Source organism: Lissotriton vulgaris, chromosome 1_1 (genome assembly GCF_964263255.1).
Source record: "Lissotriton vulgaris chromosome 1_1, aLisVul1.2, whole genome shotgun sequence".
Lineage (NCBI taxonomy): Eukaryota > Metazoa > Chordata > Amphibia > Caudata > Salamandridae > Lissotriton > Lissotriton vulgaris.
Genome location: NC_141685.1, coordinates 1,208,123,280 through 1,208,195,368, shown reverse-complemented (window position 1 = coordinate 1,208,195,368; position 72,089 = coordinate 1,208,123,280).

Sequence of the window (72,089 nt, the reverse complement as noted above, 5' to 3'; positions counted from 1 at the left end):
TGGTTTTCCACCCAAACTATCTCTACCTAATTCTTCATAGCATTTTTCTATGATTCTGGCAAGTTCAATTGGTTGATCTGTTATATCTGTTTCTTTCAATTTCTGGCGGATCGCCACAGATGCTGCTTCTCCTTTTATGTTGGCTAATAATATAGCCGAGACCTGCTTGAAGCCTTTCAGTAATGTCATACCAAGAGTTAAAGCAGGTTCTGGACCGTATTCATTCTGAATTAGTTTTAGCACATCTGGTATTACCGCCATAGACGGAACACTGTGTGTTTTTGTATAAATGGAAGCAAAGACTGTACCCCAAGTGTCACAGTCCTCCACATGTGGTGCGACCCCCATTGGAAGGCAGATAGTCAGAATTCTGTGTTTCTCAATAGGGGTAGTATTCGGGAATACTGCCTCTATTTGAGTTATTTTCTGTGCTTACCAGAAAGGAATTTGTTCCCGTTTTGCGGGTGTTTTTCCAAGACATGATTGTATGTTCTGTGGTGTGATTTTATTTGTGTTCCCCTGATAAGGGGTTAGCTGTGGAATATTAACAGCTGTTTGGACTGTTGCAGTCCGCATTACATATTGGACAAACTGTCTGTGAATTTTAATTAGTAATTTTAGCTGTGCTAAAAGTTCTTCGCGAGACATTTTATCAATGTCTGGATGTGGTATGTAGCTGGCTAGAACCTGCCACGTGTTGCTCCTGGTCTAACTAGTGGACCTAGCCTGGTGATGTGATCATTATGTTTTAGTGCGCCTTTATACGAGAGCAGGTGCTCTTGGTATTTTAATGGGATTTCAATCTCCTCGAAAGGAGTATATTCTCCCGGGGGTTCCTCTACCTTGTAATAGTGGAACTCATGTGTTGTAGCGTTTGCCACTGGAAAGTTTATCCATGAATAGAATACCTCTGTCTGACGATATTCGTGTGCCTCTATCACGAAAATTACTACCGCCTCGTGCTGTCAGTCCATTTTCTATAAGTTTTAAAGTTATAGTTTTTCTTATATTGACCGGAATGAGGATAGCATCCCGGTCATTCTGTAGGACACTTCTGTCATCCTCTAGGAGTTGATTTGCTAATATAGCAGCATCCCTTTCCTCATCACTGTCTGGTATTTTACTGTCAGAAAGGTTTTTGTTGCAGATCAGGTTTCAAGAAAGCAAAAGATTAGGTGCACAATATATTGGAACACTGTATCCTTCAACGTTGACTAAACCAGAAACTCTACATAGGAATCTCTTCCTACTAAGTTCCGGCGGATTTTAACCTTTCACCCACTCCAGACGTCTATTGGAGTATTTATGGGAGAAAGGGTCTTTGTGAAAAAGCACGACTGAGTTACTCTAACGTCTTGCATTAGTTTTATCGCCTTACCAAACGTTGGGCGCCATGTAGTGTAGTTCCTATTTTCCCTATAGGCCCTGCGCATTGGAATACCATAAACAGCAGTGTAGACGTAGGACTGAGGTCTTCTAGGTCTCTACTGACTATGTTAGACTTAATTTAGGTTTGCGCCAGCTAGCTCAGAGGTCACTGGAACCTTTCTTGACTGAATAGGAAGTGATCAGCTTCCCTTGGTCAGACCAGAAGGGATTCAGCTTCCGACAACCGCATAAACATGACAACTTTGCTCCCCAGAATAAGAGTCAATCTCTAGAGTCGTGTGAAAACAATAGACAAATATTTCACTCAGTCAGACGTGCGTTCTTAGTTTCACCAGAGTGCAGAGAAGAGAGAGACGGGCGTTTTCAATAAAAGGTATGATTTATTGAACAGTCTTCCTTCTCATGCAAGAGAAATGGATTGCCACAATTGCAATACTTAATATAAAGTAAATTACGTACAGTAAAAGGAGTGTTATAAAATAATAAAAGGAAAAGCATTGATATGGTTTCTTAGCCATAAGACACTTTAAAATGGATAAAAGATATATACATATATACATAGGCTAACTTGCTCAACTGGTGCTTCTAACTACGCCTACCCCGGTGTACCTGACCTAAGCCTAATACGTGGGAGGGAGTAAGTAAGTAGCTGTTTAAGTTAAGTAGGTTTTGCCAAGAGTCTGATTCAAAAATTCTCTCTAAGGGTTTAATCAGCACCGTACCTCTGGAATAGAATGTAGCAGGTCTGCTATCTCCCTCTCAGGACCCGATATCCCAGTCACCCGCAAGGGTAGGCTGGAAACGCCGGAGCTGGATTTTCTCAGCAGGAGAAAAACCAGCATCTTTCTCAGCGCGTCAAAAGAGGAGGGGCAGCGTCCGTGGGCTTCTCGCATCTGCTGGGCTCTCTGTAAGGGGACAGCTGTTCTGCTCCAGAATTCACCACCACCGTGTGTTTGCTTAAGGCAACGTGGATATATTTATACCTGAAAGGTGCAGAGTTTGACGTACGTTTTGGACATAAGACGTCAATAAAGATGTCACTAAGTACTGGTCATTCTTACAGTGCTCGCAGGATTTCTATGACAAATCAAAACAAAGCAAGCGGGGCTTTCCCAGGTTGCTGGGGGTTTGGTGTGTCGAAAGAACTCAGTGTGCTCTCTAGGAATCTAAGGAAGTAGCTTCTGCTGTGTCATGAACTGCAGAGGCGAGTTACTGAAATATGGCTCTGATTATTATGCCATCATAGGGGTATTCATTGATTATAGCCGTATAAGGGCATAAGGTCACAATACTGATCGGGTTCCTAGATAAAACACATCACTTTATCCATGAATTCCTTTGCCGAAACATTTTGCAGATGTACACCTGTTTTCAATATATGGTTCACTGCATAAGAAAGTCCAGACAAATCACTCTTAAACAAAAGATGAAACAAATACGGAATACATTGTCGAAATCTTGGATCTTCTGCATACAATCTTGATGTCCGGTATTCAGATGCAGCAACTGCACAGGTCGGTCATCATATTGTCATCCTCCTTTTTCTGTTGGAAACAACTGAGGGAAACAATGAGCTTCCAAGCTTTTTTCCAAAACACTAATGGGACTTCCCTTTTGCTTCTTTCATTTGGAATACCTCTATAGTATTCCCCATCACTTCTTTAGAATGAAGTGGATTAACACTGTAATGTTTGTATATTTCTTCAGTTCTGGACACATCCACTTTTTCAATTTGTCCAGATGGCAAGTCAATATCTTCTTCTACAGTTATTTCATCTTCTCCCACATACACATTTTTATAGTATTGATTATTTTTTTACCAGATACAACGTTGCCTTTTTCACTTTCCTAACATCCACTAATTCTTGCCAGATTTTCTTACTCTTAGTAGGAATGCCATTAACAAGAATAACTAAAGGTTCATCTTCTACATTTTCTACACTAATTGTTTCAATATTTTTCTTTAAATCTAGAGGCAAATATACAACTTTTCCCTTTAATCCTCTCTGTAAATCTGAAGGAGGCAATGTTCCTGTTTTAGGCTCCATACGAACAACAGCCTGAAATGGATGCAAACATTGAATAAGAATAGACTCATAGGTATTTAAATCCATCAGTTCAGAAGGAATATTTACCAAGTGAAGATTATTATGCACAGCTCTAGCAGGCATTTTGTTATCATCTAACTTGTTATGACAATATCTATAAATATGCTGATCAGAACTCAAATCAAAACAATTCTCTACCAACAAATAAGTTGCAAATGCCATCCACTCATTATTATTTTCCTTTTCACTTTTTAAATACAGAACAACAGTCCTGGTCTGATTTTTATAATTAGTTCGTCGACAACAAATACAAGAATAATTTGGAATTTCACCTGAAATCACCTTAAACTTTGTAATTTCTTGCTCAAAAATGTCTGTACTACAATGTTGTATATTCTCTTCCACATTTCCTTCTATTAATGTATCAATATCTGCACTGCCTTCCTCAGGACCAAAGTATCTAACCTGAATTTCATCACAAACGTTCATTACATCTGATACAGATCCACGCAAAAGAGCACTGTTCAACTTTTTTAACATTAGTGCTAGACTTTTTGCATAATACAATCTTCTGACTAATTTCCTCATTTGAATATGATGTACTGCTAACATCCTGAAATGGTGAAAAACACTTCGACATACCTTTTCAGAAAGACAAGACAGAAAATGACCTTGCAAACCAGTATTTTTTCTCACTCTGCAAGGGTCTAGTCCTTGCAACATCTTAATCTTTTGTTTAACACTTTTCTTAGTATAGTTACGAAAGAAATTGCATAAAAAATCAATGGATTCCTGCCGTACCCTACAAATACTACTGCAATTCCAAGTGTACACTGGAGCTTTAGGACGTCTCCCTAAAACTTCATCAGCTAACACCTCTTCTGCATTTCTAGGAACAATTTTCTCTTTCTCAATAGGACAACCATTTCTAACCTCATAAGCACGGCCACAAGTGTCAACTGCATGCAGCAATTCATTACTCTAAAAATAACTCTCTTCATTAAAAAAAGGCTCAGAACTTGAACTATGTTTCCATTCACCCAAAAAAGCTCAGAAAAATTATTTCTGTTAATTACTCTTCACTTACTTTTGGCCTTCATTAAATGGATTGGCTTATCTAGTGATCGATTTCTATTGATTACTAAAATAAACAAAAACATTTTTCAATTCGAAAGCTTTCTCAATTATATTTTCTATGCGTTTCTTCTTCTTATAAAATGCTGATTTATTTTACATTTCTTCACTTCCTTGATCAAATTCGACAAAACTCTATTATAAAACATTCTTTTTCTAATTTCCTGAAATTGATTCTTCCTCCTTTTACTATACACTGTTTTTTTACAAGATGAATTCCCATGGTTGTTCTCTTTTCTCTTGCTTTTCTTTTTAGTTGCAGATACACAATTTATATTGTTGACATTGTGCACACTACTCCTAGTGTTTGATAAGTTCTTCAAAAAAATCTTCGTTCTCTTACCAGGATTTTTTTTCTTTTTGTTCACACATTATTGTTGAGGTCAATCTTGTGGATGACTTCTCTTTAAATAATAAGCTTTATTATGTTGTTTCCTTTTTTCACTTTTTGAAGGCATGATGAATTTCTTTTAGTGTTGATAAATAGACCCTGTTATAAATAAATATATATAACATTATTATAAAAAATTAAGCAGTTCATCTGCTAAGGCCTACTTCACTGCATCAATACTTGAGTACTGACTAAAAGATTACACTTCTGTAAGGAGAGTCCCAGACTGAATTTATAAGTGCTTCAGCGTATGAGGACAGACAAGCAGTATGAGGAAACAGGAAAGAATATGAAAAGAGAGGAGTGCGAATGAAGAAATAGAGAGAAGATTTAAAACACACAGATGTGTATATGTAAACAGGGATGTGTTTAAAGAAGATGGAGGAATATCAATAAATAGGGGAGAATGATGCGAGGATGGAGTTTAAGGAAAGGGGACAAATGAGGAGAGAGGGTGGAGTAACAGGAAAGAGGGGGAGTATGAGGAGAGAAGAAAGAGTATGAGGAGAGAAAGAAGGAGTGTGAAGAGAGAGGGGAACTATAATGAGAAAGCGGTGCTATGAGGAGAGAGGGGGGAGTATGACAAGAAAGGGGGGAGAATATGGAAAAAGGGGCAAATATAATTCCTTAATGTACACAGACGCACAGTGTGATATTAGACAAAAAAATATGACACCATGCATTTTACCAAAACATATTTAATACTGCAAAATGGTTAAATGACTACACACATTAATTGTATATAACTACTACATTATAGTGTACAACCCTGACTCATTTTGCAAATACATTTCCAATTTGCTGCATTATTTTTACCAACATTACATCCAAGGATCTGAGGGACGCGAGTGAGAGTGAGAGGACGCGCTGGGAGGCAGTTTGAGCTTGCCACAGATTTGACCGTCTTCGGCTCCTCCCCCTCTCCCCTGGGGCGAGCGGCTTTCTAGCTGGTGATTTGCCCATTCCCTGCCCCCCCGTGCAGTGCGGCGCGTGGGTCGCCAGAAGTTGCGCAGATCTTGCAGTCACCCCAGCAGCGGCGGCAGATAAAAGTGGGAGAGGCCCGGTAGCGGCGGGAGCCGCTGCGAGGCTCTCTTCAGCGGTAGGCAGCAGGCAGGAGCCGCGTGAGCACTCAGACAGCTCGGGAGCAGCCCGGAGGCGGTGGGAACAGCAGCGAGGTTCCCTACAGCAGCAGGAGCATTCAAGGAGCTGCGGGAACACTCAGCAGCCCAGGAACATCCCGGTAATGGCCGAAACTACAGCAGGAGCAATCTGGCGAGAGCCTTCGGGCGACCACGCAGAGGCAACAGTAGCACCCAGGGCCACCCCAGAGGCGTCAGGAGCCGTTGGGACCAGTGTGGAGCCTGGAGCCTGGATATTACTGAACAGCAGAGGGATCAACAGAGGGACCATCTGACAGAGCAATTACCAGTGATCTGGGGGCAACAGAAGGTAGCAGTCAGTAAACCCAAGCCCCTTGACCCTAGCGGAGTAGGGACAAGATCCCATTGAAAATCCACCCGAGGTCCCATGGAGACACATAACTGAAGGAGGAAGAGTTTTGTTACGAGCTGCGAGAGGAGAGGAGCGGAGTGACGGTCGTGGTCGAGGGAGGCGGCGCGGTGCTGTGTAGTGTGTGAGGAGCCTGCAAGCAGCCACATCCCAGCCCATATTTCACCTGTTTTTCTTCCAACTAAACGGAGCACAAGCTAAGGCACACCAAAACTGCGCTCTAAGAATAGAGCCGGAAAATCGGAGCCAGTGCCACTGCCGCGGGCGAGGTAGAGTCTTTGGTGGGGGTCTGAAATTCTGGAGCCGGAGTCTGTGCCTGAACCCGCGCAGAAAACCGTGCCCGAGGTTGGGGACCCCGCCGGGCTTGAACCGGAGCCTGAGCCGGTACCCGTGTTGAAAACCGTGCCTGAGGTTGGGCCGTAGAGGTCAGAGGGCAGAGGCAGAAGGGAAGGTAATCACAAGGCAGCAGGGTGGCGGCGGTGGAGGTAACAGACTGTTGTAGACTGTTGTGAAGTTGCTGTGAAGCTGTTGTGAAGCTTCAGTTAAAGGCAAGGAAAGGCACCTGAGCGAGCGAATTGAAGTGAGGAGCCGCATTTGTTATAGGTCCATCCGCACCCCCAGGTGCAAGCGGGGAAAGCGGGGCGGGGGCCCAGTGGTGAAAGCGTGTGGTGTAACTGGGGTAATCCGGATGGAGCAGTTTACTCATTGTCACATTGCCATATTGACTTACTGACTTGACCAGGCTTGCTGTAGCGACACTGAAGTAATCTTTTCTTTTGCACAAAAATAAGGTAAAAGTAAGCCTAGTCCGTTTCGGTGACAAATGAAAAAATACGACTGAATCAGTTGGGAGTACCTGACGAGAAGGAGCTGCTGAAAATAGTATCCAGAGCTTCGTCTCAAAATACCCGCGAGCATTGTAGGAGGTATGATTTTTAAGGTGGGGAAGGATCAGGAGAGAAGTAGGAATAGCCAACCGACCCCACGTCAATCTAAGGCCCTATTGTTCGAGTATATTTTAGCTGCCTAATATAGGAGCAAGCTGATGATGAGATCTGGCCGTCAAAGTGGAGCAGTGCAGAAATTAAAAAAATGCCAGAGGTCTGACGTAAAGTCAAATGAAAAAATGAGGGGGCCACCTTATCAAGAGATCGCTTAACTGAGTCAGCTGAGTTGGGGCCGCCTCCTTTACATCCTTTGCCCCCTATAACCCCCGGGAAGACGCTGAAGATTTTTAATATGGACGCTCAACCGTCGATAAAGAGCTTCTTCTTTATTCTTTAGTCATACTCAACGCCAAAATAGTACTTTAACTAAACAGGGCAATTCTAGTGTGGGCTGTAGAACATCATAATTTTCTTCTCCAACGACATCTTCGTGTTTGAATAGTGCTCATCCTTGTGAAAATGCAGAGTTTAAATTGGACTCGGCAGCAGCAACCTCCTGTGATGGGACAGATTCCTTAGATAAGATTATAACAATTGGTCACTCTCCTGCACTGAAAGATCCCAAATCTATCCCGGATCAATTGGAGGTGTATGATGTGATCAGCACAAAGAAAAAGGAAAAAGTGAAGTCTTTAAAGTTGGTTAAAAACACTCAGGAGTCAGCTTTTAACCCGTCTGAAAAATTATTGGTGCATCCTGGAAGTCTGCAGATGATACAAATCCACAGGCAAAATAGGATGGAACAGCCGATTGGGCTATTTTTGGAGGATGACTTACAAAGCTCTGTAATTGAAGAGTCGGATAAAAAATCATTGGATAGAGTAAATGCCGTAGGTTCAGTAATTGATATTTCTTCAGGTTCAAATCATAACGTGAGTGATGTAGCTATAATGTCCGAATGTAATACGGTTAAATCCATCAATAATGATGGTGAGGATGAATTAGTTATAAGTCCAGTGGACCATCCCTCTCCAATCGAGGACGAACGTCCTAGTAATATGGATCAATCTAGTATATTCTTGGAGAATAGTTTCTGTATTAATAAGTCAATCCTAATCCTAGGTATAGCTAGTAGGTGTAATAACCTTAAGGCTAATATTGATGAGCATTGTAAATCTTTTAACTCTGCAGATTTATCATTGTTAACAAAATTTGACGGAAACCTCCAGGCAAAAACAGACACCTTGGAAAATAATGTGAGCAACCGTGAGCGCAAAGTTTGGGACTGTTTGCTTAATACTATGGATTCTATAACAAATGCCCTTAACTTCCACTCAGACAAATTAGATATTCAGGTGAACATTGTAAATACTTTAGCAACACATGTTGTAGCTATCGACATAAAGCTCTTTCAGCTAACTAAGCTGATCTCCAAAGTCCAAGTGGATAAAGAGAATCAGTTAATATCTTGCACCTGTGCAGAACTGATTGATAACATTTCTGATCTGCCATCAATAGTCAGTTCTATGGTCCACAAAGTAAAACTATTATCAAGTAGGAAAATTGGGGATAGCGATAATTTAACAATCACTGGAACCGTAGTAAAAAAAAAACCAGACATAACATTTTCTCCACCAAGGATTGCCAGTAATAAAAATATGGTGTCCATAACAGTAGTAGGTAACACTGGTTTACCTTTAGAGTCTTCCAATGCCCCCAACCATAACAAAAACAAAGAAGTTAAATAAGAGTAGTTCAACAGTAAGTGCGGTTTCAGGAGTTACGACAGTTGCTGAAGTTTTATCAAAAAGGGCTAGGAAAAGGTTAAGAAAGGCTCATAATAAGTTAGCCCAAGATAAAAAATACCTACTGGGGTAGTAAGTAAGGGCAGCTCATTAACCACGAACGCCGATCCTGTGACCTTTTTTCCAATTTTCAGACCCTTGATTATCCCACAAGGAACTAAAAAGGTTAAACAACCTATTAAAATTGGAAGCGAAGGGTCAAAAGTAGAGGCTAAATTAAACGTGGGGACCAATATCCATACAATATCAATCTGTGAGAATCTAGGAGGACAACCTAAGTTTGTTCAAGATGGATACCCCGTTCAGGGTATTGAAAATTCTATTAATCTGAATGAGATTACTTTAACCCAAGAAGTAGCTGGGCCTAAAGTTAACATACAAAGCAATCCGAAGGAAAAGGGGTCAGTTTGGGCTAGAGACGATGGCGTAGTCTTAAAAGGAATTCAATATACGCCAATTTATATAATTGCAAACTCCTCCGAAGCACATAATAATCAAACTAGCCAGGAAGTACTGTCCTCTGTACTAGATCAGATTCCGCCAAATGGAAATTTAGTAAGTCCCATTTTATTACAACCTAAAAAGAATAAACAGGTTGAGTGTCCCTGCACTCGGGCTCAATTAAAGCCAGAACAGATTAAACAACAAAATCTGACAGACATTTCCCTGTTAGTGAACGCTAAGAATAGGGCCTCCTTCGAGTCAGGGCCAAAGAGTAATATGGTATCTATCAATAAGCCGGTTGAAAACCGTAAAGTGGTCTTTTGCCCCCAATAGTGTACTCGTGGTCCACATGATATTTTGAATAGGGGGAATATTTTGAAACTTCTAAAAGCAACGCAGAATCTTAAGGATATAGTAACTGACGACCTGGATTCTGTAGAGTTCAAAATAGATGGTGAGAATAGGGAGATTACCATTACGATGTGGCTAAAAGATGACATTGTAATGAAAGTATTAGAGAATTCTAAGAATTTTGAAAGTTGGGGGAATAAAGTATGGGTATTACAAGGTCAGCTATATCTGACCCCCTAAATACCTATAGTGAAGGAGGAGGGTCCAAAACTGATGGAGGTTAATCAATTCAGAGTATTGAAGGGTGCCTCAGGTCCATCATCAGCCTTAGGCAGGTTAGGTGGCATTAAAATTAAAAGTTGTCAGCCGGGATTACGGGTATGTGAAGAATTAAAAGGGGTTCCCAAGGAGGCTGATGATTGGAGCTGGCTTCCATCTAGTTTATCAAGAACATTTTTAGTAAAGTCTGATTGATGTTGGGGTTCATTACATAACCCATTAGCAATGCTTAAATTCTGCTCCTGGAATACAAATGGCCTTTATACACTTATAGAAGATGCAAATGTTGTAGGTTTATTAAAATTGTTCGACATATTAATTTTGCAAGAAACATGGAATTTGGCTAGTACGCCACTGATCAGTTATTACAAATATTTGAATGCGGCAAGTAAGGATGCAGCATTTGGCCGATCAAGTGGTGTACTTTCAATATATGTTTCTTTAAGTCTTAAGGTTGAACATTACGAGATAGATCTTCAAGTAAAATGGATCCAGTGCATTAAATTAGTAGCTGGTCTATCATTGATTATTTTAAATGTTTATTTAAGTTCGAAAATAAAGGTTCGAGCAACTCAATTTATCCAGTTATGGGAAATGGTGAAAGTGCTATATTATGATCATAGGGATGCACAGATGATAATTTCTGATGATTTTAACACTCATCTTTTATCATATAAAAAGTGGGAACCTTATTCAGATTTGTTAGCTCAATGGTCCAATTGTGAATTTATCAAATACAACTTAACAATTTTGTATGATAGAGAGCACTTACCAACATTTTTATAAAACAGACTGTCCATCTATAATTGACGACACAATATGGTCAGATAAGCTCTCAGAATCAGTCCAAAGTTATGAGATTGTTCAAAGGATTGAGAGTGACCATAATCCACAAGCTATGATGATTAGTCTACCCTTCGAGTATCTAGTAGAAACTAGAATATTAAGAACAGCCCCGGCTGCATTTAACCTAAAGAGGGTAATATGGAGTGAGAAAACAGTGAAGGATAATATTGATTTTCTCTTGCTTCTAATTCTTGATGCAAGGGCACCCTACTCTGAAGGAACAGCAATGGTTGCTCTTTGGCCCACCCTATGTGACTCTTTATTGAATAAATTCCCAAATAGGAAACCATCTGGGGGGGAAATTTTGAATCCTAAGAACCCAGGTTGGTATTCCCACCGCTTACTATACTTGAAGCGCTCCCTTAATAAAACTATAGGAGCTTGGTATAGAAAAGCAAAAGGGTCATCCTGCTTTTTAATGTCAACTAAAATCAGAGACTTAAAGCGGGGTTGTAAAAATGAAATTTGGAGGGCTAAACAATTCTATTATGAAGAGACCTGGGCCAAACTTCATTATGCATGTAAATCTAAGGATCTGCGTCTGTTTGGGGACATTATTAACAACTTAGAAAATGGAAATTTTAGAAACACAAGTGCCAATATAGATGAATTAGGTTGGATAATTTTTTTTTATATGAAAATAACTCCCTTAAGCAATCCGACCGAGGAGGTTGAAGGTTTTAACCACAAAAGTAATAGGGACCCAGTAGAGGGGTATGTCCCATTTAGTAACGGCTGTTTATCAGACTCTATTGATACTAAATTATGGTCGGTGGAGAAAGTTAAAAAAGTTTTATTTAAAATTAGATCAAATGGAGCACCTGGCCCTGACGGGACTCCTAATGCCATTTTTAAAGCTAAAATCAAGCATTGGCCAGAGTTATTGACGTCCCTTTTTAATGACATACTGAAGTCAGGTTGTATCCCGGAGTCATGGAAGGGTAGTATTATTCAGCCGAATTACAAAAATGGGCATCAAGATAACCCTGCAAATTACAGACTAATAGCCCTCACAGACATAGATGCGAAAATATTTGCAAGTTGTCTGTTAGAGGAGTTGGAGATATGGGCGGAAAGAGAAGAACTGATCCAAATTTTCCAAACAGGTTTTAGGAAGGGAGAATCGACTCTTACTAATTTGATTTTATTGTCATTACTAGGAGAAAGAGCACAATGTAGGAAACAAAAGTTGTACTTACAAGCCTCATTTGATTCCGTACCCAGAAATATGCTTTGGATAAGTTATTAAATTGGGGTATATCGGAAACTCTTTTAAAAATGATTAAATTATTGCACTCCAATACCTGGGTACAGATCAAAATTGGAGACGGAAGACACACTACCCGCCCCCTTGAAACAAATGCTGGCTTAAAACAAGGCTGTGTTCTCGCTCCCTGTCTTTTTAACTTATTTATGTCTGATCTCCCTTCCCACTTTAAGGATGTAAATTCACATTCCCCTGCCGTAATGGGTAAAGAAATAAAATACCTACAGTATGCTGACGATACTACTTTACTTAGCCAAACCCTGATAGGATTAAAAAGACTAATACATTCATTTAATTTATATGTGACTCAAAATGGCTTAACAATTAATACAAAAAAAACAAAAATAATGTTAATAGGGAAAGGCAAACTAGGGGTAAAGTATTTGAATATCAATGGGTTGTCTATTGACTGTGTAAAAGCCTATAAATATTTGGGAATTACATTTGATAAGAAACTTTCATTTAGACAGCATTTTGATAACCTAGAGGCTAAAGGTACCTCACTTGCTTTCGCTTTTCGAAAAATGAGAGACAAGTTACTATGTCCCAATTATGACCACCTGCTTAAAGTCATGAAAGCAAAACTTATTCCCTCCCTGGACTATGGGTCCATTATTTTTAAGGGTAGAGATGTGAAAGTGTTGGAGGACATAGTTGCAAGGACATATAAATCAGTTTTTAGGATTCCTAGACACATCACACATGCCAATATAATATTGGAATTGGGCGTAAGGAATCAGATACTTGTTCGCCGAGCAAAATTTTAAAAAACATTATTGGCATTTTCCCGAGCCGATGAGGGCTCGTTGGCCAACATGTGCTGGTGCGAGATTTCGAAAGGCGATTATTCCAGAAGTTGGCAGGAATATTTAGTAGGGTGTCGCCTAACTTTTGAATGCCCAAAATTGGAAGATGAAACAATGAGTAAAATGACTTATGAAAAATTTATTAATTCAACTGTGGCTTTGTTATCAGAAGTTTGGGATAAGGATGAGATGAGGAGGAAAACTCACTTCTAGACTATTGCCAATACTTTTGATAAATTAATGGCCCAACCATACTTACTTTTTCATCAAAAACCCTTAATTAAAAAGAAATTTATGTTTTTAAGGCTTGAAATATAACCAACCAAAGAAGGAACCCCAAAATGGGAGTCCAAATGGGCAACAAATAATTGTAGGCTATGCGGCCTGCATGATAAAACCATTTTGCATATTGTAACATTATGCCCAAAAATGTTGCAGTAGCGGAATTTTTTTTAAAACCTATTTTAAAAGAAATGGGAGTTAGAACCTGTAGATCGGCACTAATACTTTGTTTACGTGGTGTCAACGTTCACGTTATACATTAATTTGTACAATTCATTTTTAGAGTGGAAAAGAAATTATGTAAGGTCGAGACGGAAAGCAAATGTTAATATTGATCCGGCTGGGAAAGGATGATGTCGCTGTATTTAGGGAGTTGACCGATTATTCTAAGGGCACTTTTTAAACCTTTATATATGTTGCTTGTAGAGTATTTTCTTAATAATGTCCCGCTTACTTTCCTTATTATTTTTGACGAAGGGTGTAGATGCTCTTTATCCCAGAAAGATTGGCACCCACTATAGATGGTTTTAAAAAATTGAATAAGCAGCTAGCACATTGCACTTTAGTTTCTGTTTTGACAATTGAGAAACAGTACACTTTTATGTCGCTTACTTCAAATACATAATTACATTCTTTGTTGTTGGCATGAGCAATCGTAGCATTTTTTTGTTTTTTTAACACGATAGTTACAGACAGTATGTAAATAGTTTTACTGTGGCTTTATTGCCATCGTGATATGTAATTGATCATTTGCTGCTAGCACCTTGCACTTTGGTTATTGCTTTGTATTTAGCATGAACCATCATAAGACCTTTTAACATAATAGTTAAAGACATTGCTCTTTAGTTTTTACTTTGTAAACATATTGCATTTTTAGTGATATTGTTCTTTAACTAGGCTGTTTATTGCCATTGAATATCTGTTGCTAGCTCAATTGCACTTAAAGCACTGGTCACTTTGATGATGATGGCACAGGTCACTTTAGCACTGATTATGCAATACGTTTGTTATAGAATTTTTTTTAATAAGGTTCTTCTGTGTATATATATATATATATATATATATATATATATATATATATATATATATATATATATTCAATGAAAAAACCATTGGTTATAGAACATATATAGTTAGGAATTTGCATTTACAAAACCTTATTTTACTCGCATAAAACCATTGAAATTCCATATATAGTTAGATGCGCTAACTATATATCGCGCACCCGCAATCCACTGCTGATGATGTCACATATTACATCATTCATGACATGGTTAGTGACATCACTGATGACATCACTGATGACATCTCAAATGACATCACTGATGACATCACTGATGACAACATCCAGTGACTGTATGTTTCTGTAAAGTTAAAATATGTCTTACATATTGAAGAATGAGTGGATGTATAAGTGTCTGGATGAAGGATTTAGTAGGTGCATGACTGACTGTATGAGTGAGTGGTTAAATGTGTCTCACTGAGTGCATGGGTTAGTGACTAAACTGATTTAATTTGTGCATCATTATATCTGTTGTTCTACAAAGTGCTGCATATGTTGATCAGTAGCTATATGAGTAACTGTATGGGTTATTCATTGGTTGTCCAAGTATTTGTATGGGAAACTGAGTGTGTGTGTATGGGTGGCTGGGAGGTGTGTGACTCTGTACATAGATGTGTGAGTAGTTGATTCACTATATGTATGGGTTCAAAAGTGCATGTGGAAACAGCTGTATGGGCGGTTGACTGTGCATGAGTGTATTAGTGAGTGAATGGATATCTCAGTGCTACATGTCAAAGTAAGCACATATGTAAAACACAGTACATGTGAGAGTTGACATCTATAAATAACTGTGCATAAGAGCCAGTGAATGTGTGAGTGGCTGTATGGATCATTGTGAACATGTATCAGGGATTGTATAAGAGAGTAAAGTAAATATGTGTTAGTATATGTTTGAATAAGTAAGGTGTGTATAACTGTATAGTTGAGAAAATGGAGAAGTGATTGATTTTTGGCATAACTGACTAGGTGTGTGAGTAACTCCATGGATGAGTGACAGTCTGTGACTGTCTGTTTACACTGATTGTATCTAAGGTTATATTAGAGTCTGAAGAGGTTCATGGTATTATCACATGAATGATATCATCAGTGATGTGATCAGTCATGTCAAATGAGATGTTATCAGTGATTTTATCAAGTGACATCATCAGTGATGTCATTTGAGATGTCATCAGTGATGTCATCAGTGATGTCACTAACCATGTCATGAATGATGTAATATGTGACATCATCAGCAGTGGATTGCGGGTGCGCGATATATAGTTAGCGCATCTAACTATATATGGAATTTCAATGGTTTTATGCGAGTAAAATAAGGTTTTGTAAATGCAAATTCCTAACTATATATGTTCTATAACCAATGGTTTTTTCATTGAATTTTCAAGGTTTTGTAAATGCAAATTCCTAACTATATATGGACTATAACCTATGGTTTTTTCTGTGAATTTCATTGGTTTTTTAAAAGCTAACATCTGTAGCTGTAAAATGTATTCTTCTTTAAAACCCAAAATATATTTTAGATGTTTATTGATAATTTTTTTTAAAATATTTTTTTTCTTCGCTTCCGGTAAGCGAACCGGGAAGCTTTCCGTTAGCTCATCTTGATGCCGCGATGTAGTACGCGAACCGGTAAACGTTTTGTTAGCGGAACTGTGACGCGTCGTGGAAGCGCGACGTATCACGTTGTCGCGTAATGCGTCTTATGACGCGCCGCGTTAGCGCTCCCGAAAGTGCTCCGGACCGCGAACCGGAAGCGATGCGGGACGCGGCGCGCACCGCGTAACGTAAGCGGAACAGGTCATGTGACTTGTTTATCAAACTTTTCATTGGTTCATTTCACTTTTGGTTTCCAAATGATGTATGACTAGGTCATGTGACCTAAAAATAACACTTTTCATTGGTTCAGAACTTTTGCTTTTCCCAAATCATGTAAACCCCTCCTTCTTTCCTCACTCTGACTTTCATCTTGGTGAGAGAAAGACCATTTTCCAATTTGATTGCAATGGCTTCTATCCTTGCTTCAGCTGGTGGACCCCCACCACCACCTCAACCTCCTCATGACAAGAGAGGACCACCATCACAATTCATTTCCAACAGAGAGGAGGAAGGGGAGGACTTAGAAGAAGAGGACACTGATGAACCTGAATTTATTCAGGAGTTGCCCCGTGTTTCCCGAAGGAAAACACGTTTTATATGGCAGTTTTTCTCAATTCCTCGAGGGGAGAAGAAGGTTAATGCCAAATATGCCACCTGCCTAATTCGCAAAAAAAGATTATCTCGAGGCACAGACAAAAAGTATAGTATGGGCAACTATACTATGCATCGCCATATGGTCAGGTGGCATCCATTAAATTACAGCCGGGCAGAGTTAAGGGACCTTCAAGATAATCCCCCGACAACTCCTGTGGCCAGATCAACATCAAATATATCTTTGACTGCAAGAGAGGCACAGGAAACTGTGCCAAACATACAGCCAAACTTCAAGCACATGAAGTTTACGTGCATACATTGTGGTGCTATGCTCTCATGTGGCAACATGAGCGTGAACTTAATCAACTTGGTGTTTGAAAACCATAACTGCCCTAACCCACCCAAGCAGTAATTTTTTTTTTGCTCCTGTTGAGCCCTTTTCAATGCCTGTTTTTTTGTTGTTTCCCCTCCATGAAAAACACAAAAAAAAACATAAAACTGTTCTAAAAATACAAAAAAAACAAAAAATGTTCAGAAAAAAAAATAAATAAATAAAACAACAAAAACATTTAAAAAAAGTTCTTTTCAGAACTACCTCCCCTTTCAAAAAAAATTGCTAGAATGTTTAGCACTCTGGCAAGCTCTATTTCTTTTGGTTCGCTTTACAGTTCGCTGCCCGGTTCGCGAACTTGAAGCGAACCAAAAAAATATTTAAAAAAAAAAAAAGAAGAGTTAGTATAAGGGAAGTAAACAGAGAGTAATGTAAAAAGAAAGACAGCTATAGGGAGTAAACCAGAGATACTGTTTAATAGATCTATTTATTAATTCAGGATGACGATAAGGTGTGATGTCTCCTGAGGTTTGTTTAAGGTGAGACCTACTCAGGGTTAAAGATCAATTTTACACTTGTTGAAGAATACAGAGCAGATAAAGCATGTGAAGGCCTACCAATGAAGTAAATCATGTCCTCTTATTACATCATTCATGACATGGTCAGTGACATCATCAGCAGTGCATTGCGGGTAAAAAGAGTAGAAAACATTTACCTTATAATTCTTGTTACCTTTTTTAAATATTTTTTCATACTTTCAATCTGTAAAAGAGAGAACAAACATTTCCAAAAATATTACAACATGTATTTAAAAATTAGAAAAGAAAAGGGAAAAGGTTCAAGAAGAAACAGTTTTTCAACAACTTTGACATTTACAGAAGCCTCTGCTTCTCTACGTCCCCTACACAATCCTAAAGATATATATTTTAAACAAACAGTATCTTCATGCTGATGAACTGAGACCTATTTTGGAACATGGTACTTCTTTTGCACTGCTGATGTCTCACAATAGTGATGCAATAGCAGCGCAAAAAAGATGTAAAGCCATCATAAAATTGTGTCTAATATTTTAAATGATTGTTTCAGGATGCAAATAAGATGTGTGCTTTCAAGAGCTTTCTTTGAGGTGAGGCCTATTCCTTTTTTTAAAAAAAACAGTAACCAGAAGTACAGCACTGTAAGCATAAAAATTGACACTTACAGAAGACTCAGTTTCTCCATATCTACCTCACATTTCTAAATGTATATCATAAGTACAAAAAGCAGAACATTAATTATACATGTTAAATGGTTTATTTTTGCTGTTCTCAGAATGTATCAAATTTCACTTAAATCAGTGACTTGAAGGTATTCATCATGTAACAGCGGGGAAAAAAAAACACAATCAAAATGATTGTGTTTAAAAAACCCATACAACCTAAGAAATCTGAATTCAAAACTCCTTAAAATTAACTTACTTTCAATAACGTCGAAGGATCTCCTATGAACAGCGTCCACTCTGTTGTGCTATAAATATTTTCAGCCCGCCACTTTCTGAAAGAAAACCTCCATCGATTCGAAAAATATGTTACATACAAGAAAAGACTTCTCTCATTCTATCACATGTTTCCACTAGGCCAAATCATGTTGCCGCGATTCGCAAGTCTTGTAATTCTTCCAATCAAATCCCGACATTTTCTATTTTCGCAACTTTCAAAAAGAATACATTTAAGATTATTTTCACAATCCTGGACTACTAATATCTTACCCTTCTTTGTCACTCATGTTCTCCTTTTCCTATGACACTGATACTGCTTACTATGAAGCAGACTTACTTGCATCAGGTTTATATAGTTGGATTTTTAAATTGACATTATAATTAAAAGTTTTGGACCAATAATCTAGACAGCATTGCAGACTTACATTCCCTCTACTTGATGAACCTTTTGCAATTCCTCACAGGAAATCCCGAGATTCTTTCTTTAAAATGTTGGTTTTAAAAACACCAGGTAAGAATTTTTAAGGTCAAACGGCAATTTTTTTTTGAAAGTTACAACGGAATCATTGCAGAATGACCAGCCGTTTCGAGACTTTAAATAAGCTGTATAATGTCCTGATGTTGTTGAAGGACCATCGTGATAGATAATTGCTACAGTTACAAAAGTCCTTCCTGATATTGACAGCTGAGAAGCCACAAATTTTTTTATTAAATTTGACAATTTTGATCCATCAGGCCTACATCGTTGGATCATTAAAATGACATACTGGCCATATCTACGTATAAATAATGTTGACATCATATCAGATTTACATTGGCTACACTCCATGTTGTGATCCGCTGCATTTACTAGCTTATTAAAGGACACTGATTTACTATCTGGCAAAGTTAAATATATAAATCTTTCTGAGTCTACACTAGTAGTACTTGATACCCTACAATTCTCGCAGTCATGCTGCCATTGATAAGAAAGCCCAAACAGATATTAAAATCATTTCCTGGAACGTTAATGGTTTGCGTTCTAAACCAAGAGCTAATAAAATCTGGCAATATCTGCGTGACTCTGAGGCTCAGATAATAATACTCCAGGAAACCCACTTGACAATTGCTGAATCTACGGCAGAGATTAATAAAAAGAGGTGGATTGACTTTGCAGTCTCCACTTCGCAAAATCTTAATATCAGAGGAGTATTGATTATCTTTAAAAAACAACTTAAAGCGAGGATGATAAAGCAGATTGTCGACCCGTGTGGCAGATGGGCAATTGTTACGGTCTGTATTGCCGATGCCCAGTACACTCTAGTCGGCTATTATGGCCCTAATATAGATGATCCCTCCTTTTTGGAGACTATTGTGTTCCATCTTTTGTCATGTCCAAATCCTATCATATGGGCAGGAGATTTTAACGTTGTCTTGGATCCTTGTTTGGACAAATCTCCTAGCAGCCGCCCCTTGGTTCCTTCCAAATCCAGGTTATTTCTTCTTGCATCTATGAGGCAATATGCCTATGCAGATATCTGGAGATTAAGATCAGGAAAGCAGCAGGGTGTTTCTTTTAGGAACTATAAGTACCACCACAAGTCTAGGATCGACTTTGTACTGATAAGCCAAAGTTTGACCGATGCTGTAAAATCTATTATTTACCTTCCCCTACACCTGTCAGATCACTCAGCGATTTTTTTGGTGTATAAAGGGTCGTCTAGAATAGTTCCAAGATGTTGGTCCTTTGATCGCTCTCTCCTTACGAACTCTGAGGATGTCTCCTAGATCAAAGCTGAGGTCCAAAGCTTTATTAGCATTAATGTTGGCTCAGCTGCCTTGGATGTTGTTTGGGACTCCCTAAAAGCATGTTTGAGAGGTCTGATCACAGGGAAAGTGTCTTTCCGTGCTAAACAATACAGGGAGGAGGTCGCTACCATCGAGGCAGAGATAGTTAGGATCCAAGCTGATATCGATTTACTGTCAACCCCGTCTGAGGCTGTATACAAGCCGCTTAGAGAGAAATTGTTGAGTTTAAAATCCTCTCTGGGGACAGTTCTTGGTAGGAGAATTCAGCAGAGATGGGAGGCCAGTAGGCTGGCGCATTTTGAGTATGGGGAGGGCGCGGGTAAGCTATTGGCATGGAAGGCCAAAACAGAGCAGGCTCGGAACAACATTGCCAAAATAGCTTCTGGAGGTTCTATAATCTCCTCAGACGAAGGTATTAGATCTGCCTTTAGAGATTTTTTTAACTGGATATATCATGAAGATAAATCCATTAACCCTGCTTTAGCCAAACAGTGGCTTAGTAAAATCTCTCTTCCTGCCTTATCTGCCGAGAAAAGTATGCTTCTAGATAGAAACATTTCAGAGGAGGAGGTCAGGACTGCCATTCGGAGCAGTAAAAAAGGCAGAGCTTCAGGACCGGATGGTCTCCCGGCTGAAATGTTTAAACTTCTGGAGCAAGAGATAACACCTCTGTTGGTTGCTCTATTTAACTACATCTTGATAGAGGGTCATTCTCCCCCTGAGTCATGGAATGGTGCCTCCATTACGCTAATTTTAAAATCGGGCAAGCCCGCCACATCATGCGGGTCCTATAGGCCAATTTCTATACTTAATGTAGACTATAAGATATTTACTACAATATTGGCCAGGCGGTTGGCAGGGGTTGCTCCTGAGTTGTTACATCAGGACCAGAAGGGGTTCGTAAAAGGACGACAGCTGTACGAGTTAACCTACGATCTTATTGGGGCCATTGATATGGCCACGACTGCGTCCCTCCCCTTGGCAGCTATAACATTGGATGCCACCAAGGCCTTCGATATGGTAAATTGGATCTACCTTGCGGAGGCCTTGGTGAAATTTAACATCGGGGAGGGTTTTCGGCGCACTATTGAACTTTTGTACAAAAGGCCCTTTGCTCGAGTCCTGGTTAATGGGGTACTTTCGGATCCGTTTAATATCTCTAGAGGGACAAGGCAGGGCTGTCCCCTTTCCCCTTTACTTTTTGATTTATACATCGAGCCCCTAGCACAACGCTTGAGGGATGCCCTAAATATTAAGCCTTTTTTTATATCATGGCTGGGAGCGTAAAGTTGCACTCTATGCGGACGATGTGCTTATTTTGACATCTAATGCACAATCCGCACTCCCAGAAGCTCTTTTAATAGCTCAGGAGTTTGGGGATATAGCGGGCTATGAGGTGAACGCTGCAAAAACGGAAGTCCTGGTTTGGAATGATGACATCGGCGATTCTAACATCTTGCCAGGGTCTTCAATGCGATACCTGGGCTTAAATATCCCGAAGGATATAAACAATCTAGTTACATCTAATTTTTCTGCTGTAGCAAAGCATTGCCGCCAGTTAATGCGTTCTTGGGAAATGCTTCCATTAACTCTTTTAGGAAGGGTTAATTTAGTTAAAATGACCATCCTACCTAAAATTTCTTTTTTATTTAATACAATACCATTATACTTTGAACCTGCCATGATTGCGAAGTTACAGTCCGACATTACATCTTTTATCTGGAACAGGAAACAATCGCGGATATCCTGGAAAAAACTTAGGAGGCGTAGAGAGAAAGGGGGGTTGGTGGCTCGGACCTCCAGCTCTACGCCTCGGCTTTTTAATTATCGCATGTTAGAATGCTTTTAAAGATGCCATTAGATTCGGGGGTGGGTGCCTTGTTGTCTGCCTTGATTGATGGAGAGGGTTTAGGTAATTCAGGTTTATTATTTAAATTTGGAAATCAACGCTTTTTTAAGAAAATTAAGTTAAAAATCCTACAGGGTGTATCCAAAACATGGGCCAAACTGATGGGCACATTAAAAATAGGTTATTACTGCAATAAGACTCCCTTATGGGGATTGCCGGAAAGTCCGGAGTGGCTGGGCGATAGCTTGGCGATTCCGATTAAAGATGCAGGGTTGCTGGTTTGGGGGGACTTGTTCTCTGAGGGCATCCTGCTCCCATGGGAGTGCTTGAGAGAGAAAGTGGGTCCTAACTTCTCAAGATTTAAATATCTTCAGATATCAGGTTGGACGCAAGCCTTCTTAGCACGGCCATCTTTATTGAATAGGTTTCCTATTGGAGGCTATAGTTATCTGGTCTCACAGCTAGTCGAAACTCCACCGTCTAAGAAAGAAGTTTCCTTGTGGTACAACTTGATGCTGGATGAACTTGATGGCGACTTTTTGTTACCAGAACATCTTTGGGGTTCTACGCTACCGGGTCATAAGGTGACTGAGTTGTGGTCCATTTCATTTAAAACATTGTGGGAGTTTGTAAAACCAGCTTGGTTACGTAGGAACCACCTATATACATTGCATAGGGCCTACTACTCCCCACTCAGGCTCTCGAAATTCAATCCCGGAAACCCTGTAATGTGCCCAAAATGTGGATCACCGTTGGCGTCAGATGCCCATATGTTCTTCGAATGCCCCTCTCTAAAACCTTTTTGGGAAGATATTGGCCGTTTTCTCTCAGATGCTCTTGGAACTATAATTACTTTTGATTTGGCTATGGTTATCTTTGGGCTCTCGCCTGAGGTCCAAGGACAGGCAAAAATTATTTTGTTCTATGCTGCTTTGCTTGCCCGGAGAGAGATCTGCAAAAAGTGGAAAGAGGTTACACCACCTGCATTTTTAGATTGGCAGATCTCGGTTTTACATGTTTCAAGAATAGATCTAGAAAGATCTGGTAACCAGGCTAAGAGAGCCTTTTGGCACCGTTTGGTATGGGTAAACTGAAGCCCGGGGTTTTTTTTTTTTTTTTTTTTTTTCCCCCGGTCCAATGATTATTCACTGTTGGGGCTTCCGAACCTGAATACCCGGACTCTCTTGTTTGGTGTCCTTAGTTTATATTAGCCCCATCAGCCGGGCATGGTGGTGGTGGCACTTACCCCTTCCTATCTTGATTCCTCATTATGTGGCCCCTGAAGGCATATCTTTCTGAGGGTAGTGTTCAACCTTGTGTTGTTACAATCTATACCCTGCCTGGTTTTTAACCTGAGACGGACTGTTGTGTTCTTGTAGGTGGCCACATCTGGAATCAATAGTGATTAATGAGGACAAAAAAAAAAGAAAGCCCAAACAGGTGATCTACATCTACACCTATATTTACAACAAGGGGTGGTGAGGGACAGAGTCTCTGAATTAAGCAGAAAGCTCTCACCCAGTCAAGAGATCAGGGCTAGATCCAACACCGTTTTTTAGCTCACTGCACCATCCCAGTTTCAGAACCTGGCTGTATGCAAATTAGTCTGTTCCTGTCCCAGTGCATGATGGGAACAGGGCAAACCAAACTACAAAAGCCAATTCTTACACTGGGAAGGAAACAAGCTCCCGGGGACCGGTTTCTGGCATTACAGCCGTCTTCGGCCCGGTTTGCTTGAATCCTGATGGTGCAATGAGCAAGGGCCTCACATCTGAGAATACCCTTCCACGCTTAGGGTGGACAAAAATATTTACAACAAGGGGTGGTGAGGGACAGAGTCTCTGAATTAAGCAGAAAGCTCTCACCCAGTCAAGAGATCAGGGCTAGATCCAACACCGTTTTTTAGCTCACTGCACCATCCCAGTTTCAGAACCTGGCTGTATGCAAATTAGTCTGTTCCTGTCCCAGTGCATGATGGGAACAGGGCAAACCAAACTACAAAAGCCAATTCTTACACTGGGAAGGAAACAAGCTCCCAGGGACCGGTTTCTGGCATTACAGCCGTCTTCGGCCCGGTTTGCTTGAATCCTGATGGTGCAATGAGCAAGGGTCTCACATCTGAGAATACCCTTCCACGCTTAGGGTGGACAAAAATATTTACAACAAGGGGTGGTGAGGGACAGAGTCTCTGAATTAAGCAGAAAGCTCTCACCCAGTCAAGAGATCAGGGCTAGATCCAACACCGTTTTTTAGCTCACTGCACCATCCCAGTTTCAGAACCTGGCTGTATGCAAATTAGTCTGTTCCTGTCCCAGTGCATGATGGGAACAGGGCAAACCAAACTACAAAAGCCAATTCTTACACTGGGAAGGAAACAAGCTCCCGGGGACCGGTTTCTGGCATTACAGCCGTCTTCGGCCCGGTTTGCTTGAATCCTGATGGTGCAATGAGCAAGGGTCTCACATCTGAGAATACCCTTCCACGCTTAGGGTGGACAAAAATATTTACAACAAGGGGTGGTGAGGGACAGAGTCTCTGAATTAAGCAGAAAGCTCTCACCCAGTCAAGAGATCAGGGCTAGATCCAACACCGTTTTTTAGCTCACTGCACCATCCCAGTTTCAGAACCTGGCTGTATGCAAATTAGTCTGTTCCTGTCCCAGTGCATGATGGGAACAGGGCAAACCAAACTACAAAAGCCAATTCTTACACTGGGAAGGAAACAGGCTCCCGGGGACCGGTTTCTGGCATTACAGCCGTCTTCGGCCCGGTTTGCTTGAATCCTGATGGTGAAATGAGGAAGGGTCTCACATCTGAGAATACCCTTCCACGCTTAGGGTGGACAAAAATATTTACAACAAGGGGTGGTGAGGGACAGAGTCTCTGAATTAAGCAGAAAGCTCTCACCCAGTCAAGAGATCAGGGCTAGATCCAACACCAATTTTTAGCTCACTGCACCATCCCAGTTTCAGAACCTGGCTGTATGCAAATTAGTCTGTTCCTGTCCCAGTGCATGATGGGAACAGGGCAAACCAAACTACAAAAGCCAATTCTTACACTGGGAAGGAAACAAGCTCCCGGGGACCGGTTTCTGGCATTACAGCCGTCTTCGGCCCGGTTTGCTTGAATCCTGATGGTGCAATGAGCAAGGGTCTCACATCTGAGAATACCCTTCCACGCTTAGGGTGGACAAAAATATTTACAACAAGGGGTGGTGAGGGACAGAGTCTCTGAATTAAGCAGAAAGCTCTCACCCAGTCAAGAGACCAGGGCTAGATCCAACACCGTTTTTTAGCTCACTGCACCATCCCAGTTTCAGAACCTGGCTGTATGCAAATTAGTCTGTTCCTGTCCCAGTGCATGATGGGAACAGGGCAAACCAAACTACAAAAGCCAATTCTTACACTTACAACTTAACAATTTTGTATGATAGAGAGCACTTACCAACATTTTTATAAAACAGACTGTCCATCTATAATTGACGACACAATATGGTCAGATAAGCTCTCAGAATCAGTCCAAAGTTATGAGATTGTTCAAAGGATTGAGAGTGACCATAATCCACAAGCTATGATGATTAGTCTACCCTTCGAGTATCTAGTAGAAACTAGAATATTAAGAACAGCCCCGGCTGCATTTAACCTAAAGAGGGTAATATGGAGTGAGAAAACAGTGAAGGATAATATTGATTTTCTCTTGCTTCTAATTCTTGATGCAAGGGCACCCTACTCTGAAGGAACAGCAATGGTTGCTCTTTGGCCCACCCTATGTGACTCTTTATTGAATAAATTCCCAAATAGGAAACCATCTGGGGGGGAAATTTTGAATCCTAAGAACCCAGGTTGGTATTCCCACCGCTTACTATACTTGAAGCGCTCCCTTAATAAAACTATAGGAGCTTGGTATAGAAAAGCAAAAGGGTCATCCTGCTTTTTAATGTCAACTAAAATCAGAGACTTAAAGCGGGGTTGTAAAAATGAAATTTGGAGGGCTAAACAATTCTATTATGAAGAGACCTGGGCCAAACTTCATTATGCATGTAAATCTAAGGATCTGCGTCTGTTTGGGGACATTATTAACAACTTAGAAAATGGAAATTTTAGAAACACAAGTGCCAATATAGATGAATTAGGTTGGATAATTTTTTTTTATATGAAAATAACTCCCTTAAGCAATCCGACCGAGGAGGTTGAAGGTTTTAACCACAAAAGTATTAGGGACCCAGTAGAGGGGTATGTCCCATTTAGTAACGGCTGTTTATCAGACTCTATTGATACTAAATTATGGTCGGTGGAGAAAGTTAAAAAAGTTTTATTTAAAATTAGATCAAATGGAGCACCTGGCCCTGACGGGACTCCTAATGCCATTTTTAAAGCTAAAATCAAGCATTGGCCAGAGTTATTGACGTCCCTTTTTAATGACATACTGAAGTCAGGTTGTATCCCGGAGTCATGGAAGGGTAGTATTATTCAGCCGAATTACAAAAATGGGCCTCAAGATAACCCTGCAAATTACAGACTAATAGCCCTCACAGACATAGATGCGAAAATATTTGCAAGTTGTCTGTTAGAGGAGTTGGAGATATGGGCGGAAAGAGAAGAACTGATCCAAATTTTCCAAACAGGTTTTAGGAAGGGAGAATCGACTCTTACTAATTTGATTTTATTGTCATTACTAGGAGAAAGAGCACAATGTAGGAAACAAAAGTTGTACTTACAAGCCTCATTTGATTCCGTACCCAGAAATATGCTTTGGATAAGTTAATAAATTGGGGTATATCGGAAACTCTTTTAAAAATGATTAAATTATTGCACTCCAATACCTGGGTACAGATCAAAATTGGAGACGGAAGACACACTACCCGCCCCCTTGAAACAAATGTTGGCTTAAAACAAGGCTGTGTTCTCGCTCCCTGTCTTTTTAACTTATTTATGTCTGATCTCCCTTCCCACTTTAAGGATGTAAATTCACATTCCCCTGCCGTAATGGGTAAAGAAATAAAATACCTACAGTATGCTGACGATACTACTTTACTTAGCCAAACCCTGATAGGAATAAAAAGACTAATACATTCATTTAATTTATATGTGACTCAAAATGGCTTAACAATTAATACAAAAAAAACAAAAATAATGTTAATAGGGAAAGGCAAACTAGGGGTAAAGTATTTGAATATCAATGGGTTGTCTATTGACTGTGTAAAAGCCTATAAATATTTGGGAATTACATTTGATAAGAAACTTTCATTTAGACAGCATTTTGATAACCTAGAGGCTAAAGGTACCTCACTTGCTTTCGCTTTTCGAAAAATGAGAGACAAGTTACTATGTCCCAATTATGACCACCTGCTTAAAGTCATGAAAGCAAAACTTATTCCCTCCCTGGACTATGGGTCCATTATTTTTAAGGGTAGAGATGTGAAAGTGTTGGAGGACATAGTTGCAAGGACATATAAATCAGTTTTTAGGATTCCTAGACACATCACACATGCCAATATAATATTGGAATTGGGCGTAAGGAATCAGATACTTGTTCGCCGAGCAAAATTTTAAAAAACATTATTGGCATTTTCCCGAGCCGATGAGGGCTCGTTGGCCAACATGTGCTGGTGCGAGATTTCGAAAGGCGATTATTCCAGAAGTTGGCAGGAATATTTAGTAGGGTGTCGCCTAACTTTTGAATGCCCAAAATTGGAAGATGAAACAATGAGTAAAATGACTTATGAAAAATGTATTAATTCAACTGTGGCTTTGTTATCAGAAGTTTGGGATAAGGATGAGATGAGGAGGAAAACTCACTTCTAGACTATTGCCAATACTTTTGATAAATTAATGGCCCAACCATACTTACTTTTTCATCAAAAACCCTTAATTAAAAAGAAATTTATGTTTTTAAGGCTTGAAATATAACCAACCAAAGAAGGAACCCCAAAATGGGAGTCCAAATGGGCAACAAATAATTGTAGGCTATGCGGCCTGCATGATAAAACCATTTTGCATATTGTAACATTATGCCCAAAAATGTTGCAGTAGCGGAAATTTTTTTAAAACCTATTTTAAAAGAAATGGGAGTTAGAACCTGTAGATCGGCACTAATACTTTGTTTACGTGGTGTCAACGTTCACGTTATACATTAATTTGTACAATTCATTTTTAGAGTGGAAAAGAAATTATGTAAGGTCGAGACGGAAAGCAAATGTTAATGTCATCAGTGATGTCACTAACCATGTCATGAATGATGTAATATGTGACATCATCAGCAGTGGATTGCGGGTGCGCGATATATAGTTAGCGCATCTAACTATATATGGAATTTCAATGGTTTTATGCGAGTAAAATAAGGTTTTGTAAATGCAAATTCCTAACTATATATGTTCTATAACCAATGGTTTTTTCATTGAATTTTCAAGGTTTTGTAAATGCAAATTCCTAACTATATATGGACTATAACCTATGGTTTTTTCTGTGAATTTCATTGGTTTTTTAAAAGCTAACATCTGTAGCTGTAAAATGTATTCTTCTTTAAAACCCAAAATATATTTTAGATGTTTATTGATAATTTTTTTAAAAATATTTTTTTTCTTCGCTTCCGGTAAGCGAACCGGGAAGCTTTCCGTTAGCTCATCTTGATGCCGCGATGTAGTACGCGAACCGGTAAACGTTTCGTTAGCGGAACTGTGACGCGTCGTGGAAGCGCGACGTATCACGTTGTCGCGTAATGCGTCTTATGACGCGCCGCGTTAGCGCTCCCGAAAGTGCTCCGGACCGCGAACCGGAAGCGATGCGGGACGCGGCGCGCACCGCGTAACGTAAGCGGAACAGGTCATGTGACTTGTTTATCAAACTTTTCATTGGTTCATTTCACTTTTGGTTTCCAAATGATGTATGACTAGGTCATGTGACCTAAAAATAACACTTTTCATTGGTTCAGAACTTTTGCTTTTCCCAAATCATGTAAACCCCTCCTTCTTTCCTCACTCTGACTTTCATCTTGGTGAGAGAAAGACCATTTTCCAATTTGATTGCAATGGCTTCTATCCTTGCTTCAGCTGGTGGACCCCCACCACCACCTCAACCTCCTCATGACAAGAGAGGACCACCATCACAATTCATTTCCAACAGAGAGGAGGAAGGGGAGGACTTAGAAGAAGAGGACACTGATGAACCTGAATTTATTCAGGAGTTGCCCCGTGTTTCCCGAAGGAAAACACGTTTTATATGGCAGTTTTTCTCAATTCATCGAGGGGAGAAGAAGGTTAATGCCAAATATGCCACCTGCCTAATTTGCAAAAAAAGATTATCTCGAGGCACAGACAAAAAGTATAGTATGGGCAACTATACTATGCATCGCCATATGGTCAGGTGGCATCCATTAAATTACAGCCGGGCAGAGTTAAGGGACCTTCAAGATAATCCCCCGACAACTCCTGTGGCCAGATCAACATCAAATATATCTTTGACTGCAAGAGAGGCACAGGAAACTGTGCCAAACATACAGCCAAACTTCAAGCACATGAAGTTTACGTGCATACATTGTGGTGCTATGCTCTCATGTGGCAACATGAGCGTGAACTTAATCAACTTGGTGTTTGAAAACCATAACTGCCCTAACCCACCCAAGCAGTAATTTTTTTTTTGCTCCTGTTGAGCCCTTTTCAATGCCTGTTTTTTTGTTGTTTCCCCTCCATGAAAAACACAAAAAAAAACATAAAACTGTTCTAAAAATACAAAAAAAACAAAAAATGTTCAGAAAAAAAAATAAATAAATAAAACAACAAAAACATTAAAAAAAAGTTCTTTTCAGAACTACCTCCCCTTTCAAAAAAAATTGCTAGAATGTTTAGCACTCTGGCAAGCTCTATTTCTTTTGGTTCGCTTTCCAGTTCGCTGCCCGGTTCGCGAACTTGAAGCGAACCAAAAAAATATTTAAAAAAAAAAAAAGAAGAGTTAGTATAAGGGAAGTAAACAGAGAGTAATGTAAAAAGAAAGACAGCTATAGGGAGTAAACCAGAGATACTGTTTAATAGATCTATTTATTAATTCAGGATGACGATAAGGTGTGATGTCTCCTGAGGTTTGTTTAAGGTGAGACCTACTCAGGGTTAAAGATCAATTTGACACTTGTTGAAGAATACAGAGCAGATAAAGCATGTGAAGGCCTACCAATGAAGTAAATCATGTCCTCTTATTACATCATTCATGACATGGTCAGTGACATCATCAGCAGTGCATTGCGGGTAAAAAGAGTAGAAAACATTTACCTTATAATTCTTGTTACCTTTTTTAAATATTTTTTCATACTTTCAATCTGTAAAAGAGAGAACAAACATTTCCAAAAATATTACAACATGTATTTAAAAATTAGAAAAGAAAAGGGAAAAGGTTCAAGAAGAAACAGTTTTTCAACAACTTTGACATTTACAGAAGCCTCTGCTTCTCTACGTCCCCTACACAATCCTAAAGATATATATTTTAAACAAACAGTATCTTCATGCTGATGAACTGAGACCTATTTTGGAACATGGTACTTCTTTTGCACTGCTGATGTCTCACAATAGGGATGCAATAGCAGCGCAAAAAAGATGTAAAGCCATCATAAAATTGTGTCTAATATTTTAAATGATTGTTTCAGGATGCAAATAAGATGTGTGCTTTCAAGAGCTTTCTTTGAGGTGAGGCCTATTCCTTTTTTTAAAAAAAACAGTAACCAGAAGTACAGCACTGTAAGCATAAAAATTGACACTTACAGAAGACTCAGTTTCTCCATATCTACCTCACATTTCTAAATGTATATCATAAGTACAAAAAGCAGAACATTAATTATACATGTTAAATGGTTTATTTTTGCTGTTCTCAGAATGTATCAAATTTCACTTAAATCAGTGACTTGAAGGTATTCATCATGTAACAGCGGGGAAAAAAAAACACAATCAAAATGATTGTGTTTAAAAAACCCATACAACCTAAGAAATCTGAATTCAAAACTCCTTAAAATTAACTTACTTTCAATAACGTCGAAGGATCTCCTATGAACAGCGTCCACTCTGTTGTGCTATAAATATTTTCAGCCCGCCACTTTCTGAAAGAAAACCTCCATCGATTCGAAAAATATGTTACATACAAGAAAAGACTTCTCTCATTCTATCACATGTTTCCACTAGGCCAAATCATGTTGCCGCGATTCGCAAGTCTTGTAATTCTTCCAATCAAATCCCGACATTTTCTATTTTCGCAACTTTCAAAAAGAATACATTTAAGATTATTTTCACAATCCTGGACTACTAATATCTTACCCTTCTTTGTCACTCATGTTCTCCTTTTCCTATGACACTGATACTGCTTACTATGAAGCAGACTTACTTGCATCAGGTTTATATAGTTGGATTTTTAAATTGACATTATAATTAAAAGTTTTGGACCAATAATCTAGACAGCATTGCAGACTTACATTCCCTCTACTTGATGAACCTTTTGAAATTCCTCACAGGAAATCCCGAGATTCTTTCTTTAAAATTTTGGTTTTAAAAACACCAGGTAAGAATTTTTAAGGTCAAACGGCAATTTTTTTTTGAAAGTTACAACGGAATCATTGCAGAATGACCAGCCGTTTAGAGACTTTAAATAAGCTGTATAATGTCCTGATGTTGTTGAAGGACCATCGTGATAGATAATTGCTACAGTTACAAAAGTCCTTCCTGATATTGACAGCTGAGAAGCCACAAATTTTTTTATTAAATTTGACAATTTTGATCCATCAGGCCTACATCGTTGGATCATTAAAATGACATACTGGCCATATATACGTATAAATAATGTTGACATCATATCAGATTTACATTGGCTACACTCCATGTTGTGATCCGCTGCATTTACTAGCTTATTAAAGGACACTGATTTACTATCTGGCAAAGTTAAATATATAAATCTTTCTGAGTCTACACTAGTAGTACTTGATACCCTACAATTCTCGCAGTCATGCTGCCATTGATAAGAAAGCCCAAACAGATATTAAAATCATTTCCTGGAACGTTAATGGTTTGCGTTCTAAACCAAGAGCTAATAAAATCTGGCAATATCTGCGTGACTCTGAGGCTCAGATAATAATACTCCAGGAAACCCACTTGACAATTGCTGAATCTACGGCAGAGATTAATAAAAAGAGGTGGATTGACTTTGCAGTCTCCACTTCGCAAAATCTTAATATCAGAGGAGTATTGATTATCTTTAAAAAACAACTTAAAGCGAGGATGATAAAGCAGATTGTCGACCCGTGTGGCAGATGGGCAATTGTTACGGTCTGTATTGCCGATGCCCAGTACACTCTAGTCGGCTATTATGGCCCTAATATAGATGATCCCTCCTTTTTGGAGACTATTGTGTTCCATCTTTTGTCATGTCCAAATCCTATCATATGGGCAGGAGATTTTAACGTTGTCTTGGATCCTTGTTTGGACAAATCTCCTAGCAGCCGCCCCTTGGTTCCCTTCCAAATCCAGGTTATTTCTTCTTGCATCTATGAGGCAATATGCCTATGCAGATATCTGGAGATTAAGATCAGGAAAGCAGCAGGGTTTTTCTTTTAGGAACTATAAGTACCACCACAAGTCTAGGATCGACTTTGTACTGATAAGCCAAAGTTTGACCGATGCTGTAAAATCTATTATTTACCTTCCCCTACACCTGTCAGATCACTCAGCGATTTTTTTGGTGTATAAAGGGTCGTCTAGAATAGTTCCAAGATGTTGGTCCTTTGATCGCTCTCTCCTTACGAACTCTGAGGATGTCTCCTAGCTCAAAGCTGAGGTCCAAAGCTTTATTAGCATTAATGTTGGCTCAGCTGCCTTGGATGTTGTTTGGGACTCCCTAAAAGCATGTTTGAGAGGTCTGATCACAGGGAAAGTGTCTTTCCGTGCTAAACAATACAGGGAGGAGGTCGCTACCATCGAGGCAGAGATAGTTAGGATCCAAGCTGATATCGATTTACTGTCAACCCCGTCTGAGGCTGTATACAAGCCGCTTAGAGAGAAATTGTTGAGTTTAAAATCCTCTCTGGGGACAGTTCTTGGTAGGAGAATTCAGCAGAGATGGGAGGCCAGTAGGCTGGCGCATTTTGAGTATGGGGAGGGCGCGGGTAAGCTATTGGCATGGAAGGCCAAAACAGAGCAGGCTCGGAACAACATTGCCAAAATAGCTTCTGGAGGTTCTATAATCTCCTCAGACGAAGGTATTAGATCTGCCTTTAGAGATTTTTTTAACTGGATATATCATGAAGATAAATCCATTAACCCTGCTTTAGCCAAACAGTGGCTTAGTAAAATCTCTCTTCCTGCCTTATCTGCCGAGAAAAGTATGCTTCTAGATAGAAACATTTCAGAGGAGGAGGTCAGGACTGCCATTCGGAGCAGTAAAAAAGGCAGAGCTTCAGGACCGGATGGTCTCCCGGCTGAAATGTTTAAACTTCTGGAGCAAGAGATAACACCTCTGTTGGTTGCTCTATTTAACTACATCTTGATAGAGGGTCATTCTCCCCCTGAGTCATGGAATGGTGCCTCCATTACGCTAATTTTAAAATCGGGCAAGCCCGCCACATCATGCGGGTCCTATAGGCCAATTTCTATACTTAATGTAGACTATAAGATATTTACTACAATATTGGCCAGGCGGTTGGCAGGGGTTGCTCCTGAGTTGTTACATCAGGACCAGAAGGGGTTCGTAAAAGGACGACAGCTGTACGAGTTAACCTACGATCTTATTGGGGCCATTGATATGGCCACGACTGCGTCCCTCCCCTTGGCAGCTATAACATTGGATGCCACCAAGGCCTTCGATATGGTAAATTGGATCTACCTTGCGGAGGCCTTGGTGAAATTTAACATCGGGGAGGGTTTTCGGCGCACTATTGAACTTTTGTACAAAAGGCCCTTTGCTCGAGTCCTGGTTAATGGGGTACTTTCGGATCCGTTTAATATCTCTAGAGGGACAAGGCAGGGCTGTCCCCTTTCCCCTTTACTTTTTGATTTATACATCGAGCCCCTAGCACAACGCTTGAGGGATGCCCTAAATATTAAGCCTTTTTTTATATCATGGCTGGGAGCGTAAAGTTGCACTCTATGCGGACGATGTGCTTATTTTGACATCTAATGCACAATCCGCACTCCCAGAAGCTCTTTTAATAGCTCAGGAGTTTGGGGATATAGCGGGCTATGAGGTGAACGCTGCAAAAACGGAAGTCCTGGTTTGGAATGATGACATCGGCGATTCTAACATCTTGCCAGGGTCTTCAATGCGATACCTGGGCTTAAATATCCCGAAGGATATAAACAATCTAGTTACATCTAATTTTTCTGCTGTAACAAAGCATTGCCGCCAGTTAATGCGTTCTTGGGAAATGCTTCCATTAACTCTTTTAGGAAGGGTTAATTTAGTTAAAATGACCATCCTACCTAAAATTTCTTTTTTATTTAATACAATACCATTATACTTTGAACCTGCCATGATTGCGAAGTTACAGTCCGACATTACATCTTTTATCTGGAACAGGAAACAATCGCGGATATCCTGGAAAAAACTTAGGAGGCGTAGAGAGAAAGGGGGGTTGGTGGCTCGGACCTCCAGCTCTACGCCTGGGCTTTTCAATTATCGCATGTTAGAATGCTTTTAAAGATGCCATTAGATTCGGGGGTGGGTGCCTTGTTGTCTGCCTTGATTGATGGGGAGGGTTTAGGTAATTCAGGTTTATTATTTAAATTTGGAAATCAACGCTTTTTTAAGAAAATTAAGTTAAAAATCCTACAGGGTGTATCCAAAACATGGGCCAAACTGATGGGCACATTAAAAATAGGTTATTACTGCAATAAGACTCCCTTATGGGGATTGCCGGAAAGTCCGGAGTGGCTGGGCGATAGCTTGGCGATTCCGATTAAAGATGCAGGGTTGCTGGTTTGGGGGGACTTGTTCTCTGAGGGCATCCTGCTCCCATGGGAGTGCTTGAGAGAGAAAGTGGGTCCTAACTTCTCAAGATTTAAATATCTTCAGATATCAGGTTGGACGCAAGCCTTCTTAGCACGGCCATCTTTATTGAATAGGTTTCCTATTGGAGGCTATAGTTATCTGGTCTCACAGCTAGTCGAAACTCCACCATCTAAGAAAGAAGTTTCCTTGTGGTACAACTTGATGCTGGATGAACTTGATGGCGACTTTTTGTTACCAGAACATCTTTGGGGTTCTACGCTACCGGGTCATAAGGTGACTGAGTTGTGGTCCATTTCATTTAAAACATTGTGGGAGTTTGTAAAACCAGCTTGGTTACGTAGGAACCACCTATATACATTGCATAGGGCCTACTACTCCCCACTCAGGCTCTCGAAATTCAATCCCGGAAACCCTGTAATGTGCCCAAAATGTGGATCACCGTTGGCGTCAGATGCCCATATGTTCTTCGAATGCACCTCTCTAAAACCTTTTTGGGAAGATATTGGCCGTTTTCTCTCAGATGCTCTTGGAACTATAATTACTTTTGATTTGGCTATGGTTATCTTTGGGCTCTCGCCTGAGGTCCAAGGACAGGCAAAAATTATTTTGTTCTATGCTGCTTTGCTTGCCCGGAGAGAGATCTGCAAAAAGTGGAAAGAGGTTACACCACCTGCATTTTTAGATTGGCAGATCTCGGTTTTACATGTTTCAAGAATAGATCTAGAAAGATCTGGTAACCAGGCTAAGAGAGCCTTTTGGCACCGTTTGGTATGGGTAAACTGAAGCCCGGGGTTTTTTTTTTTTTTTTTTTTTTTTTCCCGCGGTCCAATGATTATTCACTGTTGGGGCTTCCGAACCTGAATACCCGGACTCTCTTGTTTGGTGTCCTTAGTTTATATTAGCCCCATCAGCCGGGCATGGTGGTGGTGGCACTTACCCCTTCCTATCTTGATTCCTCATTATGTGGCCCCTGAAGGCATATCTTTCTGAGGGTAGTGTTCAACCTTGTGTTGTTACAATCTATACCCTGCCTGGTTTTTAACCTGAGACGGACTGTTGTGTTCTTGTAGGTGGCCACATCTGGAATCAATAGTGATTAATGAGGACAAAAAAAAAAGAAAGCCCAAACAGGTGATCTACATCTACACCTATATTTACAACAAGGGGTGGTGAGGGACAGAGTCTCTGAATTAAGCAGAAAGCTCTCACCCAGTCAAGAGATCAGGGCTAGATCCAACACCGTTTTTTAGCTCACTGCACCATCCCAGTTTCAGAACCTGGCTGTATGCAAATTAGTCTGTTCCTGTCCCAGTGCATGATGGGAACAGGGCAAACCAAACTACAAAAGCCAATTCTTACACTGGGAAGGAAACAAGCTCCTGGGGACCGGTTTCTGGCATTACAGCCGTCTTCGGCCCGGTTTGCTTGAATCCTGATGGTGCAATGAGCAAGGGCCTCACATCTGAGAATACCCTTCCACGCTTAGGGTGGACAAAAATATTTACAACAAGGGGTGGTGAGGGACAGAGTCTCTGAATTAAGCAGAAAGCTCTCACCCAGTCAAGAGATCAGGGCTAGATCCAACACCGTTTTTTAGCTCACTGCACCATCCCAGTTTCAGAACCTGGCTGTATGCAAATTAGTCTGTTCCTGTCCCAGTGCATGATGGGAACAGGGCAAACCAAACTACAAAAGCCAATTCTTACACTGGGAAGGAAACAAGCTCCCAGGGACCGGTTTCTGGCATTACAGCCGTCTTCGGCCCGGTTTGCTTGAATCCTGATGGTGCAATGAGCAAGGGTCTCACATCTGAGAATACCCTTCCACGCTTAGGGTGGACAAAAATATTTACAACAAGGGGTGGTGAGGGACAGAGTCTCTGAATTAAGCAGAAAGCTCTCACCCAGTCAAGAGATCAGGGCTAGATCCAACACCGTTTTTTAGCTCACTGCACCATCCCAGTTTCAGAACCTGGCTGTATGCAAATTAGTCTGTTCCTGTCCCAGTGCATGATGGGAACAGGGCAAACCAAACTACAAAAGCCAATTCTTACACTGGGAAGGAAACAAGCTCCCGGGGACCGGTTTCTGGCATTACAGCCGTCTTCGGCCCGGTTTGCTTGAATCCTGATGGTGCAATGAGCAAGGGCCTCACATCTGAGAATACCCTTCCACGCTTAGGGTGGACAAAAATATTTACAACAAGGGGTGGTGAGGGACAGAGTCTCTGAATTAAGCAGAAAGCTCTCACCCAGTCAAGAGATCAGGGCTAGATCCAACACCGTTTTTTAGCTCACTGCACCATCCCAGTTTCAGAACCTGGCTGTATGCAAATTAGTCTGTTCCTGTCCCAGTGCATGATGGGAACAGGGCAAACCAAACTACAAAAGCCAATTCTTACACTGGGAAGGAAACAAGCTCCCAGGGACCGGTTTCTGGCATTACAGCTGTCTTCGGCCCGGTTTGCTTGAATCCTGATGGTGCAATGAGCAAGGGTCTCACATCTGAGAATACCCTTCCACGCTTAGGGTGGACAAAAATATTTACAACAAGGGGTGGTGAGGGACAGAGTCTCTGAATTAAGCAGAAAGCTCTCACCCAGTCAAGAGATCAGGGCTAGATCCAACACCGTTTTTTAGCTCACTGCACCATCCCAGTTTCAGAACCTGGCTGTATGCAAATTAGTCTGTTCCTGTCCCAGTGCATGATGGGAACAGGGCAAACCAAACTACAAAAGCCAATTCTTACACTGGGAAGGAAACAAGCTCCCGGGGACCGGTTTCTGGCATTACAGCCGTCTTCGGCCCGGTTTGCTTGAATCCTGATGGTGCAATGAGCAAGGGTCTCACATCTGAGAATACCCTTCCACGCTTAGGGTGGACAAAAATATTTACAACAAGGGGTGGTGAGGGACAGAGTCTCTGAATTAAGCAGAAAGCTCTCACCCAGTCAAGAGATCAGGGCTAGATCCAACACCGTTTTTTAGCTCACTGCACCATCCCAGTTTCAGAACCTGGCTGTATGCAAATTAGTCTGTTCCTGTCCCAGTGCATGATGGGAACAGGGCAAACCAAACTACAAAAGCCAATTCTTACACTGGGAAGGAAACAGGCTCCCGGGGACCGGTTTCTGGCATTACAGCCGTCTTCGGCCCGGTTTGCTTGAATCCTGATGGTGAAATGAGGAAGGGTCTCACATCTGAGAATACCCTTCCACGCTTAGGGTGGACAAAAATATTTACAACAAGGGGTGGTGAGGGACAGAGTCTCTGAATTAAGCAGAAAGCTCTCACCCAGTCAAGAGATCAGGGCTAGATCCAACACCAATTTTTAGCTCACTGCACCATCCCAGTTTCAGAACCTGGCTGTATGCAAATTAGTCTGTTCCTGTCCCAGTGCATGATGGGAACAGGGCAAACCAAACTACAAAAGCCAATTCTTACACTGGGAAGGAAACAAGCTCCCGGGGACCGGTTTCTGGCATTACAGCCGTCTTCGGCCCGGTTTGCTTGAATCCTGATGGTGCAATGAGCAAGGGTCTCACATCTGAGAATACCCTTCCACGCTTAGGGTGGACAAAAATATTTACAACAAGGGGTGGTGAGGGACAGAGTCTCTGAATTAAGCAGAAAGCTCTCACCCAGTCAAGAGACCAGGGCTAGATCCAACACCGTTTTTTAGCTCACTGCACCATCCCAGTTTCAGAACCTGGCTGTATGCAAATTAGTCTGTTCCTGTCCCAGTGCATGATGGGAACAGGGCAAACCAAACTACAAAAGCCAATTCTTACACTGGGAAGGAAACAAGCTCCCGGGGACCGGTTTCTGGCATTACAGCCGTCTTCGGCCCGGTTTGCTTGAATCCTGATGGTGCAATGAGCAAGGGTCTCACATCTGAGAATACCCTTCCACGCTTAGGGTGGACAAAAATATTTACAACAAGGGGTGGTGAGGGACAGAGTCTCTGAATTAAGCAGAAAGCTCTCACCCAGTCAAGAGATCAGGGCTAGATCCAACACCGTTTTTTAGCTCACTGCACCATCCCAGTTTCAGAACCTGGCTGTATGCAAATTAGTCTGTTCCTGTCCCAGTGCATGATGGGAACAGGGCAAACCAAACTACAAAAGCCAATTCTTACACTGGGAAGGAAACAAGCTCCCGGGGACCGGTTTCTGGCATTACAGCCGTCTTCGGCCCGGTTTGCTTGAATCCTGATGGTGCAATGAGCAAGGGTCTCACATCTGAGAATACCCTTCCACGCTTAGGGTGGACAAAAATATTTACAACAAGGGGTGGTGAGGGACAGAGTCTCTGAATTAAGCAGAAAGCTCTCACCCAGTCAAGAGATCAGGGCTAGATCCAACACCAATTTTTAGCTCACTGCACCATCCCAGTTTCAGAACCTGGCTGTATGCAAATTAATCTGTTCCTGTCCCAGTGCATGATGGGAACAGGGCAAACCAAACTACAAAAGCCAATTCTTACACTGGGAAGGAAACAAGCTCCCGGGGACCGGTTTCTGGCATTACAGCCGTCTTCGGCCCGGTTTGCTTGAATCCTGATGGTGCAATGAGCAAGGGTCTCACATCTGAGAATACCCTTCCACGCTTAGGGTGGACAAAAATATTTACAACAAGGGGTGGTGAGGGACAGAGTCTCTGAATTAGGCAGAAAGCTCTCACCTAGTCAAGAGATCAGGGCTAGATCCAACACCGTTTTTTAGCTCACTGCACCATCCCAGTTTCAGAACCTGGCTGTATGCAAATTAGTCTGTTCCTGTCCCAGTGCATGATGGGAACAGGGCAAACCAAACTACAAAAGCCAATTCTTACACTGGGAAGGAAACAAGCTCCCGGGGACCGGTTTCTGGCATTACAGCCGTCTTCGGCCCGGTTTGCTTGAATCCTGATGGTGCAATGAGCAAGGGTCTCACATCTGAGAATACCCTTCCACGCTTAGGGTGGACAAAAATATTTACAACAAGGGGTGGTGAGGGACAGAGTCTCTGAATTAAGCAGAAAGCTCTCACCCAGTCAAGAGATCAGGGCTAGATACAACACCGTTTTTTAGCTCACTGCACCATCCCAGTTTCAGAACCTGGCTGTATGCAAATTAGTCTGTTCCTGTCCCAGTGCATGATGGGAACAGGGCAAACCAAACTACAAAAGCCAATTCTTACACTGGGAAGGAAACAAGCTCCCGGGGACCGGTTTCTGGCATTACAGCCGTCTTCGGCCCGGTTTGCTTGAATCCTGATGGTGCAATGAGCAAGGGTCTCACATCTGAGAATACCCTTCCACGCTTAGGGTGGACAAAAATATTTACAACAAGGGGTGGTGAGGGACAGAGTCTCTGAATTATGCAGAAAGCTCTCACCCAGTCAAGAGATCAGGGCTAGATCCAACACCGTTTTTTAGCTCACTGCACCATCCCAGTTTCAGAACCTGGCTGTATGCAAATTAGTCTGTTCCTGTCCCAGTGCATGATGGGAACAGGGCAAACCAAACTACAAAAGCCAATTCTTACACTGGGAAGGAAACAAGCTCCCGGGGACCGGTTTCTGGCATTACAGCCGTCTTCGGCCCGGTTTGCTTGAATCCTGATGGTGCAATGAGCAAGGGTCTCACATCTGAGAATACCCTTCCACGCTTAGGGTGGACAAAAATATTTACAACAAGGGGTGGTGAGGGACAGAGTCTCTGAATTAAGCAGAAAGCTCTCACCCAGTCAAGAGATCAGGGCTAGATCCAACACCGTTTTTTAGCTCACTGCACCATCCCAGTTTCAGAACCTGGCTGTATGCAAATTAGTCTGTTCCTGTCCCAGTGCATGATGGGAACAGGGCAAACCAAACTACAAAAGCCAATTCTTACACTGGGAAGGAAACAAGCTCCCGGGGACCGGTTTCTGGCATTACAGCCGTCTTCGGCCCGGTTTGCTTGAATCCTGATGGTGCAATGAGCAAGGGTCTCACATCTGAGAATACCCTTCCACGCTTAGGGTGGACAAAAATATTTACAACAAGGGGTGGTGAGGGACAGAGTCTCTGAATTAAGCAGAAAGCTCTCACCCAGTCAAGAGATCAGGGCTAGATCCAACACCGTTTTTTAGCTCACTGCACCATCCCAGTTTCAGAACCTGGCTGTATGCAAATTAGTCTGTTCCTGTCCCAGTGCATGATGGGAACAGGGCAAACCAAACTACAAAAGCCAATTCTTACACTGGGAAGGAAACAAGCTCCCGGGGACCGGTTTCTGGCATTACAGCCGTCTTCGGCCCGGTTTGCTTGAATCCTGATGGTGCAATGAGCAAGGGTCTCACATCTGAGAATACCCTTCCACGCTTAGGGTGGACAAAAATATTTATAACAAGGGGTGGTGAGGGACAGAGTCTCTGAATTAAGCAGAAAGCTCTCACCCAGTCAAGAGATCAGGGCTAGATCCAACACCAATTTTTAGCTCACTGCACCATCCCAGTTTCAGAACCTGGCTGTATGCAAATTAGTCTGTTCCTGTCCCAGTGCATGATGGGAACAGGGCAAACCAAACTACAAAAGCCAATTCTTACACTGGGAAGGAAACAAGCTCCCGGGGACCGGTTTCTGGCATTACAGCCGTCTTCGGCCCGGTTTGCTTGAATCCTGATGGTGCAATGAGCAAGGGTCTCACATCTGAGAATACCCTTCCACGCTTAGGGTGGACAAAAATATTTACAACAAGGGGTGGTGAGGGACAGAGTCTCTGAATTAGGCAGAAAGCTCTCACCTAGTCAAGAGATCAGGGCTAGATCCAACACCGTTTTTTAGCTCACTGCACCATCCCAGTTTCAGAACCTGGCTGTATGCAAATTAGTCTGTTCCTGTCCCAGTGCATGATGGGAACAGGGCAAACCAAACTACAAAAGCCAATTCTTACACTGGGAAGGAAACAAGCTCCCGGGGACCGGTTTCTGGCATTACAGCCGTCTTCGGCCCGGTTTGCTTGAATCCTGATGGTGCAATGAGCAAGGGTCTCACATCTGAGAATACCCTTCCACGCTTAGGGTGGACAAAAATATTTACAACAAGGGGTGGTGAGGGACAGAGTCTCTGAATTAAGCAGAAAGCTCTCACCCAGTCAAGAGATCAGGGCTAGATCCAACACCGTTTTTTAGCTCACTGCACCATCCCAGTTTCAGAACCTGGCTGTATGCAAATTAGTCTGTTCCTGTCCCAGTGCATGATGGGAACAGGGCAAACCAAACTACAAAAGCCAATTCTTACACTGGGAAGGAAACAAGCTCCCGGGGACCGGTTTCTGGCATTACAGCCGTCTTCGGCCCGGTTTGCTTGAATCCTGATGGTGCAATGAGCAAGGGTCTCACATCTGAGAATACCCTTCCACGCTTAGGGTGGACAAAAATATTTACAACAAGGGGTGGTGAGGGACAGAGTCTCTGAATTAAGCAGAAAGCTCTCACCCAGTCAAGAGATCAGGGCTAGATCCAACACCGTTTTTTAGCTCACTGCACCATCCCAGTTTCAGAACCTGGCTGTATGCAAATTAGTCTGTTCCTGTCCCAGTGCATGATGGGAACAGGGCAAACCAAACTACAAAAGCCAATTCTTACACTGGGAAGGAAACAAGCTCCCGGGGACCGGTTTCTGGCATTACAGCCGTCTTCGGCCCGGTTTGCTTGAATCCTGATGGTGCAATGAGCAAGGGTCTCACATCTGAGAATACCCTTCCACGCTTAGGGTGGACAAAAATATTTACAACAAGGGGTGGTGAGGGACAGAGTCTCTGAATTAAGCAGAAAGCTCTCACCCAGTCAAGAGATCAGGGCTAGATCCAACACCAATTTTTAGCTCACTGCACCATCCCAGTTTCAGAACCTGGCTGTATGCAAATTAGTCTGTTCCTGTCCCAGTGCATGATGGGAACAGGGCAAACCAAACTACAAAAGCCAATTCTTACACTGGGAAGGAAACAAGCTCCCGGGGACCGGTTTCTGGCATTACAGCCGTCTTCGGCCCGGTTTGCTTGAATCCTGATGGTGCAATGAGCAAGGGTCTCACATCTGAGAATACCCTTCCACGCTTAGGGTGGACAAAAATATTTACAACAAGGGGTGGTGAGGGACAGAGTCTCTGAATTAGGCAGAAAGCTCTCACCTAGTCAAGAGATCAGGGCTAGATCCAACACCGTTTTTTAGCTCACTGCACCATCCCAGTTTCAGAACCTGGCTGTATGCAAATTAGTCTGTTCCTGTCCCAGTGCATGATGGGAACAGGGCAAACCAAACTACAAAAGCCAATTCTTACACTGGGAAGGAAACAAGCTCCCGGGGACCGGTTTCTGGCATTACAGCCGTCTTCGGCCCGGTTTGCTTGAATCCTGATGGTGCAATGAGCAAGGGTCTCACATCTGAGAATACCCTTCCACGCTTAGGGTGGACAAAAATATTTACAACAAGGGGTGGTGAGGGACAGAGTCTCTGAATTAAGCAGAAAGCTCTCACCCAGTCAAGAGATCAGGGCTAGATCCAACACCGTTTTTTAGCTCACTGCACCATCCCAGTTTCAGAACCTGGCTGTATGCAAATTAGTCTGTTCCTGTCCCAGTGCATGATGGGAACAGGGCAAACCAAACTACAAAAGCCAATTCTTACACTGGGAAGGAAACAAGCTCCCGGGGACCGGTTTCTGGCATTACAGCCGTCTTCGGCCCGGTTTGCTTGAATCCTGATGGTGCAATGAGCAAGGGTCTCACATCTGAGAATACCCTTCCACGCTTAGGGTGGACAAAAATATTTACAACAAGGGGTGGTGAGGGACAGAGTCTCTGAATTATGCAGAAAGCTCTCACCCAGTCAAGAGATCAGGGCTAGATCCAACACCGTTTTTTAGCTCACTGCACCATCCCAGTTTCAGAACCTGGCTGTATGCAAATTAGTCTGTTCCTGTCCCAGTGCATGATGGGAACAGGGCAAACCAAACTACAAAAGCCAATTCTTACACTGGGAAGGAAACAAGCTCCCGGGGACCGGTTTCTGGCATTACAGCCGTCTTCGGCCCGGTTTGCTTGAATCCTGATGGTGCAATGAGCAAGGGTCTCACATCTGAGAATACCCTTCCACGCTTAGGGTGGACAAAAATATTTACAACAAGGGGTGGTGAGGGACAGAGTCTCTGAATTAAGCAGAAAGCTCTCACCCAGTCAAGAGATCAGGGCTAGATCCAACACCGTTTTTTAGCTCACTGCACCATCCCAGTTTCAGAACCTGGCTGTATGCAAATTAGTCTGTTCCTGTCCCAGTGCATGATGGGAACAGGGCAAACCAAACTACAAAAGCCAATTCTTACACTGGGAAGGAAACAAGCTCCCGGGGACCGGTTTCTGGCATTACAGCCGTCTTCGGCCCGGTTTGCTTGAATCCTGATGGTGCAATGAGCAAGGGTCTCACATCTGAGAATACCCTTCCACGCTTAGGGTGGACAAAAATATTTACAACAAGGGGTGGTGAGGGACAGAGTCTCTGAATTAAGCAGAAAGCTCTCACCCAGTCAAGAGATCAGGGCTAGATCCAACACCGTTTTTTAGCTCACTGCACCATCCCAGTTTCAGAACCTGGCTGTATGCAAATTAGTCTGTTCCTGTCCCAGTGCATGATGGGAACAGGGCAAACCAAACTACAAAAGCCAATTCTTACACTGGGAAGGAAACAAGCTCCCGGGGACCGGTTTCTGGCATTACAGCCGTCTTCGGCCCGGTTTGCTTGAATCCTGATGGTGCAATGAGCAAGGGTCTCACATCTGAGAATACCCTTCCACGCTTAGGGTGGACAAAAATATTTACAACAAGGGGTGGTGAGGGACAGAGTCTCTGAATTAAGCAGAAAGCTCTCACCCAGTCAAGAGATCAGGGCTAGATCCAACACCGTTTTTTTAGCTCACTGCACCATCCCAGTTTCAGAACCTGGCTGTATGCAAATTAGTCTGTTCCTGTCCCAGTGCAGGGTGGACAAAAATAGATCTCTTGACTGGGTGAGAGTATTCTGCTTAATTCAGAAACTCTGTCCATCACCACCCCCTGTTGTTTAATTATTTTGTCCACCATAAGCGTGGAAGGGTATACTCAGACGTGAGTCCCTTGCTCATTGCACCATCAGGATTCAAGCAAGCCGGGCCGAAGACGGCTGTAATGCCAGAAACCGGTCCCCGGAAGTTTGTTTCCTTCCCAGTGAAAGAATTGGCTTGGTAGTTTGGTCTGCCCTGTTCCCATGATGCTCTGGGCCAGGGACAGGCTAATTTGCATATAGCCAGGTTCTGAGCTGGGATGGTGCAGTGAGCTAAAAAACGGTGTTGGATGAAGCCCTGATCTCTTGACTGGGTGAGAGTATTCTACTTAATTCAGAAACTCTGTCCATCACCACCCCCTGTTGTTTAATTATTTTGTCCACCATAAGCGTGGAAGGGTATACTCAGACGTGAGTCCCTTGCTCATTGCACCATCAGGATTCAAGCAAGCCGGGCCGAAGACGGCTGTAATGCCAGAAACCGGTCCCCGGAAGTTTGTTTCCTTCCCAGTGAAAGAATTGGCTTGGTAGTTTGGTCTGCCCTGTTCCCATGATGCTCTGGGCCAGGGACAGGCTAATTTGCATATAGCCAGGTTCTGAGCTGGGATGGTGCAGTGAGCTAAAAAACGGTGTTGGATCAAGCCCTGATCTCTTGACTGGGTGAGAGTATTCTCCTTAATTCAGAAACTCTGTCCATCACCACCCCCTGTTGTTTAATTATTTTGTCCACCATAAGCGTGGAAGGGTATACTCAGACGTGAGTCCCTTGCTCATTGCACCATCAGGATTCAAGCAAGCCGGGCCGAAGACGGCTGTAATGCCAGAAACCGGTCCCCGGAAGTTTGTTTCCTTCCCAGTGAAAGAATTGGCTTGGTAGTTTGGTCTGCCCGGTTCCTATGATGCTCTGGGCCAGGGACAGTCTAATTTGCATATAGCCAGGTTCTGAGCTGGGATGGTGCAGTGAGCTAAAAAACGGTGTTGGATCAAGCCCTGATCTCTTGACTGGGTGAGAGTATTCTGCTTAATTCAGAAACTCTGTCCATCACCACCCCCTGTTGTTTAATTATTTTGTCCACCATAAGCGTGGAAGGGTATACTCAGACGTGAGTCCCTTGCTCATTGCACCATCAGGATTCAAGCAAGCCGGGCCGAAGACGGCTGTAATGCCAGAAACCGGTCCCCGGAAGTTTGTTTCCTTCCCAGTGAAAGAATTGGCTTGGTAGTTTGGTCTGCCCTGTTCCCATGATGCTCTGGGCCAGGGACAGGCTAATTTGCATATAGCCAGGTTCTGAGCTGGGATGGTGCAGTGAGCTAAAAAACGGTGTTGGATCAAGCCCTGATCTCTTGACTGGGTGAGAGTATTCTGCTTAATTCAGAAACTCTGTCCATCACCACCCCCTGTTGTTTAATTATTTTGTCCACCATAAGCGTGGAAGGGTATACTCAGACGTGAGTCCCTTGCTCATTGCACCATCAGGATTCAAGCAAGCCGGGCCGAAGACGGCTGTAATGCCAGAAACCGGTCCCCGGAAGTTTGTTTCCTTCCCAGTGAAAGAATTGGCTTGGTAGTTTGGTCTGCCCTGTTCCCATGATGCTCTGGGCCAGGGACAGGCTAATTTGCATATAGCCAGGTTCTGAGCTGGGATGGTGCAGTGAGCTAAAAAACGGTGTTGGATCAAGCCCTGATCTCTTGACTGGGTGAGAGTATTCTGCTTAATTCAGAAACTCTGTCCATCACCACCCCCTGTTGTTTAACTACATCTACACCCTCATCTTGCAATACATCAAGCATATACATTAAAAACTCCTGACAATCTTGCTGATTATTTTCAGAGAAGTCTGTTTGACCTGAACATTCATCTAACAGATAACGAACTTCAGACACACTTTCTACTTTTGTTCGATCAGTGCTACATTTCTCGAAAACAGAATTCAATAAACAGCATAAAATTTGTTCTGAATTCAACAGAATCTGTTCTTTTAAACTCTCTAGTGAAAAGAGAACATTAACCACTACATTTGCATAGCAGTTGACACCAGAACTGTTTTCAAATTGAAAACCGACAACATCTTCAACAGAATCCACTTTCTTTCTGCTAACAATTTTCGGTTCATCGACTTTTGGTCTTTTTGCTACAACCTCCCTACTATTACTGATATTTCTACGTTTCCGGCCTACCACACGTTTCTCAAACAAAGGATATTGAGGCAAATGTGGCGCATACTCTCTTCTTAACCTATTGTATTCCTTAACACAATCTAGATCCGCACAAATGTTTGTGACATCACAGTCAATCAAGTACAATCCCGATAAAGTTCTAACTCGTGACAACGCCACATATGCCATACCCTCCTTGAACACAGAACTGCCAATATTCACCAATGCACTGTCTACACTTAAACCTTGCGATTTATGGATTGTCACCGCATATGCCAAGCAAACAGGAAACTGTTTACGGCGAACATATAAGTCTTTAACAAGCAAAAACCTAGCAGAACAACAACCAATTAGCTGTACTTCCTCAATGCCATCAAATTTAATTTTTAAAAATTCTATTCCATCTCTATTTCTGTATTTCTCAAAATCAACAACATTACCCATTGATCCATTTACCAGACCTCTTTCAACATGTAAATTCCTTCTCAAAATAATTCGGCAATTTAAACACACATTCAAAGTCTTTTCAAAACCCGCTGTTTTAGATATAGTCTTCTCTAATGAATCCAATTTTGATTTCAAATTCTCTGACAAAATAATTGTTGATCCCATATGCTCTATTTTGTCAATAGCTTCAAGTTTCACAATCTCTTGCTTTTCTAAATTCAACATTTTGTTGTTGAAGATGGCACATTCTGCAAGAGTTGGCATCAAACATATTCCGGATTTCTTCTCAGTAATTTTTTGAAAAATATTCTCAGCCACAATCTCTTGTTCGGGATATAAATTTGAAAGTAATCGTGCATTTAAAGCTTCTTTTCCATGCTCGGTCACTTTTCCAATTCTAATATCTTGTAGAATATTCTTGTAATCTTCATCTTTTGCCTGACGCATATTTTCATGCAGTTCAGCATAATTGAAGTTTAACCATATATTGACGTTGCCAATGCTCCCTAGGCACTTCCTGGTATCTTCATGCGTGAGTATTTTGAACACAGGTTGTCCTTTTACTGGTGTCAGCTGCAGAAGATCTCCGAAAACAATGATGTGTTTGCCACCAAATAACACATCATATTCAGTTTTAAGTACTTCTTGCATTCTCAAATGCACAAAGGCAAGCATGACATTGGAAACCATGCTTACTTCGTCAATGATAAGTAGTTTCATTTTCCTCAAGACTCTTGAAACTTCACAGCAAGCATCCCCAGATAACTTGTGGTATTGTAATTTGTTGTCATGCTCCACCGGCAGCATCAGTAGACGATGCAAAGTAATACCTTTAATGTTATGTGCTGCAAGTCCAGTAGGAGCGGTGACAACACAAGACAGCGATGACTCAGTCCTTTCCTGCAGATAGCATGAAATTGCTTTAATGAGGAAACTTTTTCCAGTTCCCGCTTCTCCACTCACATACAGTCGGACAGGCTTCAACGATGTACATGAGCATTCTTTCTTCTCATGACTTAATCCATGCTCAATTTGCTTGGTAACTTCATCATATATTTTCCTCTGCTCAACGTTGAGTTGTTTTTCCAAGTCTTCTAAGTTAACTGAATCCTCCTGAGCATGTGCCATGGCTCTTTCCACTTCATTCATAGCAGTGGCAGCTTCATTTTCGATAATAGGTCCTCAATTTCCAAAGTTAGCATTTCTTGATATTTGGGAAAAGCAGGACATTCTATGGTCTCCTTAGCAGCAGTGAAAGAGTCTTCGTAACAGAGGAAATCTCCAAGCAGTTCCTCTTCTGCACGCCAAGGCTTGAAAAGTTGCAAAAGTGCTAAATAGAAAAACTCCTTTTTTTCTGGAAATTCGCCACTCAATTTTCGATGGTTTACTAATTGGCATTTTCTTTGCTTGACCAGGCATCCCTCACTTCCAATTACAGCATACACTCCTTTCTCAATATCTTCTTTGATGTTCCTCTTGAATATATAATTTTGTAGAACCTCATATAGACAAACATTCTCAAGGTGACTGCTTCGATTTGGATAATATGTATCCAACATGTTGGTCTTCAAAATGTCGGTACTGTTTGGTTCCTTTTCTGCCAAATATTCAATTTCCCGGACAGGTTTTAGAACTCGATTTCGCGTTGCAGCAAGACCAAGACTCGCCCAGACAATACTCCTGGATTTGGCATAGAGACTTGCTGAAGACAATCGATCTGAACATTCGTAAGCTCCGATTTCTCGATGCGACAACATCTTCAGACTGAAACTGTACAACTTCTTGCTGAGGCTCTTTTCATTGGAAATTTCCTCCCACATATCCTTCAGTTCTGTCTTTTCTTTTTTGGTGATGTAAGATGTCACATACCGAGCCACAGCCATACAGTTGTCACCCACAAACTGTATATCCATGTTAGCATTCCACATGGACAAAATCACTGGGTTGTAGTCGTTGATGTACTTGGACTCTTCGTTCCTTTTCAAATTGTATGTATTTTTGGGTGATTTCCTCGTCACATTATGTCGCAGTGAAGACATCAAACTGTTCACTCTTCCTTTAGAAATCACCGGTCGTGGAAAGTTGAAACGACATTTGGTGTAGAACTTGTCCTTGTTTCTGAATTTACGACGACAGTACTTTCCACAACGATGGCTTTGGAAACGTAGAACTTGTTCTCTTAGGCTTTTCTTCTCCGTTGCGTTTGGAACAGCACACGTAGAATACTGTTCTATGAAATTCATCACTAAGTCATCCGGATCTGTTCCAAATTTAGGTGCATCCTTGATCCACAACAACATATGTATATGAGGAGCACCTCTTGCTTGGTACTCCTTTCTCCAGAAGAAATCCAACACCTCTCCAAGAGGTAGATTCTTCTTATTTGTGATGAAAGACATCATAGCTTCAAATCTATGATTGAAGTACCTGCATACATTCACAGGATCCAAAGAACACAGTTCTCCAGGTGTCTTGAATTCAATGTTTTCAATATTTCCATTTGCCTCTCGTAGAAATTCAAGTAAGTCTTCCCAGCCATACTCGGCACAGCTCAGAGTAAGGAACCATGTCGGAGTTCCTAAATTCCTCAGCATACATTTTAAATCACCATGACGACGGTACCAGTACTCATTAGTACCACGCTGACACGCCATGAGATTAATTAAGTGAGAATCCAAAATACTGTCTTGGACATTGACTTTATGCATAAAGTCCCTTGCAGAGATATTTCGCATCTGTATACCACTTTTTAAGATGTGGTTCACTGCATATGACAGTCCAGACAGATCGCTTTCAAACAGGAGATGAAACAAATAGGGAATGCATTGACGAAACCTAGGATCTTCTGCATACAATCGTAAAGTCCGGTATTCAGACGCAGGAATTTGATGAGATCGCTCATCATATCTTCCTCCTCGACCTGTGGGAAATAGCTGTGGGAAACACCGAGCTTCCAAACTTTCCTCCCAAACACTAATGGGACTCCCTTTGGCTTGTTTCATTTGAAACAACTCAATAGCATTCCCCATGACTTCCTTGGAATGCAAAGGATGAACACTATAATGTTCATATATTTCTTCACTTTTAGAGGCCTCTACTTTCTCAATTTGGCCAGCACACAAATCGCTATCCTCTTCATCACTTACTTCCTCTTCTGCAACATATACATTCTTATAGTACTTATTATTTTTCTTCAAATACACTGTTGCCTTTTGACTTTCCTAACATCCACTAAATCTTGCCATATTTTCTTATTCTTTGTCGGAACCCCATTAACCAAGATAACCAGAGGTTCCTCTTCCACTTTTTCTATTCCAATTGTGTTAATGTTTTTGTTCAAATCTAGAGGCAAATAAACAACTCTTCCCTTTAATCCTCTCTGTAAATCTTCTGGAGGCAACTTCCCTGTCTTTGGCTCTATTCTTACAATAGCCTGAAAGGGATGGATACTTTGAATCAAAATAGATTCATAAGTATTTAAATCCTTCAATTCAGAAGGAATCTCAACCAATTCCAGATTATTATGAACTGCCCTAGCAGGCATCTGGTTTTGGTTTAATTTATTACAACAATAAGTACACACACGTTGATCCGATCCCAAATCAAAATAATTTTCTACCATCAAGTATGTGGCAAAATCCTTCCATTCACTATTATTTTCCCTTTCACTTTTTGCATATAAATCCACTACCTTAGTCTGATTCTTATAATAAGTGCGTCGACAACATACACAAGTGAAATTAGGCCTCTCACTTGATTTCATCTGAAACGTGGCAATTTCCTTCTGAAAATTATCTGTACTGGAAACCTGTACATTATCTTCAACATTACCCTCTACTTCAGGGTCAATTTGAACATTCTCATCTTTACTACTAAAGTAACAAAACTCAATTTCTTCACAAATATTCTTCACATCTATTTCAGAACCATGCAAAAGAGCAGCACATAATTGTTTAAGCATAATTGCTGGACTCTTAGCATAATACAACATTCTCACTAATTTTCTCACTTTATTATGATGCACTGCTAGCATCCTGAAATGATGAAAAACACTCTGGCATACTCTCCTGGAATGACAAGCCAGTGAATGACCACGCAAACCTGTCATTTGTCTCACTCTGCAAGGATCTAAATCTTGCAACAACTTCATTTTCTGCTTCAAACTTTTCTTATTAAATGTCCGTATAAAATCACAAAGCAAATTGATGGAAACCTGTCGCACACTGCAAATAGAACTACACTTCCAAATGTACACAGGACCCTTAGGACGTCTTCCTAAAACCTCATCACTTAGCGCCTCTTCTGTCTCTGTTGTCACAAGTTTTTCTTTTTCAACTGGACAACCATCCTTCACTTCATAAGCTCGACCACTGGTGTCAACTGCAAACACCAAATCATTATCCTGAAAATAACTCTCCTCATTAAAAAATGCCTCAGAACTTGAACTATGCATCCATTCTCCGGAAAAAACTTCACAAAAGTTACTACGATTTACTACTCTCTTCCATCTACTGTTTGTTTTAAAATCAGAAATTACCTTGCTTAGTTTCCTAATTCTATTGATTACCAAAATAAACAACTTTCGCTTAATTTCAAAAGCATGATCAATAATTTTCTCTACATTTTTCTTCTTCTTATAAAATGCCACTTTCTGTTGGCCTTTCTTGATATTTTTTAATAAATTAACTATTATCCTGTTACGGAACATTCGTTTTCGAATGTCCCTAAACTGTTCTTTCCTTCTACTATCATGCACAGAGTTATCTCTTCCTCTACCAGTAACATTTTTGATGGGTCTTTCCTTTCCATTTAAATTACTCTTCTTTTTCTGAACTGAAACATTTTTGCGATAAATACTTTTTTTACTAAAAATATTTTTTAAGAATGATTTTGTGCTCTTACCCAGAGCTTTCTTGGTGTTTTGATAAGTATTTGGGGAAGAGGACTGCTGCAATAAAAGATCTTCCTGCTGTCTTTGACGTTTTGTAGCCTTTATAATTCTATTTTTCGTAGGCATTTTTCAAAATATGAAAAAATCTGCAGTTGAATCTGTGGAAAAATATAATAAAAAATGTTAATAACCACTATTACCAAACAGTAAATGAATAACAGTCATCAAAAACTTAATGCCCTACTTATTATTTAACATAGCAAATCTTTTGCACCAGCACTGCATCACAAAAATGACACACAGTGCTACAAAACAGGCATACAACAATCATAAATCTCTCCCTAATATTTTAAATGATTAATTCAGGATGACGATAAAGTGTGGCCTATCTAAAGGTTTGTTTAGGCCCAGATCTTTGGACTGGGGTGAATGTGTGTCATTGATCCTCATTCAGTCCATCGCCTGTTTTGTTTATTTGAGGTGAGGCCAACACATGGTTGCAGATAAGATTTTCACTTAAGAAAACAAAGGAGATAATACATGTGAAGGCCTACCAATGAAGTAAGTCATTATTTGAAATCAATTACATTTCTGGATATGTACTGCTAAAGCTTCATAGGTTGTTTTGGGTCATATTTATAAGGCATATGAGTGTGTATGATGTTATTTTTCCTTTTTAAATGGAAAGCGTTCTTCATGGTGCAAGTTTCTTGTAAATACGCTCCCACCTGCGAAACGGAACTTTGCGATGCGAAGCTGATTGGCTCCCCGGTGTCTGTCAACATTCTAAACAGTCCGGAGCGGCCGCCATCTTATCTCTCGGTAGGATCGAGAGAGAAGAAGAGGTGAAAAACGAAGGGGGAATTTAATGAAAGGGGGCAAGGTATACCCCTCTTGACCCCCTAGGAATGTTGTTGGGGTTTTTAAAGGGTCCCTTGGGGAAAATAAAAAAAATATATTTTTCACGGTAGAAGCGCTTCCCGAACACCGAACTGGGCCGCAAACTGCTGGCGAAACGGGAATTCGCCATTTTGTGCTTCGTTTTAATTAAATTACTAGGTATAAGGGGGTGCGGGAGACCATTTTGTGCTTCGTTTTAATTAAATTACTAGGTATAAGGGGGTGCGGGAGACCTATCCTAATCCCTTATATTTTCTGAAGATGGCTGAGGAGGCTCATATATGTTGATACATGTGTTCCAGCGGCTGTGCGTGAGCTTTTTTTTTTTTTTTGCTGCGTGACGTCTGTTAACGTTCGATTCGAAGGAAATCAGGAAGTGTTGACCACCAATTTGTCAGTGCGATAAAATATTTTGTTATAAATGAATCCTTATTGATAAACATTGTCTGCGCCATCTTGCCTTTTTTACAATGCCACAATTTTGTCGTGCACGGCAGCCATTTTACATGCCAGGCCGGTCCCAGGCTATCACCTAGCCCTGCAGATGTAGTTTATGGCCCTAGCTGTAGAGAATCCAGACATGCCCACCCTCCCGATTCAAGCGTCAGACTACTGATTTCAGTGCTACTCTCCCGCCTCCTGATTCCTGCAAGCAAAAACCCGGGGGCATATTACCAACAACTAGCGATAACTTGTTTAGAGACAAAAATTATCGCCGCACATCGGCGATTTTTATCGCAGATAAACCTTGCTATTAGCAAGGTTTATCGCAAATGCGATAAAAAACGGCCGCAATGCATGAATATCGCTGAAAAGTCAGCGATATTCATGCATTATCCAGCAAATGCTCTTAGCCATGTTATCCACCTCCCATTGGATAACATGGCTAAGAACTGCTCGCAAATGCGATAAAAAACGGCCGCAATGCATGAATATCGCTGAAAAGTCAGCGATATTCATGCATTATCCAGCAAATGCTCTTAGCCATGTTATCCACCTCCCATTGGATAACATGGCTAAGAACTGCTCGCAAATGCAATAAAAAACGGCCGCAATGCATGAATATCGCTGAAAAGTCAGCGATATTCATGCATTATCCAGCAAATGCTCTTAGCCATGTTATCCACCTCCCATTGGATAACATGGCTAAGAACTGCTCGTAAATGCGAAAAAAAACGGCCGCAATGCATGAATATCGCTGAAAAGTCAGCGATATTCATGCATTATCCAGAAAATGCTCTTAGCCATGTTATCCACCTCCCATTGGATAACATGGCTAAGAACTGCTCAGGGCCCCATGAGGAACGCTTTCCATTTAAAAAGGAAAAAATAACATCATAGAAAAGAATCGTTTTTAAACACAACATATAAATCAATTGTATACCTGCATTCAAGAGGAAATGACTGAAAATGTCCTTGAGACACATGAAAGCGTTTTCTGGAATGCCCTAGCACAATTTTTTGGACATTATTAACATGGCTATGTAACTCCCATAATCAAAATCTAAATTTGCCAAGCGCAGGTGGGAGCGTATTTACAAGACACTTGCCCCATGAGGAATGCTTTCCATTTAAAAAGGAAAAAATAACATCAAAGACACTCAAATGCCTTATAAATATGACCCAAAACAACCTATGAAGCTCTAGCAGTACATATCCAGAAATGTAATTGATTTCAAAAATGGTTTTTAAAAACAACATATCTGTTTCAGCTTACATAAGAGACCATGGAATGGGCTTCATATACAACAATAACTTGTGTTACTGCATTCCAGAATGCTACACCGAATATGCAATTACAATTTCTCAAAGTAACAAAATCTATTTCTATATCACTACAGACAAAGCCACAGTTTAAAAACACAGCTTTCTTCATCATTTTCTCCTTAATTCATACCATTCTCTATCTAAAATAAATACATCTTTTCTCACCTTAGCAAATACTTTTTGAGTTTTGAAAACAGTCTCAGAAATACACCAAATTGTCTTCAGCAGAAGAAAAAGGATGCACTCCAGAGGCTGCAGCTATTGAAAGCACAGAAATACAGATATTCATTTCACATGTCTCTCATATTAGCCAATCATAACTCTTCCCTCACTTTTTTCAAATCAAAACCCTTCCCCCCTCTGCCCTATCTGCCTTTTTTCCATAGCAACGACCTCCTGGAAGACCTCTCATGTTTGCAAATTCACACAACAATGTTTCAATTGAACTCTGAACTCTCAGTGCACCTGCGTATCCAGTGCAATCTTTCATTAAAAGTTTCTTCCTTGACCATTCAAATTACATCTTTCAAAGAACACATCCATGCACCCTAACTTTCTGTTTTCAGAAATGGAAATGCACCAATCACTGCTAATGAATCATTAGCATTGGAAATCCACAGTTTTTTTTCTTTACACACTCCTACTGTTTCAACTGCCCTTTCATTCCCACACTTCATCTGACTGCAGCCCAACCTTCTCCCACCATGTTTAAGGTCTGGATTGTTGGACATAGTTACATCCACTGGGCTCAAAGGTATGCTGAGAACAGAAATTTACACAACCTCAATTTACAAGATGTGGAAATTAAGTGGTTGGGCCAAAGAGGATTAAAATGTCACCAATTGATACCATTGGTGAAAACCTTTATGCATTTGCCAAAACCTGACCTGTTAATAGTGCACTGTGGAGGTAATGATTTGGGCACTTTGACAGGGGTAGGTCTGGAAATGCTTTTAAAGGACACCTTTGAGCAATTAATGGCACTTTTTCCTCAAACTGCCTTGGTATATTCCAATATATGCCAAAGACAGAAATGGAGGTGGTCCAACCAATTTTCTCCACAAATTGAGAAAGCGAGGAAGCATGTAAACAAATCTGTTTCAGCTTTCATGAGAGACCATGGAATGGGCTCCCTGTACAACAATAACTTGCGTTACTACATGCAAGATATCTACAGAGGAGATGGAGTTCACTTCTCAGATGAGGGCAACAGAATTTTCATTCTGAATTTAAGATTGTGCATTGGTACCTACTTATAAGTACCTAAATGTACCATAAACCCAAAAGCTCTTCTCAGAGCTACCCTTCATCTGATCACTCACAATTATTATTTTTTTTCTAACTTTTTTCACTAATTTTCCACAAAATACGCTCCCCGGGGCGCTACCCGGTTCGCTAACCGAAAGCTAACCTCGCAGAATTTTTTAAAAAAATGTTTTTTTTCCGCACATATAAGCCTCCTCAGCCACCCTCAGAAAACCTAGGGGGTCAAGATAAGTCTACCATGACCCCTTCTACCCATTCTAAACATTATTTGCCCTCCATCTTGTATCTTAAAGCGACCGAAACACAAAATGGTGGACTCCCGTGACGCTTAAGGTTCGCTAACCGGGCCGCTTTCCAGAAAGCGGTCCTAAAAAAAGGTGGGAAAGTAATTTACAGAAAAACGACTAGAGACACTCTCACCAAATATAGATTAGCTCATACTACATAACAATCCCTTTAATTCTCACAAATTTGATTGAAATTTCATTTAGCCATTTAGCCTGTCGACCTATCTAAATACCCTGAGGTAAATTACTTCACAAAACACATCTAAAGTATTGGAATTGACAACCAATGAAAATTTTACTTTCATTTTCAATTTTTATTACCTGACATTTGATTGGTTATATACCTGAATATATATAAAGGAAGAGAAGGAAACACAGCCATTTTCACTGCTACTTCCTGAACTACATTTCAAGAGCCTTTTCACCTCCCTGTAAAGTAAATTGATAATTTGTAAGTGGCACTTTAAATTAATTTGTAAAAACGTTTTTTGATAATTATTTACTGTCCCCCTGCTATAGTTATAGATACAGATAAGCTCCTCTGTTATATTTATTGATTGACTTACACTTCTCTGCTATAATTATGAATTTACTTACTTTAACTTCACTGTTAAAAAAACAGAACTACATGCCTGAACTTAAACCCTAGAGGGCCCTAACTCTTCTAATATAATTATTTTTTAATGCAATTTACAGCAAAAAAATGGAAGGGGAGCACGAAAAAATCAATGTTTCCTTCGACATTACAACAGAAGAGATTTTAACTGAAGAAAATTTGGATGAAGATTTTATGGATGAATCTTTTGATGAACAATTTATTGAAAGCTTACAAGACATAGAAACATGCATGTTTGAGGAGATTCCAGATGATGTAATGCTGGAAGTTTTAATGAACTATGAAAATTCTGACCCATAATTTTTTTTTAATCAAAATAAATAAATAAATAAAAAAACGAACAAAAACAATCAATTAACATACAGTATTAGAAAAGTCTATCATTCTTTTATCCTTATAGTACGCTGCCCAGAACGCTTTCCGGTTCGCGAACTTGGCGCTTACCACGCAAAAAAAAAAAAAAATGTTTTTTTTTTTTACCCTCCTGGGCCCTTTTAAAACCTCCACATAAAACCTAGGGGGTCAACGAGGATCTACTATGCCCCCTTATGGTAATTTCCCCCTTTGTTTTGGCCTCCTCTTGTCTCTCGATCCTACCGAGAGACAAGATGGCGGCCGCTCCGGACTGTTTAGAATGTTGACAGACACCGGAGGGCCAATCAGCTTCGCATCGCAAAGTTCCGATACGCGAAAAGTTCGCTAACCGGATCGCTGCCCGGAGCGCTGTTACAGATATATTTCTTGATTTAAACGTTAATTTCTCAAAATCCACTGAAGCACATATATTGAGACCTAGCAAAGGCACATCGGGCTAACAGTCCCTACAATTTTGCCAAGTTTCGTGGAAATCCATTCAGCCGTTCGGGCTAAAAGTGAGTCCAACCGCCCTATGGAAATTAACATGGGAAAAACGCGTTTTGGGACCCCCCTTTTTTCTCGGCCCCCCTTGACGAACCCCCCCCAAATTTCCAGGAGCTGCTCAGAAACAAAATGTGCCATTTTCCTGAAAATTTCAGCCGATTCCGTCCACAAACGCCAAAGTTATTAGACATAGAATTTTCAGAAATCCCATAGGGAAAAAATCCTAACTATATATACCTACTGGAGACCGCCAGTAGGTAATATATATATATATATATCTTTTTATGGTTAATTGACATCGAATATTACTGCTAGCATTTTTCACTTTTGCTTTTGACTTGCGAGCAAATTGCATTTTAATTCTGAGAAGGTAGACCATCTAATGTATGAAAATATTAGCAGTACGATAATCCCTGACTGGAAAATGTTTCCTTATATGCTTATATCCTTATATGCTCAATTAGTAACTGTGTTTGACTTGTATTTGTTTTTCTTTTTTGTAATGGTTTTAATTAATCAATAAATAAAATGTACCCACCTACATCCAAAAAGCGAAACAATAGAACAACAAATAGACGCAAGGGGCTTGTAAATTCGCACAACAGTGTATGCAGTAATGTATGTATACTGACTGAGAAATTGTTAACAAGGAGGTATAAAGAGAGAGGGAGGAGTAAAAGGAGAGAGGAGGGAATACAAAAAGAAGGGGGAGTATTAGAAGAAAGGGGAGACAATGAGGAAAGAGGAGGAATAAGAGGTGAAACAGGGGAGTATGAACGCAGAGAGGAGACGTATGAGGACTAAGAGAAATATAGGGACAAAAGGGATTATGAGGAGACGGGGGAAGTAAGAGGAGAGAGGGGACATTATATAGACAGGGAGGAGTATAAGGGGAGAGAGGGAAGAATGAAGAGAGAGGAGGAATATAAGGAGAGAGGACGGAGTATGAGCACAGAGAGGGGGACTATGAGGACAGTGGGTATATGAAGAGAAGGGGGAATATGAGGAGAAAGGGAGGAGTAACAGGACAAAGGGGAGAATATGAGGACAGGAAGAGTATGAGGACAAGGAGCACTATCAGGAAAGAAAAGTGAGAATAAGGAAAGAGGGGAAATATCAGGAGAGAGGAGACAGTATAAGGAGAGAGAGGGAGACTGCGAGGAGGGAGGGGAAAGAATATGGAAAAAGGAGCGAATATAATTCTTTATTGTACACAAATGCTCAGTGTGATTCTGGACAAAAAAATGAGACCATGAATTTTACCAAAACACATTTACTACTCTAAAACTGTTAAAAGACTGTACACATTTGATATATATAACTACTACATTTCACTGGACAACTCTCACTCATTTTCCAAATACATATTCAATTTGCTACATTATGTTTGCCAACATTACATCAAAAAAGTGACACAGTAGAACAACAAAGAGGCGCAAGGGGCTTGTAAATCTGCCCAAGAGTGTATGGAGCAGTGTATGTATACTGACTGGAGAATTGTTAAGAAGGAGTTATAAGGCGAGAGGGAGGAGTAAGAGGACAGAGGAGGGAGTATAAAAAGAAGGGGGAGTATTAGGAGACACAAGAGACAATGAAGACAAAGGGGGAATATGAGGACGGGGGACTATGAGGACAACGAGCACTATGAGGAGAGAGAAGTGAGAATAAGGAAAGAGGGGGAATATCAGAAGAGAGGGGACAGTATAATCAGAGAGATGTAGAATGTGAGGAGAGAGGGGGGAGATTATGGAAAAAGGGGCAAGTAAAATTCCTTAATTTACACAGACGCTCAGTGTAATTATAGACAAAAAATATGGGACCATACATTTTACCAAAACAAATTTACTACACTACAACATTTAGGTGACTGCACACATTCCATGTATATAACTACTACATTTCAGTGGACAACCCGGACTCATTTTGCAAATACATTTCCAATTTGCTGCATTATTTTTGCCAACATTACATCAAAAAAGTGACGGAATAGAACAACAAAGAGGCGCAAGGGGCTTGTGAATCTGCCCAAGAGTGTATGCAGCAATGTATGTATACTGACTGGAAAATTATTAAAACGGAAGTAGGAGGAGAAAGGGAGGACTAAGAGGAGAGAGGAGAGAGTATAAAAAGAAGGAGTATTAGGAGACAGGGGGGACCATGAGGAAAGAAGAGGAATATGAGAAGAAACAGGGGAATATAAACACAGACAGCAGGAGTAGGAGGACAGGGGGGATTATGAGGACAAAGGGAATTATGAGGACATAGGGGGAAGCAAGAGAAGAGAGGGGAGAGTATGAAGACAGGGGGAAGTAAAAGGGGAGAGAGGGGAGAATGAAGAGACAGAAGGAATACAAGGAGAGAGGATGGAGTATGAGGACAGAGAGGGGGACTATGAGGACAGTGGGGAATATGAGGAAAAGGGGGAATATGAGGAGAAAGCGAGGAGTAACAGGACAGAGAGGGGAATATGAGGACAGGAGGGAGTATGATGACAAGGACCGCTATGTGGAGAGAAAAGTGAGAATGAGGAAAGAGCGGGAATATCAGGAGAGAGGGGACAGTATAAGCAGAGAGGGGGAGACTGTGAGGAGAGAGGGGGCAGAATATGGAAAAAGAGGCGAGTATAATTCCTTAATGTACACAGACGCTCAGTGTGATTCTAGACAAAAAATATGAGACCACACATTTTCACTAAAACACGTTTACTACTCTAAAACGGTTAAGAGAGTGTACACACTCCATGTATATAACTACTACATTTCACTGGACAACTCTGACTCATTTTGCAAATACATAGTCTATTTGCTAAATTATTTTTGCCAACATTACTTCAAAAAAGTGACATAATAGAACAACATAGAGGCACAAGGGGCTTGTTAATCTGCCCAAGAGTGTATACAGCAATGTATGTATACTGACTGGAAAATTATTAAGAGGGATTTATGAGGAGAAAGGGAGGACTAAGAGGAGAGAGGAGGGAGTATAAAAAGAAGAGGGAGTATTAGGAGACAGGGGAAACAATGAGGAAAGAAGAGGAATATGAGGAGAAACAGGGGAATATGAACACAGAGAGGAGGAGTATGAGGACAGGGGGGAACATGAGGACAAAAGGGTTTATGAGGACGGAGAGGGAAGTAAGAGAAGAGAGGGGAGGGTATGAAGACAGGGGGAGTATAAGGAGATAGAGGGGAGAATGAAGAGATAGGAGTAAAACAAAGAGAGAGGACGCAGTATCAGGTCGGAGAGGGGGACTATGAGGACAGTGGGGAATATGAGGAGATGGGGGGAATATGAGGAGAAAGCGAGGAGTAACAGGACAGAGAGGGGAATATGAAGACAGGAGGGAGTATGGGGACAAGGAGCACTATGAGGAGAGAAAAGTGAGAATAATGAAAGATGGGGAATATCAGAAGAGAGGGGACAGTATAAGCAGAGAGAGGTAGACTGTGAGGAGAGAGGGGGGACATTATGGAAAAAGGGGAAACTGTAATTCCTTAATGTACATAGACGCTCAGTGTGATTTTAAACAAAAAATATGAGACCATACATTTTACCAAAACACATTTAATACACTTAAACTGTTAAGTGACTGCACACATTCCATGTATATAACTACTACATTTCAGTTTACAACCCTGACTCATTTTGCAAATACATATGCAATTTGCTGCATTAATTTTGCCAACATTACATAAAAAAAGACACAATAGAACAACAAAGAGGCGCAAAGGGCTTGTAAATCTGCCCAAGAGTGTTTGCAGAAATATATGTATACTGACTGGGGAATTGTTAACAGGAAGGTATGAGGGGAAAGGGAGGAGTAAGAGGACAGAGGAGGGAGTATAACAAGAAGAGGAAGTATTAGGAGACAGAGGAGACAATGAGGAAAGAGTAGGAATATGAGGAGAAACAGGAGAATATGAACACAGAGAGGAGGAGTATGAGGACAGGGGGAATAGGAGGACAAAAGGGATTATGAGGAAAGAGGGGAAAGAAAGAGGGGAGAGTGTGAAGACAGGGGGAGTATAAGGGGAGAAAGGGGAGAATGAAGAAACAGAAGGAATAAAAAGACAGAGGACGGAGTATGAGCACAGAGAGGGGGACTATGAAGACAGTGGGGAATATGAACAGAAGGGGGAATATGAGGAGAAAGGGAAGAGTAACAGGACAAAGGGGAGAGTATGAGGACAGGGAGGAGCATGAGGACAAGGAGCACTATGAGGAAAGAAACGTGAGAATAAAGAAAGACGGGGAGAATCGGGAATGAGGGGACAGTATTAGGAGAGTGAGGTAGACTGTGAGGAGAGAGGGAAGAGAATATGGAAAAAGGAGCGAGTATATTTCCTTAATGTACACAGACACTCAGTGTTATTCTAGACAAAAAAAATGAGACCATGCATTTTACCAAAACACATTTATTACTCTAAAACAGTTAAGTGACTGCACACATTCCATGTATATAACTACTACATTTCAGGTCACAACCCTGACTCATTTTGCAACTACATATGCAATTTGCTACATTATTTTTGTCAACATTACATCAAAAAAGTGAAACAATAGAACAACAAAAAGGCACAAGGGACATCTAAATCTGCCCAAGAGTATACAGAGCAGTGTATGTATACTGACTGGGGAATTGTTAAGAGGGAGGTATGAGGAGAGAGGGAGAAGTATAAAGAGAGAAATGAGAGTATGAGGACAGACCGGAATATGAGGACAAAAGGGATTATGAGGAGAGAGGGGAAAGTAAGAGGAGAGAGGGGAGAGTATAAAGACAGGGGGGGAGAATAAGGGGAGAGAGGGGAGAATGAAGAGATAATAGGAATATAAGGAGAGAGGACGGAGTATGAGGAGAGAGAGGGGGACTATGAGTACAGTGGGGAATATGAGGAGAAGAGGGAATATGAGGAGAAAGGCAGGAGTAACAGGACAGAAGGAGAATATGAGGACAGGGGGAATATGAGGACAAGGAGCACTATGAGGAGAGAGAAGTGAGAATAAGGAAAGAGAGGGATTATCAGAAGAGAGGGGACAGTATAAGCAGAGAGAGGTAGACTGTGAGGAGAGAGGGGGACAATATGAAAAAAGGGGCCAGTATAATTACTTAATGTACACAGACGCTCAGTGTGATTCTAGACAAAAAATATGAGACCATACATTTTACCAAAACACATTTACTACTTTAAATTGGTTAAGTGACTGCACACATTCCATGTATAACTACCACATTCCAATGCACAACCCTGACTCATTTTGCAAATACATTTCCAATTTGCTGCATTATTTTTGCCAACATTACATCCAAAAAGTGACACAACAGAACAACAAAGAGGCGCAAGGAGCCTGTAAATCTGCCCAAGAGTGTATGCAGCAGTATATGTATACTGACTCGAAAATTGTAGATTTAGAACACAAGTCTAATTCTCAGCAAGCAACACTCTTAACTACTCTACAACTAAAAAAGTAACTGTACACATTCTACATTTTTTAGTAATGCACTTTATTGCACAAAGGTGACTCACTAAACACAATAACTTACCAAATGATTTTATCACAATAGTTATCCAAATCCATACAAACTCAGTATATGATTCTACAAACTTTAGAAGGATAAACACATTACTCTTATTTAAAATAAAATGCACCACATACATTCCCTTACAAGTTATCAACTCACCTCTCAAATTAATTTGTAGATTAAGAAGAATGCCAGTCACACAGCAGATATTCTTATACAGAATCTCTCAACTTCAGTGTCCGCAGCAAAACCAAAGAATAGCATATTTTCCCTCTCAATTTTCATATATATACAAGTTAATAACAAATCAAATTGCTTCACACATTAATTCAAAACCAAACACACATTTCTATTGGTTCAACATTTCTACCCTTTCCAACTGACATAACTTTGCACCCTACCCCCAACAGATAATCCAAAAGTCAACGGCACCCAGAGGTCAAAAGTTCAGCACTCTATAAAACACTGCTCCTCAACAAGTTTAGACTATGCATGGGTACTTATTTATAAGTACCAATAAAGAGAAAAGGTCTCATTAAAACCAACCAACATATAAACACATAAACTGGATAGATATCTGTAAAATATGTTTTTTGAATTGATTTTTTCTTGCTTAGGTACGCTTACGAGACGACTTACAAACTTTGCACCGTACGTTGTACGTACGTGCATGGTATGCGCACAGTAAATCTACAATAAAATAAAATAGCCTCAATCACAAATTTTTATAATCCCCGGGGACCCCATCTCCCGTGGCTGAAATACAATGTTGGGGACCGTGTGGGAGCCCCAATGCTCCCACGGTCCCAGCCGGCTACCAGTGTCCTTCGGGAGCCGGCATTGCTTTTCGTCACAGAGAGAAGCTTACATGCTGCTCTCTCTGATGAAAAGCAATCTGCTTTCCTACTTGAAAAAGACAGCAGGTTTCCTGCTCTCGCTTCCGAATAGGAAAGCAGTTGCTATGGTAGGGTGGGAGCCACGAGGCTCCTGCCCTACCATAGCAAACAGCAGTGTCCCAGGGGTAGGCACCCCTGGGGGGTGGCGGTCCCCAGGGCCATCAAAGGTTCCAGGAGGGGGGCTGCGTGGCCCCCCTCCCAACATTGAAAAGGGGTAGTGGTCCCTGGGGCAGGGAAGCCCGTCACTGTCCCCCCTATTTTCAATATTAGAGCCCCGGGGAGGTGGCGGTCCCCGGGGCGTGTGTGGGGGCTTGATCCCCCCACACAGGTTTTTTTATAAAAACATTTTTTTAAAAGGAAGCCCGTGGGGACTCGGTCCCTGAGGCTGCAGGGGGGCCAAGAGCCCCCCACATACATATAGGTAAAGCCTCAGGGCCCCCCATTATCAATAAAAACATTGCCCCTGGGAATTTGGAACCCCGGGGGGCTAATTAACAATGAAGCGGGCTTCAGTTTTTCTTTTTTTTTCACAGCGTACACATACCATACGCGTATTCTGTGATTTAAAAAAGATTTGACTTTGGGGATCATTCCGAAACCCCCTAAGCAGCCCTAGAGGGTCAGGAAGTCCTACAGAAAATAGAAAACTTTTCCTGACAATCTACACATTCAATCTACACACATATACAAATAAATAACAAATCACATGTATCTCCACATTAAATCAAAACTAAACACACATTTCTATTACTTGAACTTTTGAACCCTTTCCAACGGACAAACCTTTCAACCCTACCACCATTCCACATTCTGCCAGTTACCATAGAAATACTTCAGGGAGCACCTAACTGAGCACAAAGATGAAAAGTTCATCATACATTGTTGCAAATCAAAACAGAAAGTGTGCTTGACTTGTCAATATACCAGCTTATCTTAAGTAATGTTCTTTTCTATCACTTTTTCTTAACTAATGAATAACAGGCTTTTAAAAAACAGAAAATCGCACCCTAGTTTTCTTTCTAAAAAGTTTTCAAACAACCAATCACTTCTTTGCTTTTTCAAAACGCCACTTATCCACCATTTTAGAAAAAAAAAATCCAAACTGCCCTTTCAGAGACCATCTGAGTGCATCAAGACCTCTCTTCAAGATGCTTCGAGTGTGGATTGTGGGACACAGCTATATTTTCTGGAGTCAAAGGTACGCAGAACAGAAAGGAATTCACAAAAACCTAGGTTTACCAAATGTAGACATTAAATGGATTGGACAGAGAGGGTTAAAGTGGCACCAATGTATGCCATTGGTGAAATCCTTTTTGCATCTCCAACACCCTGACCTCATAATTGTGCACTGTGGTGGCAATGACCTAGGCACTTTGACTGGGGTAGGTCTGGAAATGTTTATGAAGGACACCTTTTCTGAACTGATGTCACTTTTCCCCCAAACTACCTTTTTCTATTCTAATATATGCCAGAGGCAGAATTGGAACTGGTCCAATCAATTTTGTCCACAAATTGAGAAAGCTAGGAAACATGTGAATAAATCTGTTTCTGCTTTTCTCCGAGACTATAGAATGGGGTCTATTTACAACAACAATCTGCGTTTCAATATGCAAGACATCTATAGGAGAGATGGTGTACATTTTACAGATGTAGGGAACAGAGTCTTCCTCATGAACTTTAGACTCTGCATCTGTACTTACTTGTGTAGGTGTTAAAATCTCCCAATAAGCACAAAGGGCTCCTTTTAGAGCCACCCAACATGTAAACCCATACACTTCATAAATATCTGAAAAATATTTTAATTTGTCTTGCTTAGGTATGCTTACAGGACGATTTACAGACTTTGCACCGTACATCATACGTATGTGAATGGTACGCGCATGGTAAATCTAACGTAAAAAAAAATAGCCTCAATCACACATTTTTTTACCCCCCTCGGACCCCATCCACCGGGGCTGAAATACAATGTTGGGGATCTTCGGGAGCCGGCATTGCTTTTCGTCACAGAGAGCAGCTTACATGCTGATTTCTCTGATGAAAAGCAATCTGCTTTACTACTTGAAGAAGAGAGAAGGTTTCCTGCTCTCCCTTTCAAATAGGAAAGCAGTTTGCTATGGTAGGGTAGGAGCCACGAGGCTCCCGCCCTACCATAGCAAACAGCAGTGTAGGCACCCCGGGCCACTGTAGGAGCCGGCCCTGGGGGCGGCGGTCCCCAGGGCCAGCACAAGGCTCCAGGAGGGGGGCCACGTGGCCCTTCACCCAAGATTGAAAAGCCCCGGGATGGTGGTCCCCGGGGCTGGGGGTCCGTAGGGGGCTCCCCTATTTTCAATATTAGAGCCCTGGGGAGATGGCGGACCCCAGGGCATGTGGGGGGGCTTGAGCCCCCCACACAGGTTTTTCTATGGAATTTTTTTTTAAAAGAAGCCCGGGGGGGGGGGGGGGGGGTCCCCCGGGCTGCCCCCGCATACATATAGTTAAAGCGCCAGGGGATGGCGGTCATTATCAGTAAAAACATTGCCCCCGGGATTTGGCCCCCGAGGGCTAATTAACAATAAAGCAGACTTCGGGGCATTTTTTCTTTTACGTCACCTACGCGTATCCCGCGATTTCAAAAAAATATATAGATTTTTTTTTTGGCCTTGGGGTCCGGATGCCGGGGGTCAGGATGTTTCTACCCTACCCCCTATGCGTGTTTTTGCAGTTCTTTCACTGCTTTCTGGTGGCTTCCAACACTTCCTGGTTTGGAGTGTTAACAGACAGTTGACAGCCAATGACCATGCAGCTCGTGCTTGTAATGGTATGCTTTACGGTACGCTTACCGTACGCCTACGGTATTTCGTCTATAGATATATGTATGATTTTACTTTTGATTTTCTCAGGAACTACTAAACGGATTAACACCATTTAATAAAAAGCTTAATCTGCAAACCGTACTCTACGTTTTTGCCAAATTTGTTGTAATTCCGTTCAGCAGTTCGGGCTGTAGCCTCACTTAAAGAACCCTATGAAAATTGCATGGGGAAAACATGTTTTGGGACCCCCTTTTTTTCTCAGCCCCCGCTTCACAAATCGCCCCCAATGGTCACCTTATCACTTCAGGGGAAAATACTCCTTTGGGAGTCCCTCCTAATTCTTCATCCAAGGATCGCACGAGTCTTATAAAGCGACAGTGAATAATTTACACACCGTATACTTTAAGGTCAATAAACCTATATTAAATCAAACAACTTACCGCCACCTTGGATGAAGAATTAGGAGGGACTCCCAAAGGAGTATTTTCCCCTGAAGTGATAAGGTGACCATCACACTGGTTACTTCCATCTTGAGATCCACTTCAGTCGTCATAATCCAGATAAAGGTTTAAGATACTTATCGCAATACGTGATCCCAGCTCAGGAATATCTACATCTGTCAACTACCACTACGCCCTGAAGAAGTTCCGCTTGACGGAACGAAACGCGTTGGCTGGTCTTTCAATTGGAACAATAAAGCAATCCTGAACACTTTTTTTTGCAATTACGGACTCAGCGTTCTCTCATTTGGAACAATTTTGTTTTGCTCATAGACTATATCACCGACACATGGTGTAAAACAGACTGTTTGAGCGGTGCATTTCATATTTTGTTCTACTGTAAAGAAGGTCCAGGCGAGGTTGTAGAAAAGGTACTTTAATTAAGCAATAAGCAAAAACAGGTGAGCACCAGGGAGCATCCACAATCTACGCCACAGCTCTCCAACTGCCCTAGCCATATCACCAAAGATCTACACACATACATTCCAAACATCCTACATTCCAACTAACACACACGAGCCTTAAAGGAAAAGTACAACATAACACTTGTGTTTCGGCAATGGTAGTCTGTTCATTACATAGATCGCCCGAGGGCGGTAGTACAGACAGTGCGTAGGAAAGGGTCAAAAGCCAGGGTTATAGGAGTATGTAACAAGCGAGCCATTTAATTGAAAAAACTAAATGTGACAAACGGTTGCAGGATCAGTGAAGGTTGATTTTATAATTGAAAGTATAACAGGATCAGTTACAATAAAATCGTCCATACGCACACCATGGGCGAGTATCATGGGTAACATTACTTCGAAGCTTTATTAATACAAAAATCAATAATGAAAAATCAACATCAATAGGGTTGTCCCTATTCCCAGTTAGTACCCTTCCCGGCCCGCCATGTGCACAAAGACCGCATACATCCCCCATTACGTCAAGGCTAAGTAACTAGAACGTCATAAGGAGTTGCAAGTCGCTCCCATACTGGTGCCATTTTGGTCGAGGCCAGGCAGGTGCAGAGTATAGTTCAATGTCTCCAATAAGTAGCGCCAGGACCAGAATCCCTTTCGGCAGTTCTGGCTTCGTCATTACGAGCACTAGAAAACAAGACATTCTGGGCAATACCACCCTTGACGCAGCTCTTTATGCTACAAGATGGTGTCTTCCATTCAGAAAATATTGTTGCCAGCATTTTGAAAGGAAAGATAAACGGCCGTTCTCCTAGTGAGTCTCACATTGTTACATTTAGGAAGAATGTTGAAGAGTAGTATGTTGAAAATCTGAAGCCATTGTTCTACAAACTCACAACCAGCCTTGGATGGAAAAATCCTGAAGAATGTACAAACTGAAAACCAGTTTTTGTCTGCATAGCATCAGCAGCAACACTTGAGTCAGCTTTGTGTGAAGCCGCCATCTTGATTCAATCATTAGCGTCCCCCTGCACACATTCAGGGACCTGGTCGTGTCTTCAGGTCAAACGGATTGTGGGACAAGATGCAGAAAGGAAGAGGAAAAAAGTTCCGCCGGACCCCGGGAGCCGGCCACCTATGTCGGGGGCGATCTCAGGCCACACCAGGGCAACAAGACTTGGGGAGGGGGCAGGAGCCAAGCGCCCCCTCCCAGTCTGCGCCACCACACCGCCTCTCGGGGGCCTCCGTCAAGCGGTTCAGGGAGGCACCGCATCACATTGCTTTCCAATGCAGTCAGGTCCTCAAACAGCCCCCACTTACACTCACCTATGAAAATCTTACTATTGATGCTTGACTGAGACCAAGGAGATCAGAGTGCATGTCTGTGTAAGGTGATGTACCTCTGGGGAGACTAGGTCCAGAATGGAAGAGTCGCTGTATCGCAAGAGTGCGTGAAATTTAGCCGGATGGCGGGTGAGACGATGTAATAGCAAGAGCAGGCGCAACTCAGCTGGCCGAGAGAGACTTGGGGAGGGGGCAGGAGCCAAGCGCCCCCTCCCAGTCCGCGCCACCACACCGCGCCTCGGGGGCCTCCGTCATGCGGTTCAGGGAGGCACCGCAGGCAGTTGTTCTTCAGATCAGTGGCTCTCACCGACAAGGCTCCCTTCGGTCAGCAGCAATCGTTGGCGCTGTGGTTGCAGCCTGAGGCCCCACCTAGTCAACGCCCCGGCCTCTCCATGTCGTAGGCCGCAAGAGTGGGCGCAATTCAGCTGTCTGAGCGAGACTTGGGGAGGGGGCAGGAGCTAAGCGCCCCCTCCCAGTCCGCGCCACCACACCGCCCCTCGGGGGCCTCCGTCAAGCTCTTCAGGGAGGCACCGCAGGCAGTGGTTCTTCAGATCAGTGGCTCTCACCGGCAAGGATCCCCTCCGTCAGCAGCAATCGTTGGCGCTGTGGTTGCGGCCGGAGGCCCCGCCTAGTCAACGCCCTGGCCTCTCCATATTGTAGGCCGCAAGAGTGGGCGCAACTCAGCTGGCCGAGCGAGACTTGGGGAGGGGGCAGAAGCCAAGCGCCCCCTCCCAGTCACTTTCTTTGCCATGGGACCTCCTTGACTGTTCAGGTAAAAACCTCCCTGTCCCTTGCTCCTCTTCCTCTTCTTCCTCCTCTTGTTGTAGGATGATCTGAGGAGGTGGTCCTCTCTTCCTAGGAGGAGGTGGTGGTGGTGGGGATGCACCAGCTGAAGCTACAACACTTGCTATTGCTAAGTGATGAAAAAAGGTCTTCCTCTCACAAAGATGAAAGTCAGAGTGAGGAAACAAGGAGCGGTTTTCATTATTTGGGACAAGAAATAGTTCTAAACCAATGAAAAGTGTTATTTTTAGGTCACATGACCTAGCCTTACATAATTAGGAACCCAAAAGTGAAATGAACCAATGAAAAGTTTTATTAACAAGTCACATGACCTGTAATGCTTACGTTACGCGCTCCGCTCCGCGCCCCGGATCGCTTCCCGGAGGCTGCGCTTCGCGCACCAGAGCATTTCCGGGTGCGCTAACTCAGCGTGTCATATGATGCATTACGCGACAACGTAGGTCCAGAATATAGTCAAAATGTCTCCACCAACCAGCGGTCGGAACACAACCCCTTTCAGCAGTCCAAAAAGTTCTGTTAAATGACAACAGAAGGGACAGGCAACAAGAACCATCAGTCAAAGAGGGAAGGGCAAGTTCTTCTCTACCGGGTCACGTTGGGGCTCCAACGGAACTGATCGAATTGGTAGTCTACAGTGTTTCTGGATGTTTCAGACTGAAGCTGGCGTCAGCATGAGAGCACCCCGTGGCTACGTCATGGCCATTCCGCGAGCAATCATGGCAGTCGCTCCCCACCGGAAGTCTGCGGGAGTCGGGGGCCCCAGTGACTTTTGTAGAATCTTCAAGGCTGAGGGGGCGCTTTTGGGAATGGGGCCCATGCCCTAGCAGTCAAGCGTCCGAGTTCCAGCGTTGCCCAGAGCCATCCTTGCAGGCCAGGCCCAAGTCTGTGGAGCCTTCCGCCATTTCGTGAGCTCTGTGGCAGCCGCCTGCCGCTGTACCGCAAGATTGGGTGCAATTCCGTTGGATGGCGGGTGAGACGCTGTAATAGCAAGAGCAGGCGCAATTCAGCTGGCCGAGCGAGGCACTGTGTCGCAAGAGCGGGCGCAAGTCAGCTGGTCGAGTGAAGCGCTGGGGTGTAGCTGAGAAACCTCCACATGGGGAGGTGGGGGAGGCTCGTTCGCGCCGCCTCTCCCTTCTAGTGCACCCCACGCCGTCTCCTGCCGCAGGTATATGTGATGGTCGGATCACGGTACCGCAGGACGTGTCTTCAGGTCAAACGGATTGTGGGACAAGGTCCAGAAGGAAGAGTCACCAAAAGGCAAAAACTTCCGCTTGACCTCGGGAGCCGGCCGCCTATGTCGGGGGCGATCTTAGGCCACACCAGGGCAACAAGACTTGGGGAAGGGGCAGGAGCCAAGCGCCCCCTCCGAGTCCGCGCCATCACACCGCCCCTCGGGGGCCTCCGTCAAGCGGTTCAGGGAGGCACCGCATCACATTGTTTTCCAATGCAGTCAGGTCCACAAACAGCCCCTACTTACTTTGA